General features: G+C 35.6%; 3 protein-coding genes across 4 annotated transcripts; 2 read left to right on the top strand and 1 right to left on the bottom strand.

Moving 5' to 3' along the window:
- The first annotated feature begins 26517 nt into the window (after positions 1-26517).
- LOC115991715 (cellulose synthase A catalytic subunit 8 [UDP-forming]-like) lies at positions 26518-33636 on the top strand. 2 transcript variants are annotated; one of them, XM_031115579.1, is made up of 13 exons: positions 26518-26936; positions 27789-27865; positions 28072-28123; positions 28214-28373; positions 28617-28883; positions 29326-29671; positions 29867-30004; positions 30385-30510; positions 30594-30806; positions 31339-31600; positions 31644-31867; positions 32075-32434; positions 32775-33636. In XM_031115579.1, exons 1-13 carry the CDS (start codon positions 26642-26644, stop codon positions 33372-33374), a joined length of 3120 nt encoding a protein of 1039 aa, XP_030971439.1. In that variant the 5' UTR covers positions 26518-26641; the 3' UTR covers positions 33375-33636. The 2 variants fall into 2 exon arrangements, with proteins under 2 accessions (XP_030971439.1, XP_030971438.1); XM_031115578.1 differs by having other exon boundaries at positions 26519-26936; positions 31339-31588; positions 31668-31867.
- Positions 33637-34812: 1176 nt separating this feature from the next.
- On the top strand, positions 34813-41912 carry LOC115989165 (cellulose synthase A catalytic subunit 8 [UDP-forming]). The gene is made up of 13 exons (XM_031112827.1): positions 34813-35166; positions 35667-35743; positions 35940-35991; positions 36081-36234; positions 36871-37137; positions 37601-37946; positions 38081-38218; positions 38600-38725; positions 38810-39022; positions 39437-39698; positions 39787-39986; positions 40268-40621; positions 41087-41912. The coding sequence occupies exons 1-13, from the start codon at positions 34989-34991 to the stop codon at positions 41672-41674; spliced, it is 2955 nt and encodes a 984-aa protein (XP_030968687.1). The 5' UTR covers positions 34813-34988; the 3' UTR covers positions 41675-41912.
- Positions 41913-43195: 1283 nt separating this feature from the next.
- Positions 43196-44846, bottom strand: LOC115990598 (NAC domain-containing protein 2-like). Its single transcript, XM_031114414.1, has 2 exons — positions 44383-44846; positions 43196-43477 (listed from the first exon to the last, which is right to left on the bottom strand). The coding sequence occupies exons 1-2, from the start codon at positions 44836-44838 to the stop codon at positions 43196-43198; spliced, it is 738 nt and encodes a 245-aa protein (XP_030970274.1). The 5' UTR covers positions 44839-44846.
- Between the last annotated feature and the right edge of the window lie 9723 nt (positions 44847-54569).

Genomic DNA, 54569 nt, shown 5'->3' with positions numbered 1-54569 from the left:
GGGTAATGGAGCCCTAATGGAAGTAACCTTAGGTGGACCAAGTGCTAAGTTTTAAACCACAGGTAGGCAAAGTGAAAACGAGCCAAACCATAAGTGGGTTTACTATAATTTCCCCTTTTAAATAATCTCTCTTATTAGGTCACACAAACCCACAAACAATGGCCACTTAAAATAGAATGTTGCTGGCTATATTAGAAATCCTTTATCTTGATAGATCGAAAGGTGTTGAGATGGGTATTAAGCTCATTCATTTCTGATAGGTCAAAGGTATTGAGAAGTTGTCAAGACTTGTAGTTTCAGCTTTTCTTATTTAGTCTTGTGTCTTTAATAATACCACTTAATAAACACTTGTTTATCTCACCAAAGTCTTCTTGAACACACTAGAAACTAAGACTCAAATACATGTAAAATGCGTTTTGATCTCAGATATATTAATACATAAAAATATGACCCTTACACAAACCAATATCTAGAATTACATTGGATGGATTTGGGGATTGATATTCCCATTTTTCTTGTCACAAACTAACCTCTAGATTATTTGAACTCAAACCTACCAATCCACATGAACATGAAAGAAAAAGGTTATAAAATGTTAAAAGGTACTGAACTTGAAAACTTATAATTTATATTAATATTTCGTTAGACATCTATTAACTACAATTATTATCTTTATTTTTTTCGTATATTAAGTATCATATGATATGTGATATGTATCATATAATACATATTGAATTTGGAGCAAAAATATACGTGTTTGAGTACATTAAGGATGCCATTTTTTTTTTTTTTTTTAAAGTAGTACATTAAGGATATATGCTTGTGTACTGTATAACATATATTTGTATGGAGATTCTGGCATTTTACCCTTAATTTTTTTAAAAATTGGCAATATACCCCTGTTTGCAAACTATATAGGAGCGTGCCCCTGTTTCGATACTTGATTATCCTAAAATCGAGTTCAATTAAATACTCGATTTGTAGAAAATTGAGTTTATGCCTGATCAAACTTTAAAAAAAAAAAAAAAAAAAAAAAAAAAAAAAAAAAAAAAAAAAAAAATTGCATGGAACTTAAGTTTTAGGAAATCGAGTTCCATGCAAAAAAATTTTTATTAGTGTGATCGGGGCATATTCAGGGAGCCCTATAGTGGCATTTCTAAGCCCTATAGTAACATTTTAAAGCCCTATAGCGGCGTTTTCCAACAAATTTTTTTATAAGTGTGATTGGCCCATATTCAGGGTGCCCTATAGTGACGTTTTAAAGCCCTATAACGGCGTTTTCATGCAAAAAAAAAAAATTTAGTGTGATCGCCCTGTTCTAGGAGCCCTATAGTGGCTTTTTTAAGCCCTATAGTGACGTTTTAGATCCCTATAGCGGCATTTTCCTGCAAAAATTTTTTATAATTACTCATACCAGGTTCAAGGGGACCTATAGTGGCGTTTTTAAACCCTACAGTGACGTTTTAAAGCCCTATAGCGGCGTTTTGGAACTCAACTTCCCTAAAATTGAGTTCCATGTGTTTTTTTTTTTTTTTTTAGTTTTATTCGGCATAACTCGATTTTCTATGAATCGAGTATTTCATTGAAACTCGATTTTAAGGTAATTGAGTATAGAAATAGAGGCATATCCCTATATAGTTTCGAAATAGGGGCATATTGCTAAATTTTTTAAAAATTAAGGGCAAAAGGCTAGAATCTCCAGGGACGGAACCAGGATTCGAAGTTGGGGAAGGCAAAGTATAAACACAAAAAAGTTTATGAAAATCAAAACTAACATCTACTCAAGCTTTGTTGAATTCCATCCCATTTATTAACATTATAATCTCATATTTTCACAATTTGGATTGATACTGATTTAATTGATGTTAATTTTTTGGAATTTTGTTTGAAATTTTCATGAATTAGGACATCAACACTAGAGGCAATGCTGCATTATCAACTTCAAATTATTTGTAATTTTTTTCTCTTTAAAAAAATCAAATATTATAGATAATTTTCCCATCATCAACCATTCAAATTAAAGTTTCATTATTTCCATATTATATAGCTCTATAGTTTCAAAATTTAGTCCAAAAAATAAACCAAACAAACATACCTCGCTACAACAACATTGATGTTAATAAATTATTTTCTAAAAATAGTTAATAATTTATAAAATAAATCAACAAACAAGCGTTATCAATTAATAACATTTATTACTAACCACTACACACATTTGATTCATAGTTCCTAGACCCACAGGCTTTACTTTTTTATTGCCATTTTCTAGTTTTTTTATTCTTTTTATTTTTATATTTATTTTTTTATCTCATTTGTCCTTATTTGACCATCTCTTTTTTCAAATTCAAGAGTCAAGGATGACTTCTTAAATTAAGTACACAGTACTATATTTTTTTCAAAGGGGGGGGGGGGGGGTTGGGCCTCTGCCCCAACGTGGGTTCGTCCCTGAGAATCTCCATATTTGTATATCGCATGACTTGTATCAAATCATTGCATTGGTGTGTATCATTATTTTCATAAACATGGGAAATTATTTTGACTCGGTTTAAATATATGAGATTGGCTCAAATCTTGTTGAGTCCAACAACTAAAACCTTTTTTTTTTTCAATTCATATTTTGGGAGAATAAGTTTACAACATGAGTACACATTTAAAATTTGTTCCTTCACTATATCCGTTTAGTTTATCTACTCCCCTTTTACTTTATTAGTTTTTATCTAAGTCCATGACAACAAAATCGAAACATAACTCTTTACTGTGACCAATTTAATTGCAGATATTATGAATACTCTTTTTAATTAATATGTTAAGTAAAATTTGTTATATATTCTTGCATAAGCGATGGATTAAAGTATTAATTGAGTATATCCCAATTTATGACTCATACCAAATTAAATATACCTTTTTTCTCATAAATTTATAGTTTTCATATAACACACAATACACTTCAATAAAAAATTTATAAAAAAAAAAAAAAAAAAAAACATAAATACACAATACACACAAAAAAAGAGTTTGATTCAGGATACAATTTGTGTTTTGTCAATTATATTTTTGTGAATATTTAATGCCTTTTTCTCATTTGTAGTTTGTTGAATTTATTTGACTTGAATCATCATAATAGACCACCTTATAATTGCAATATTTGTCATATTTTATCGATTTTCATGTTATTAGCTAATCAATTTTTTGCTAAGAGCCTTGCAATTTAATTGGCACCTCCCTATACACAAAATGCTTGAGAGTTTAGAAGGAAAAGAGTTCGAATGGAGGGGTTAATTGCAATTGTAATTATCTCAACCAAAAAAAGAACTAATCAAAATTTCTATTTTCACGTAACTAACTAATCATTTATCTATTTTTATAATTTTAAAGTGAAAAAGATAAGAAAAGAAGCAAACAGTAGGTTGACCCAAACCCATGCTAACCCATAATTGGCTGAAGAAATAGTGACCCATTTAAACTTTGAGTAATTTCAACCTAAATCCAATTATAACCTAAACCCGAGTTGGTCGAACTTGAACTCCAACCTGACCTGAACTAACCCATTGCTAAGTCTAGGCATAATGGAAGTGTGTTTGCTATATAGTGCACTTCATTTTTAGTTCTCACAATGCTGGATTGAGATCCAAACGAAAGTTGGTAGAGGTTATTGTATTGATTTGCAGGGCTAAATTAATAGCCTGTTATAACCTCCTATTGCGGTCACCATCACACTAGGGAACAAATTGGGCTAAAGCTTGATGCGTTTTGATTCGCTAGATCATTAGTTCAACCTGTGTATCAATTGAACCTAGGATTAATTAAATATATAAAATATAAAAATTGATTAATTAAATTTTAAAATATAAAACCAGTTTTCTATAAATTATATATATATATATATATATATATATGTAAATATTTGATGATCAATATATATATATATATATATATATATATAGTACAAATTTAATTACTTCCCATGTCAAAAAAAAAAAAAAATTGAATTACTTCTTTTTTGAGTCGCATAAAAAGAACTAAATAATATTAGGCTTGGGCTTCTCTAAAAAAAAAAAAAAAAAAGAAGATTGGGTTTAGCTTATTAAGGAGATGAATCAAAAGATATAAAATCATAAGGTAGATTTTAGATAAAATTTCTTAGGTACAGTATATTATGTTTTCTAATTAAATTTAAACGTATGGTTAGATTGTTCAATAAAGCACAAATAATATTATATTTTTAAGAATAATTAAATTAATTTATTGTAGTTATGTATTTGAATTACTTTTTATATATAGAATTTCAACCTATGACGTCCGCTTCAGATGATTGCACTCTTTATTATCAAACTAAGACATTAATCAATTTTTGGTATAGTCGAAAATTGAATCCCAAATTTTTTATTCAACCATTAGAAACTTTAAAAATTAAGCTAACTAAGCCCACATTATGTATTTGAATTTAGTTGAGAACCTAATGTAACGAAGTTTCTAAATTTTACCCATAGTCATAAATTGAATATTGGATATATATCAAGAAAATGACAATAAGTATAGAAAGAATTTATTTAAAGCAAAAATTTTATGAAAAGAAAAGCTCAATAAAATTGAATAAGTCACAAAGAACACATGGGATTCTATAAAATCAAATTTAAGTTGAACGGCTCACAATGAGCATATCAGGTTTAAAAAATTGTTATTTTTCTTACCATATGATGAAAATGTGATTTTGTTTCATTTGGCTTTAACCTTTCCTCATGATTTTGATCTATCATCTGTTATGATAAGGGTAATTTTTTAATTAACCCATGACGAAACAAAAGGCGACAGACATAACGAGGTTGTCAACTACACTCATGAAAGACAACCTTGTTGTAAAGTCCACAGCTCCACCCCATACCTGACGGCTGCATCTTAGGCTCAGTAAGCAGAAGATAGTAAGCTGGAGATAGTAAGCTGAAAACAGTAAGCTGAAGACAGTAAGCTGAAGATAGTAAGCTGGAGATAGTAAGCTAAAGACAATAAGTTGTCAATCTCTAAGCTGAAGACTTCACGCAAGATGAAGCTGTTAAGCTGACGACTTCATCTTACGACCAGTTGGCATCTATGCCTAGACGGAATGAAAAGTTGACGGGGAGAAAGCTGAAGGCAGGAAAGGATCCCACAAGATATGTGTATTGATGAGTGATAAGGATAAATTTACAATATTAGAATCACCAATGAAAAGGGATGAAGTGACAATCTATTGACAAGTGACGACATGAGGAAGTCTACGGGTCCACCTCAAAGCTGACGGGAGCACCTTGAGCGTTGATGGAAAGCTGACGACTATAAGCTAAAGGGGGTATGCAAGACCCCGACGGTTCTGATGTGGCTTTACTTGAGCTCCACACATGCGTCTATAATAAGATATCTTGTGCTCCACGCTCAGTGTTAATCAAAAGGACTCCTAGAAGGAAAGGATTTTGATATGGATAAAAATAGTGCTTAAGGCATACGCAAGCAAAACCATCAGCATCCATTGCAAGCTAACGGTAAGAGGAGATCAAATAGGAGTAGTGAAGGGAGTCGGCAAGAAGTACCAAAAGGCTGACGACGTCAATAAGCTGACACCTATAAAGCTGAAGGGAATGCAATAAGCTGACGGTCCTGATAGCGGTTTGCTTGCTGCCCACGCTTACATATATAAGGAAAAGTCTTGCCCTCCACGTTTGGTGCTACTCAAAGGGATTCCTATAAGAAAAGGATTCCGCCAAATATGCCTAAAGAGACTCCTATAAGGAAAAGACTTCCACAGCAAGAAAAAGATGTCAACCCTCTACTACTATAAAAACCCCAATACCCTCACTAGCCAAGGTACGCACAATTTTCCCCCAGCTCTGGTACTCTATAGTTGTGAACAAGAGATTTCTCTAACTTGACCGTCAAAGGGTATTTGGCCGGTACCACACCGGTACTCCTCTTAAGGTCTTCAGCTTTTGCGTTGTGCAGGTTCTTGTCAGGAGCACATGAGGATCGTGTGGCTCACTGGTGATTTTTTCGGCATCATCAGTTGGCGTCGTCTATGGGAAATACGAGTAATCAATCATTGCTTTATCCCTGAGACAAAAGGTCGTACGGTCCAAACTCGATCGATGGAATCAGTCAACCAAGAAACTAGAAATCCCCCCACTGCTGTAGAATGGCAACTGCAAACACTCTCGATTGTGATTGAGCAACTTACTCAACAAAATAAAGCCCTTATGCTACAAAACCAAGCATTGGAAGTGCAAACTAAACAGCTGCAAGAACATCAAGTCTTACCACATGATCAACGTAGAAGTGGTCATAATCACTATCCATCCCTTCGAAATATTACAGAAGGGAAAAGCAAATAGAAGAAAAGACTGACGACTACAATACTGTAGGACGACGAACGATTGGCCAAAGAGAAGGCAAGAGGCCTAGACACTCTAACAGCTGACCCGTTCGCTTAACCTCACTAAATGCTCCTATAGACCATATACTTACACTTATCAAAGACGACCAAAGTCACCTACGGATAAACAGTCTAAATATTAAGTTGTCTACGGCTGGACAGACCATTAAAAGGTGACGACCAACAAAGCTGAAGAGTATAAAGACTTGCTCCTAAGCACCACTGTGAGGTGATGACCAACAAAGCTGAAGAGTAAAAAGACTTCCTCCTAAGTACCACCAAAAGGTGACAACCAGCAAAGCTGAAGAGGCTGAAGAGTAAAAATACTTACTCCTAAGCACCACTAAAAGGTGACGACCAACAAAGCTAAAAAGTATAAAGACTTGCTCCTAAGCACCACGGTGAGGTGACGACCAACAAAGCTGAAGAGTAAAAAGACTTCCTCCCAAGTACCACCAAAAGGTGACAACCAGCAAAGCTGAAGAGTAAAAAGACTTACTCCTAAACACCACTAAAAGGTGATGACTAGCAAAACTGAAGTTTAAGAGGACTTACTCCTAAGCACCCTTAAAAGGTGATGATCAGCAAAGCTGACAAGTATGAAGACTTGCTCTTAGGCACCACTAAAAGGTGACGACCAACAAAATTGAAGAGTAAAAAGACGTACTCCTAAGCACCACTAAAAGGTGACGACTAGCAAAGCTGACGAGTAAAAAGACTTATTCCTAAGCAACACAAAAAACTCCATTCAAACAGATGAGCTTTCAACTGTCTTATGGGCATATTAAACGACAACACGAAGCCCTGTAGGTGAAACTCCATTCATACTAGCATTTGGAACCAAAGCAGTGATACCGAAAAAGGTAGGACTTACAAGCTTCAAAGTGGATCACTAAAATGAAGAGAAGAATGACAAAAAGCTGTGTCTCGATCTTAACTTACTGGACGAAGTAAGAATAGGTATTGAACAAAGGCTAGCTTCGTATCAAAACCTCATGGCTAGGCATTACAATAAACGGGCAAAGCCAAGACACTTAGACATAGGTGAGCTAGTTTTAAGAAGGGTAACACTCGCCACCAGGGACTCGGCACATGGAAAGCTAGTCCAAACTGGGAAGGACCTTATAAGGTCGTTGACTGCTTCAGGAGAGGTACTTACCACCAAGGGACACTTGACGAGAAAAAGCTACCTCACCCTTGGAACATCGAGCACTAAAGGGAGTACCACTTGTGCTCACAGTTTGTTGTTACTTGCTTATTTAAGACTTAACTTATTTTCCTATGAGCTTACCATTTGAATAGAAGCATTTTCTCCACTTGTGATACATTGGGTAGAAAAAGCGAATGACCAATACCATCTACCCTTCTACAATGTCTCCGAGGTGGTGAACGATCAACTCAAGTAGCAAAGGTAAACATGGAAGGGGGGCAACAGATGAGGAACATTTGTACAATGCATCAACTCAAAATATCACCTCCCAAGGTGAGAATCACCTTTCAAGGTGAACCCCACTTCTCAAGGTGGCCCTCACTTCTCAAATTGAAAGTCACCTACGAGTAGACGCATGACCAAAGTCGCCTATGGGTGGACGGTCACTATACTAAGTCACCTACGGGTAGACGCATGGCCAAAGTCGCCTACGAGTGGACGATCACTACACTGAATAACCTACGGGTAGACGCATGAACAAAGTCGCCTACGGGTGGACGGTCACTACACTGAGTCACCAATGGGTAGACGCATGACCAAACTCACTTATAAGTAGACAGTTACTACACTAAATCACCTACAGGTGGATGTATAACCAAAAGCTCCCTATGGGTAGACGATCACTTATCGGTGGACGTATGACCACAGTCGCCTATGGGTGGATGGTCACCATACTAAGTCGCCTCCAAGTAGATGACCAAAAAGGTGACGAGGCACCAAAATTTAGTCACCTCAATTAGTCCACAACCCCAAGTGGACGATTGACAAGGCCACAAAGCCCACAATAGTGGAACAACGTAGAAGCAAATGAATAAGAAATTCGATGCTTATCTATAGAGTGTTCTCCTTAGGAGAATGCAGAGATTAACAAAAGCCGACTACTTTTGGAGCTTCAAGGACAGCATAACTCCTCCTTTAACTTTGCAAATACAAAACCACAAGCAAGCTATTCATTCAATATCAACATTCAAGCATGCGTACGTGTTAAGATAACCATATGTGCATGTAAAGGGAAAGATAAGTGGAGCTTTGCATGCTGTCTACTAAGTTGTAAAGGTCATGTGTGTGCCAATGACTCATTAACCACTAGCTATAGCATTTAAGTGCAAAACCACAAAGAAGCCATCACGCTTCCCCATGGAAAATCAAAGCTTCAGGTCATGTTCAATATGTGGCGTAAGTAATAACACATAAGATGACGGAACTACCCCAAAGATGACCTCAGTGCCACTTAGAATGCGCCGCATATACCCTCAACTGCCCCATCAATCGAAGTGTAACTCCCAAGGAAAGAGACGATGGCTGCAAGAATCTCACCCCATGAGTATGTTCAGGGTGAAACTGACGGACACATATGCTGAGGGGGTAAAGAGTTGCATGGTCTAGAGATCAATGGCTACCATCAACTAAGAGACTGGAAACCCGTCCAATGCCTTGGAGAGGCAAGTGCAAACCCTCGTCACGGTGGTTGAGTGGCTCACCCAACAGAATCATGAGTTGGAACGAAAGTTGGGCCAGAGGAACAAATAGCATCTGAACCATCAAAATGACAATTAAGGCGGTGGCGAACATAACAATGACCATCCCCCGATGGAAGATCACCAAGAAAAGGATGTCCAAGATGAAAGCCTTTAAGTGGACCGACGAATGCCAACGAGCATTTGAGGAACTGAAGGCATACCTCGCATCTCCACCCCTCTTCAATCCGTCCAAACCCAATGAAGAGCTTTCCCTCTACTTGGTCGTATCCCCTACGGTTGTTAGTTTAGCTCTCATCCAACAAGTGCCAACGCTTCAGCAAGACCTCATGGCTAAACACTATGAAAGGAAGTCGACGGGTACCTGTTCTTCATCCAAAACTAAGTCCTACCTATTGGATGGACTGACAACCAAGAATGCCCATGGGCACCTAATCCTCATCCTTACAAGATTGATCGACGTTTTAAAACACCAACGAGCACTAGATCCTCATAGCAAGCTAAGTTCTACCTACAAGTGAACAAATGAACAAAGTCACCTAAGGGTTGACAGTCCAATGTAAAGTCATCCCCAAGAGGGACGGACGATGGCCAAAGTTGCATACAGATGGATGGACAACCAAAGTCGCCTACGGGTGGACAGAAAACTAAGTTCGCCTACAAATGAACGGTCCAAAGTAAAGTTATCCCCAAGATGGAAGGACAACGACCAAAGTTGCCTACGAGTGGACAAAAAACCAAAGTCGCCTACGGTGGACAGTCTAAAGTAAAGTCATCCCTAAGAGAGAATAACAATGATCAAATTCACCTACGTGAGGACCGTGCAACTTACTGATGATTTTTTGGGATATGGATAAAAATAATGCTTACTCATATAAGGCATGAGCTGATAGTTTCAGATAAAGCCATCAGGCATAAGCTGACAGTTACATGTAAAACTGTCAGCTTCCATTGATAGGTGTCAATGAACGGAGTGTAGGGAGTCCGCAAAATGCACCTAAGGGTAGACGCCAGTAAGGCTGAAGGATGTAGGATAAGCTGACGACCCTGATACAGGTTTACTTGCTGCCCACGATTGCATATATAAGGAAATGTCTTGCTCTCCACGTTTGGCGCTACTTAAAATGATTTCTATAAGGAAAAGACTTCTAGTCCAAGGAAGAGAGGTCAACCCTCTACTACTACAAAGTCCACAAAGTGGACGAGTTTACTGCTAAGTCCACGAAGTGGACGAATTTATTACAAAGTCCACAAAGTGGACGAGTCTACTGCTAAATCCACAAAGTGGATGAGTCTACTACTAAGTCCACAAAGTGGAAAAATTTATCACTAAGTCCACAAAGTGGACGAGTCTACTACTAAGCCCACAAAAGTGGACGAGATTATTACTAAATCCACAAAGTGAGTGACCTCATTACAAAGTCCATAAGACAGTGGACAGATCCACCACAAATGGACAGACCTAAACATAGATAGGTTCGTAATTTGGTTCATCCCACGAAGATGGGTTAATAAAGTAAAGTCTACAAAACAATGGATGGATCCATAACAGGTGGACGAACCTAACTAAGCAAACGGGTCCATGATTAAGTCCGTAAGCAGGTTCATCCCGTCAGGATAAGGTTACAAACCACAACAAGCAGACGGATCTATAACTAAATAGACGAGTGCATCTCTAAACTTGCGAAAACATATCTTAAGGCATCACACATAAATGACCCTTCCACGACGTTAACTCCATAACCCGTCAGCTAAAGTTGACGAGGCTATGGAGTAGGGAGCAGCTGATAAGGGTAATTTTGTAATTAACCCATGACGAAACAAAAAGCGACGGACATAATAAGGTTGTCAACTTCACTCATAAGAGACAACCTTGTTGTAGAGTCCACAACTCCACCCCGTACCTGACAACTGCATCTTGGGCTCAGTAAGCTGAAGACAGTAAGCTGAAGACAGTAAGCTGGAGATAGTAAGCTGAAGACAATAAGCTGTCAATCTCTAAGTTGAAGACTTCACGCAAGATGAAGTTGATAAGTTGACGACTTCATCTTACGACCAGTTGGCATCTATGCCTAGACGGAATGAAAAGTTGACGGGGAGAAAGCTGAAGGTAGGAAAGGATCCCACAAGATATTTGTATTAATGAGTGATAATGATAAATTTACAATATTAGAATCACCAATGAAAAGGGATGAAGTGACAGTCTATTGACAAGTGACGACATAAGGAAGTCTACAGGTCCACCTCAAAGCTGACGGGAGCACCTTGAGCGTCGATGGAAAGCTGACAACTATAAGCTGAAGGGGGTATGCAAGACCCCGACGGTTCTGATGTGGCTTTACTTAAGCTCCACGCATGCGTCTATAATAAGATATCTTGTGCTCCACGCTCAGTGTTAATCAAAAGGACTCCTAGAAGGAAAGGGTTCTGATATGGATAAAAATAGTGCTTAAGGCATACGCAAGCAAAACCATCAGCTTCCACTGCAAGCTGATGGCAAAAGAAGATCAAATAGGAGTAGTGAAAGGAGTCGGCAGGAAGTACCAAAAGGCTGACGGCGTCAATAAGCTGACACCTATAAAGCTGAAGGGAATGCAATAAGCTGACGGTCCTGATAGCAGTTTGCTTGCTACCCACGCTTGCATATATAAGGAAAAGTCTTACCCTCCACGTTTGGTGCTACTCAAAGGGATTCCTATAAGGAAAGGATTCTGCCAAATACGCCCAAAGAGACTCCTATAAGGAAAAGACTTCCACAGCAAGAAAAAGATGTCAACCCTCTACTACTATAAAAACCCCAATACCCTCACTATCCAAGGTACGCACAATTTTCCCCCAGCTCTGGTACTCTAGAGTTGTGAACAAGAGATTTCTCTAACTTGGCCGTCGGAGGGTATTTGGCCGGTACCACACCAGTACTCCTCTTAAGGTCTTCAGCTTTTGCGTTGTGCATGTTCATGTCAGGTGCACGTGAGGACCGTGTGGCTCACTGGTGATTTTTTCGGCATTATCATGTTATTCTCGAGTAAGATTTAGAGATAGTTATTAATGGATTGAAGAACGAGGATGCCTCCTTTGCTTTTTATGGTCACTTTTTCAAAGAGGAGAAATCTTTAGTGGAATCTTTTACTGTTTTTCGTTTTTCACATATTAAGAAATAGGGTAATTTTACTGCTCACAACATAAATTGTTAAACATATTAGCGGGTTTTTGGTGTCGATGGAGAATGTTCCTCGACACCCCAATGCTATAATTTTAGCTGATATAGTTGATATTATTTAATAAATTTACAGCCTTCTTCTATAAAAAAAATAAAAAAATTCCCCCAAAATATTCGGCTAAATGTGTTAAAATGAGTAATGTTCTTTCTAGATAAAAAGGTATTTTAATAGCAAAGTTTCTGAGTTTTAGAAAAATTAATGTCATCGAGATGTGTAAGACCTTTCATGGATAGTAATCATAGTATATATACATTAACACTGATGGGTCATATCACAGAGGAGAGGAGTACATATCTTGCTCGACAAAAACAATATCTGAATCTCAATTGGGTACCTTTCAAATATGCCTTGTCCTTGTGCTAAAAGATCTAATCTAATTCAAATAAAATATCACAGAGGAGAGGAGTACATATCTTGCTCGACAAAAACAATATCTGAATCTCAATTGGGTAACTTTCAAATATGCCTTGTCCTTGTGCTAAAAGATCTAATCTAATTCAAATAAAATATCACAGAGGAGAGGAGTACATATCTTGCTCGACAAAAACAAAATCTGAATCTCAACTGGGTACCTTTCAAATATGCCTTGTGCTAAAAGATCTAATCTAATCTAATTCAAATAAAATATCACATCAGAAGATGTTACAAACTATCCCGGTATATATAATTGAGAATCTATCAAGTTGGGTTTGCATTCTGTTAATCTTGCCCAAAAATGTCATGTATTAATTAAAAATTTAAATATAAATTATGAAGAAGAAGAAGGGGCCAAGCGCAATTGGAGCTGTGTGTGGCTAAAAATTTTGTCAACTTATATATTACTCCATATCTTAAAGTTCAATTTTTTTTTTTTTTTTTTTGTTAAGAAGGGGTTTTGTAAGTTAAAGATGTAACTAGCACATCCGAAATATTCCTTCGACTTCCCGTAAAATTTGAAGTTTCTCACTTTCAGACCAAAAAAGAATAGACCTGCAGGCTTCTCAATACTCATCACTCTCTATTTATTTCTTTCTGCAGAGCAATATGACACCAAAAAAGAATAGACATGCAGGCTTCTCAATTCTCTCATCACTCTCTTTATCTTTTTCTGCAGAGCAATATGACACCAACTCCCCAACCTCAGATTCTTTCCAATCACCACTCTCTCGATCTCCACCCCTTCTCACTAATACGAATGCATGTAGACCAGCTTACCCTAACTGATCATGTTAGAATTTAGTAAAATACGAGTACTATATTATGTAATTAATAGACATATAAAATACATATATATTATCCACACACACAAAGAAAAAACGTACATAAATTTTTTTATATTAAAAAAGCTTTTATTTAGTATTTACCGTTGGGAACAAAATTATTCTAGAAAATTCTTGTGTTTTTTTTAATTATAAGTAAAAAATTTATTAAACATTTTCCGTGTTGTACACTTGTACAAAAATATTCTAAACTAACTAAACATTGATACTTTTTTCGATGATTATAATTATTTATATATTAAATTGTATCATTAAAATACTATAGCACAATTATTAAAATCAGTATTTTTTTTTTTTAAAATTTACCCTGTTAAACAATTTCTAAAGACACCATATAAGGTACAATAAATGTTTTTGTTTTTCTTCAAATCATCCCCTACAAAGAAAATTACCATATACGCCCTCCACACAAATTTCAATGTCATATATCATTAATTTAAAGTGACCACAACGCCCTTTAAAATAATTTATCATCATATTTAATAATTTCAAGTTGCAAGAGCCTTATAGCTTAATGTGAGAGACCGCGCCCTCGGCCCGTTTTTATAGGATGTTGGGCCAAACCCACGTGAATGGGTGGAGTCGTTTTATTGCCTCTCAAAATGGAGGTTCGACTAGTTATATTTTTCCCTTTAGATTAAGGGTTTTACAATGGAGTCGCCACTTATTTAATTATTGGAAAAATAAGAAAACCATGAATGAAAAATTCCTCATTTTATTAATTTGAAATTGAATTTACATTGATCATAGGAAAATTATATGGTTTTGGTCCTAGATACAATCTAAGATAAAGTACATAGCTTTGTTTCCTAGTTACAATCTAAAAATCAAAAATTACATGGATAAGTATTTGATCTACTAACCCTTGATCTAAGCTCGGAGGCTATGTTACAAGATGGGAAGGTGTTAGGCACCCACCTTGCCCAGTGAAACCGGTCTTCTAGACCATGGTGGCTAACATTCATATCACATCATCCAATATGTCAATCAATTTGTATGTTGAATTTAATGTGTGTGCATGTGATAAACCCTAATTCAATTTATTAAGCATGACGTTTGGATTGAAAAATAAACTCTAGTGAATGTGTGTGGATAGTGATAACCTAGATTCAAGGATTTGAAAGAATTACTAAACAAACATGTTTTTCATATTTTTGATGTGGATTTAAAATTAAATCTAGTGATATGCATGAACATGTGATGAATAACTAAGAACATATGAAGAACACATAAGAACAATCAAGAACATTCAAACATATTCAAGGGAATTATCATGCTTTAATCTTAAATTCTCATCATGGTAATATAAACAAATAGTTAGGGAAGAAGATTATACCTTCATGCAAGATCCATATAATGGAGGAGGGGATTCTTGATGGAGGTTCTAAGGGTGGAGAAAAAGAAGAACTAGGAGAGGGAGAGTAAGTCTCACTCAATACCTTGAGTCTCAGGAAGACCAAGATATGACAAGACTACTTAACTTCACTAGAACTCAAGAGAAGAGAAGAGATGGGGATTTTGTTTTGCCTTGGAATGAAGGAGATGGGGGGTTTATATAGTAGTGGTGGAGGAAATATGAATGGAAGACCATTTAATGAGGGTTGACAAAGAATCATGAACCTAGACCTCATTTTAGCCTTGGGGGAAATCTGGTGCATTAAATGGAAAGATTTGTGGGAGTGAGGAGCAAGCCAAAATTCGGTTTTCCCGTAGCTGCTGTAACAACCTATAGAGCCAACTTTGAAAAATCATATCTGCCTCAATTCTGATCGGAATTATCTCATTCTTGTGCTCAAATTGAATCCCTGGATGTCTAGTTTCTGGGAAAAATAACCTCATTCACAGATTCAAAATATTCTGAGAGATATCGATGAAATGGTGAGCAAAGGTCATTTGTTAGAAAATAGTTTCAGCACAATTAACACCAATAGGTCCTCAAATTAGCTCCCAATTAACATTAAATGGCTCCAATCACTCTCATTTCAAACTTAATTGGTTCCAAATTTACTCTAATTAAAAGATAATTGAACAAATTACTCATTGAATAATTAATGTTTAACTATCTAGTTAATTAGGTGTGTGCAACCTTACCATAAAATGTAGTCCTAACCAACCAAATTATGACACATCATCGATCTCAAATTAATTATACTTATAACCAATTGAAATCAATTGTTCATAATCACATATAGTCGGACTCAATTTGTGATAGTGCATCTCAGCCATTAAAACTTGATTTGATGATAACTTTCAATCTAATGGTCCGATTAGGGCTCATGACTAGTCGATTTAATCGTTACAACATCAAGATCACTTTGGTGAAATAAGATTAAGGATCTAATGATCAGAATCAAGATGCATATTTCCAATGTGAAGTTACCCTTTTACCCTTCATGTGAGGTTAAATACGGGTTGCAAAATAGGATGTCAACACTTAATTGGAATTGGTACCTCCTAGTATTTCCAATTGAGACATTCAGAGTTCAAATTCTCTCGCTGCCCCTATCCCCAACCATTGAATTATAAATAAATAAAAAGTTTCGACTAGTCCATATCCGAATAAAATTAACAAAATAAAAAAGATCCACCTAATAGGAAAAAAATTAATTTAGAGATAATTGACCTTATATTCTCCAAAAATAAATAAATAATAAATAAATAAATTTCAAATTAAATTCGACAGTACACATAAATCATGTTTTGAATTGAAATCATGTTTTGAAGTCACAATTTCAGTTCAAAAACTGAATCGTGTGTACTTTGTTTAAAAAACACTACCTTAAAACATTACATCCTCCACCTCCATCTCAACATTTTCACTCCCTAGACTAACAAAGTTATAATTAGGGGGTGGCAGTTTTTATTCATATCCATGAACCCACCCATTACGCACCTTATTTGGATAAGTCTTAACCCAACCCATTTGAATATTTGGGTTAAATGGGTAAAGACTCATTTATTTATTTAATTAGATGGGTCTAAATGGATAAACCCACTAATATCCATTAAACCCATCTAAAATTTAAATAAACAACATAAAATCTAAATTTCTAGAAAATGACCAAAATGCCCATGAAACTTTAAAAATGACCAAAATACTACCAAAACCCAAAAAATGACCAAAAAAAACCCCAAAACCAAAAAAAAAGACCAAAATACCCCTAAAACCCAAAAATGACCAAAATACCCCCGAAACATAAAAATTACGAAAATACCCCCAAAATCTAAAAAATGACCAAAATATCTCTAAAACCCAAAAAAAGACCAAAATACCCCTTAAACCTAAAAATTACTAAAATACCTCTAAAATCCAAAAAAGGACCAAAATACACCTAAAACCTAAAAATTACTAAAATACCACCAAAACCCAAAAAATAACCAAAATACCCCCGAAACCTAAAAATGACCAAAATACCTCTGAAACCCAAAAAATGACCAAAATACCCCTAAAACCTAAAAATTACTAAAATACCACCAAAACCCCAAAAATAACCAAAATATCCCCGAAACCTAAAAATGACCAAAATACGTCTGAAACCCAAAAAATGACCAAAATACCCCTAAAACCTAAAAATTACTAAAATACCACCAAAACCCAAAAAAATGACCAAAATACCATTGAAACCTAAAAATGACCAAAATACCTTCAAAACCCAAAAAATGACAAAAATACTCCCGAAACCCAAAAAATGACCAAAATACCCCCAAAACCCACAAAATGACCAAAATACCTCCAAAATCTCTAAAATGAGCAAAATACCTCCCAAAACCTCTAAAATGTCCAAAATATCCCCAAAACCCAAAAAATGAGCAAAATACCTCCAAAACTTCTAAAATGAGCAAAATACCCCCCCCCTAAACCTCTAAAATGTCCAAAATATCCCCAAAACCCAAAAATTACCAAAATACCCCCAAAACCCAAAAAATGACCAAAATGCTTCCTAAACCTAAAAAATGACCAAAATACCCCCTAAATCTTAAAAATGATCGAAATACCTCTGAAACCTTAAAATTACCAAAAATACCCCCGAAACCTAAAAAATGACCAAAATACCTCTGAAACCTATAAAATGATTAAAATACCCCCGAAACTTGAAAAAATTACCAAATTACACCGTAACCTTAAAAATGGCTAAAATACCTCTGAAACCCATAAAATTACGAAAATACCCCCTAAACCTAAAAAAGGACCAAAATACCCCAAAACCTAAAAAAATGACCGAAATACCCTCGAAACCAAAGAATTACCAAAATACACCCTAAACCTAAAAAATTACCAAAATACCCCTTAAACCTAAAAAATGACTGAAATACCCCTAAAACCTAAAAAATTACGAAAATACCCTGACACCTAAAAAATGATTGAAATACCCCAAGACCTAAAAAATGACTAAAATACCCCCCCAAAACCTAAGAAAATTACTGAAATACCCTCAAAACCTAAGAATTACCAAAATACTCCCTAAACCTAAAAAATTACCAAAATACTCCCTAAACCTAAAAAATTACCAAAATACTCCATAAACCTAAAAAATAACTGAAATACCCCTGAAACCTAAAAAAATTACCAAAATACCCTGAAACCTAAAAAATGATCGAAATACCCCCCAAAACCTAAAAAATGACCAAAATAACCCTAAAACCTAAAAAAAAAAAAAAAAAAAAAAAAAGATCGATAAAAACGCCTGAAACCCAAATTATGACCAAAATACCCCTAAACATGTAAGATGACCAAAATACACCTGAAACTTCTAAAATTACCGAAATAGAGGTTTAGGGTATTTTGGATGTTTTGAGGATATTTTTTTTAAATTAAAGGTTCTAAGAGTCTTTCATTCATTTTATAGGTTTCGAGGGAATTTTGGTACTTTTTTAGGTTTCGGGGTTATTTTGGTCATCTTTTAGATTCTAAGGGTATTTTAGTCATTTTTTAGGTTACGAGGGCATTTCTGTCATCTTTTAGTTTTAGGGTTATTTCGGTAAATTTCTACGGTTTAGAAGTATTTTGGTAATTTTTAGGTTTTGGGTTATTTCGGTAAACTTTTAGGTTTCGGTGGTATTTTTGTCATTTTTAGGTTTCAAGGGTATTTTGGTCATTTTTTGGGTTTTGGGGGTATTTTGGACATTTTTTGGGTTTCGGGGGTATTTTGGTCATTTTTAGGTTTCGGGGGTATTTTGGTTATTTTTTGGGTTTTGGGGGTATTTTGGTCATTTTTTTGGGGTTTCGGGGGTATTTTGGTCATGTTTTAGGTTTTGGAAGTATTTTGGTCATTCTTTGGGTTTTTGGGATATTTTGGTCATTTTTTTTGGGTTTTTGGGTTATTTTGGTCATTTTTTGGGTTTCGAGGGTATTTTGGTCATTTTTAGGTTTTGATGGTATTTTGATCATTTTTTAGGTTTTGAGGGTATTTTGGTCACTTTTTAGTTTTTGGGAGTATTTTGGTCATTTTTAGGTTTCGGAGGTATTTTGGTCATTTTTTGGGTTTCAGGGGCATTTTGGTCATTTTAGAGATTTTTGAGGTATTTTGGTCATTTTAGTGGTTTTTAAGCATATTTAGTGATTTTAGAGATATCGGGGGTATTTTGGTCATTTTAAAGGTTTGATGGGTATTTTGTTAATTTTAGAGATTTTGGGGATAATTTTGGATGTCTAAGGGTATATTTGTAATTTTGGAAGTGTAGGGGTATTTGCATCATTTTAGGTATTTATGGGTATTTTGGAGGTCAAGAGGATATTCAAGTAGTTTTAGAGGTATTTGGGTTAAATGGGTGGGTTACTAATTAAATGGGTTGGGTTGGTAATGGATAATTAATTTATATATAAATGGGTCATAAATGGATAAATGGGTAATTACACACCCAACCCATTTATGACCCAACCCGCCCATTTGCCACCTCTAGTTATAATGCTCTTTCCTATACACAGCCAAGGGCCCAAGGCCAAACCTAATTCGCACCATACACGATTGAATATCGTGTACATGTAGTTGGTATGCTATAGGACCACAGCACTTTGTGCTACCCATTTTCAGTTGAAAGTTGAAACCCCTAAAACCCATCACAGGTCGAAAGTGACGCCCACCCCTACAACCACTGATCGACGACACTAAAACAAGACCTATCAAAATAATTCGTACCACAATACATAGCTTCAAACCATTACAAAATTTCTCACACGACAGTAGCCACTCATCCCAAATATAAATAAAGAGAAAACCAAGACTACAATTGAAAACCAAGAAAAATTATGCATGGGCACCAAGATGAACTCCCTCCTAAATTTTTGGTCTTTTATTCTATTTTAAGATGTTCAAAAATATATCCCTCAATATATATATATATATATTTTTTTTTATGGGTATATCCCTCAATATTAATTTCCTAACTTACTACTTACTTTGTTTAAAATAGTCAATACTAATCTTTCACTAGAGTTTAAATTAACGAGGATAGTTTTGGAAAAATTAGACATTTAACTAAAAGAAAATGTATTGTAATGATATGTACTAAAAAGTTAGAACTTTAGACAATATAAAAGATATGGGATGGAGATAGTATTAAATTAGTTGTGGGTTTCAATTAGCTCAAATGGTAAAAAATTTTATAGTTGAATAAGAGATCTGGGATTCAATCCCCGCTTACACCAAAAACTGATTGGTGTCTTGGTCTAATGATAAAGAGTAATCATCAAAAGCAGACGCTATAAATTGAAATCTATCTCTCAAAAAAAAAAAAAAAATTTAGTTGGTACTTGGTAGCTTGTGCAAGAGTAATATAGGGAAAAGTTTAACAATAATTTTTTTTTTCTTTAAATATAAGATTGATAATTATGATAGTTTTTAATAAGCATTTATTGTGATTTATTTGCATATGGAACTATTGATTCTACCATTTAAATAAGAGTCAATTCGGTAAGGATGTGATGTAAAACTTATGTTTTACACTATCCAATAAAAGATTGTCACATTAGTTTTTTATTTAAAATTTAATAGATCATATCACACATAATAACATCTCAATAAATTCACAGTTAAGTTGGATTTTCAAATGGATTTTATAATTGATTAAGTGTGGTTATGTATATTCTTTAATATTTATTATGATGATGTGGCATGTTAGAATTGGAGGGGTGAAACTTGGGTTTACACAATATCCATATAGAATTTAATCTCTTTATGATGTGACAGTATTGTCATAGAGGATTTAAAGGTAGAATATAATTTAAATTCAATTAAATATATATATATATATATATATATTAGAATAATGACATGTAAAATTGTGAGATCTCAAAAACTTAGGTGGGAAAATATTATAAAATAAATCAAAAGGTTTTTTTTTTTTTTTTTAAGATAGTTACGTTTTCAGTTTTATATTTATAACAGATTATAGATGATAGATGATTGGGGATACCATAGATGATAGATTATTGAAATGTAGCTTATAAGGATATTTGTGCTTTTTTTTATATATAATTTAAAAGTTAAAAACATTAAAAAAAATAAAAAAATAAAAAGATGGCTAATTAAGGCTCCTTTAATGGGACACTCAATAACAAATTCGATCCTCTTATAATTCAATGTTTTACTATTTATATTAGATATTATTATATTCACTTTTCTTATTTGTAATACTTTTTTTTTCTTTAATCAAACAGATGTTTTTTATAATATAGATTATTACAATATTTGCTAGAACTCTTAGCCATTTCTTACCATCTATCCTTTTCAGCCTGAGGCATTGCTTTAATGGATTGATGTGAAAGATTATAATATCCTCTCTCTCTCTCTCTCTCTCTCTCTCTCTCTCTCTCTCTCTCTCTCTCTCTCTCTCTTATTTGTTAGTGTTATACTACTTAATTATATTTATTAAATTAACATTTTGAAAATCCCACAATTAGGTCACCACACATTTCTTGTTCTTAATATAAACACTAAATTTCATATTAACCATGTATTATTTACTTAATGATTCATAAACTAATGTTTTGTATATAATTTTAAAATTATACACAAAAACCAAAAAAATTAAACATGTTAAATATAAGATAGTTATTAATTTCTAATCATGTTGATGTTTTGCAACTATAAAAGGTATAAGGAAAAATAGTTTTTAGTGTTTTATTTTTAGAGTCTAGTTGCAAATTGTGGAATCCTCTTATACTAAATACATAATCTAACAACGGATTCATAAAAAATAATTTCTATGGAAAATTATTAAGATGTGTATTATTAACAAAATATACACTCGGTGCATGTTAGGGGTCAATATCATGTTATACTTGTTATGTCTTTACAAAAGCTTATAACTTTTTATTAGGTTAATATTTTTAAAAAATTTCTCCATTGGATCATACATTTTAAAAAAAAATTTTGAATATGCATATTAAATTTTATGTTAATTGGATAATATTTACTATTTTACGTATGTGGGGCCAAAGAGTTTGTAACCCCAGTCCATTTCATGTTAAGGCCCAAGGCCTGCGCTGAGGAGACACAGGGCCGAGGATACATCATGAGAGTCATGGACGGCCTAAGGAAATGGCCGAGGACGAGCTCCTGCTCGGCATGCCATAAATGCCCCTAAAAGGAATAGCGACCACAGTGCGGAAACAGCACAATTAAAAGGTTGCCAAAACTGCAATAAAGCATTCTGCACCTAATAGAGCCATGCTCTTAAACTTTTACAACCACCCCCAACCACTCTGGATATGGGCTGATGGGACAAGTATCAGTCTTGGAAAAGTCGATCCTACACGTGAACGAAGGATAAGGAATACAGACTAATATAAAGAGAGGAACAAGCAATCCAGAGAAGGGGGCTGGGAAAAATGGCCAAAAACAAAAGCCTCCCAGCCCGCCTCCAAGAGAAAGACTCCTAGAGTGAACACGATTTAATTATGTATGAACACCACGAAAAAACCACTATCTGGTGACCAAGGCCTAACCTTTCAAACCCACGCTCTATAAATGATATTGTTTGGGCCTTTTTACGTGCAAACCCAATATTATTATAGGTCGTTACAAATTGTGTCCTTACAATTGGCGCCGTCTGTGGGAAGGCTTGTGTATTGGCACAGGTGGTGGGTTGAGACAGCCTCACACATCATTTCCAACAGCCGGATATAGTGTTCGGGCGTAAAGTTCCACTAAGGGCTACGTTTCTTCACTTGGGGCTGTGCTTCGTAGCGTCAGCAGTGTGGATGGTTCTAGGGGCTTGGCCGAGGAGCTAATCCCCCTAAACCAAGGTCCCACGCCACAGTCGAGGGGTTAATTCCCCCAACTACTTAAAAATCAAGTTTTGGAAAGAACCAAGGTATTGCATGGTCCTTGGACTCAAACCTATGGGGAAACCAACTACTTAAAAATCAAGTTTTGGACAGAACCAAGGTATTGCATGGTCCTCGGACTCAAACCTATGGGGAAACCAACTACTTAAAAATCAAGTTTTGGACAGAACCAAGGTATTGCATGGTCCTCGGACTCAAACCTATGGGGAAACCAACTACTTAAAAATCGAGTTTTGGCCAGAACCAAGGTATTGCATGGTCCTCAGACTCAAACCTATGGGGAAACCAACTACTTAAATATCAAGTTTTGGCCAAAACTAAGGTATTGCATGGTCCTCGGACTCAAACTTATGGAAAGGTCAGCTACTTAAGAAGAATTCTAAGTTGCTCAATCCTCGGATCAAATACTAGAAAAGGTTAAGGCTATGAAAGTTATTAGGAAGATGGTGAAACGCCTTATTACTCAGCAACCTGCAAGGGCTGTTCATTTTTGGGTTATATGTCCTCGGATGATTACCTCCTACACCGTACCGAGCATTCAGCTGTCATCTCGACTATTTTGGGGTTGTATCGTTTTCTCAAATCGGCATTATTGTGCCAAACAACTCTATTAAGTTCATAATAATATCTTTTTCTTAGCAAGGGTTTCGACCCTAAGTATCATTTGTTCAAGTTGGCATTATTGTGCCGAACAGCTCTCATAAGTTCATAATAACGTCTTTTTTCTTGGTAAGGGATTTCGGCCCTAAGTATTGTTTTCTCAGGTCGGCGTTATTATACCAGACAGCTCTAATAAACTCATCATAATATCTTTTTCTTTTCTTCTTAGTAAGGATTTCTGCCCTAAGTATCATGTGTTCAAATCGGCATTATTATGCCGGATAGTTTCAATAAGCACAGAGCAAGGACTTTTTATTAACTGGGATTTCGGCCCTAAGTATCGTTCATAGTATAAAAATGAGAAAGAAGTTGCAGGGTAGTACGTCTATTCACGGCATAACTATTTCAAAAAGAAGAGATAGAATATACGAAATAAAGCAATGATGACTTTTATTAATATAAAGAAGTATTACAGCGTACAATGAAGGGCTTAAACAAGCCTATATAGAAAACGAATTACAAAAACAATAAAAAACAAAACAAACAAACAGCCAGAAATCTTTTTAAGATCTGCTCCCAAGTCTTTCCAAATTTTGCCCCAGTAGCACCCATATTGAGAGGAGGACCTTCCTTGGTGGAAGAGGAGAAGAAGGGGAAGAAGGAAAAGCACCAGGATGGATCTGGTGATGGGAAAGAAGAAGAAGGGGAGGCAAAAGGAGGCGCCAGTGAAGGAAGAGAGGAAGAAGCAGAGTTACTTTGTCCCTGCGTCAGTCCTGACTCCTAACACGCTGGTGCCATATTAGCTATGCTCATAAGAGAGCGGCTGGTACTGATTATGGGTGACCCCAGTTCAGTCACACCAAGAGTTTGACGCGATGAGCCCCTGCTTCGGATTTTGGCTGAAGGGAGGATGAGAGGTATCTTGAGTCTCTGCCATCCCTGCCCTGACTGAGTCATTTTAAGTTTCAGAAGAACATAGCATTTCTGGGAAGGGTATGGTCCCTTCATTCCCGCTCCTATCTCGAACGTATCACAATTCAAAGTATAAACTGGCGGATAAAGGAAACTCTGGGGGAGGCTAAGGGTTTCAGACCTTAAAGGGATTAAAAGGTCTATGTGTAAGAGAAGTAACCTCTTGCCTTTCTTCTTATATAAAGGGCAAATCGAGAGGCATTTAATCTATCCAAATTTCCAAGAAAATCTGTAAACAAGAATATACCCGCTCTACTTCCCCGCGCCGTCAATAACCGTCGAATTTAAATGGTCTCGTAAAGGGAAATCATTAAAGGCGCGTTTTAGATAATGAAACGGCAGGAACGCATCATGAATGAATTTAGAGGAATGTCTCGTAGCCCAGTATGTTTCCTGGAAAGATGAAGAGACACCCACATTGATGAAGGGCAGATCTAAGCAGACCGCAATAAAGGCATGACATTACCAAAACCCTCCTCTCCGACCAAGAGGTCGGACAGCAGGATTTTGAGGGGCTATTGTGGGGCCAGAGAGTTTGTAACACCAGCCCATTTCATGTTAAGGCCCAAGGCCTGCGCCGAGGAGACACAGGGCCGAGGAGACACAGGGCCGAGGATACATCATGAGAGTCATGGACGGCCTAAGGAAATGGCCGAGGACAAGCTCCTGCTCGGCATGCCATAAATGCCCCTAAAAGGAATAGCGACCACAGTGCGGAAACAGCACAATTAAAAGGCTGCCAAAACTGTAATAAAGCATTCTGCACCTGACAGAGCCATGCTCTTAAACTTTTACAACCACCTCCAACCACTCTGGGTATGGGCTGATGGGACAAGTATATTAGTCTTGGAAAAGTCGATCTTACACGTGGACGAAGGATAAGGAATACAGACTAATATAAAGAGAGGAACAAGCAATCTGAAGAAGGGGGCTGAGAAAAATGGCCAAAAACCAGAGCCTCCCCGCCCGCCTCCAGGAGAAAGACTCCTAGAGCGAACACGATTTAATTATGTATGAACACCACGAAAAAACCACTGTCTGGTGACCAAGGCCTAACCTTTCAAACCCACGCTCTATAAATGATATTGTTTGGGCATTTTTACGTGCGAACTCAACATTATTATGGGTCGTTACAAATTGTGTCATTACAACGTACAAACTCATGTTTTGTCTATAATCTTAAAATTTTTTTAAAAATTAATTAAAATTTAAAATTTTTATAGATGAGATAATTATTGAGTTATGATTATCTTAGTATTTTGTAAGAATGAAAGTTATATAAAAATAAAAGTAATCCAATGGTAAACCTATCAAACCTTATCTAATATAAGTGATTTGGTGTGACGTTCACAAAAGTGATATTTTTTTTTTCAAAAAATAACCCTTAGAATTTAGAATAAATATCAATTTTTAGTTCTTAAACTTTCAATTCAATCAATTAACCCTCTCTACAATAGGTTTATGACAAATCAAACATTCATCACTAATATTTCATAATAAGATTAACAAAAAAAATTTATGTGATATGCATAATGCATATGATAACAACGGTAACTTATTAGCGTTTTGATAGAAAACATGCATACATAACATGATTAAATTCAACCTCCCTTAAAGGTTACAAAGGTCTTTTAGTGGAGTTTGTAGTATATCTTTTTATTAGAATCTCACTCTTTCTTCCTTGTACATGTGTGTGTTTATTTCCAAAAATAAAAAAGAAAGAAAATGAGTAATCATCCACTTTAATTAAGAGTGTTATGTGCTGTATAATTTATCTTATCATTCCTTAAAAGTTTTATGGCATTCCTTTCTTTAAATCCTTTAATTCAACTAGCATTATTTAAAAAAATTAAATTAAATAAAGACGGGCCCCCTTATCATCAATCCAAACAACGAAATTTCTTCATCCCCTTCTCCTTTTCCTTTCATTATCTCTTCCCTCGAACCAAACAAGAGGGCTATATATATTCTATACGTATATATTCAATCTCATCTCATGTATTCCTAAACATGATTCTATTCCGCCGAAAACTTCCCGCAAAATTTCAAACTCCTTTCTCTTCCAGAGCCCAAAAGAAGAAAAAAAGACGTTGCTCCTCATCTCTCTCTCTGTCACTCTCTCTCTCTCCATCCATAAAGCAATGACACCAACACCTCAACCTCAGAACCTTTCAATCACCACCACCCTACACCCCTTCTCACCACTACAAATATGCATGCACCCCCACTCCTTCACTCATACCACCATACCCTCTTACCTGGTGCTAAGGGTTATCATTCATATCAAACCAGCATCCATACTCTAATGAAAAGTGAAACTGAAACAAACATGATGGAGCCTGAGCATGGGGTTCCTGCTGTTTGCAATTCTTGTGGTGAGCATGACAATACTGGGGAGGTGTTTGTGGTTTGCCATGTGTGCAATTTCTCCATTTGTAAAGCTTGTGCTGACTTGGGGATTAAGGAGGGGCAGAAACTATGCTTGCGCTGTGGTGCTCCATATGGTGGTATATCTCTAACTTCAAATTTCTTAACTAAGTTCTTTTTTTTGAATAACTAGATGTGGGTTCTTAAAATTCTTGCATGTGATTATCAAAATGATATGTTTATATTTGCATTAGTGCTTTATGATTTTATTACTTGTTCCATTAGTTGATACCAAGATATATATATATAGACATACATACATATAGGCTAAATCAACAACATTATCTGGTGATCACTTGTAGAAAAAAAATTTAGACATTGTGGATAATATTATAGGTTGGGAAAAACTAAGGTCCAGTTTTTTAAGTGTTATATATTAAATTTTCTAATTAAATTCAACCATGTGGTTGCATATCACAATAAGCCACGAGGCTGAATTTAATTGTTGTGAGTGGAAGATATCACCTTTGTGTTACATTGGCTAATGCAACGATACAGTTGGATTTAATTGAGAGACTTAAAGTACGACAATTTAATAACTTTATCTAAGTTTTACCCTTATGGTTCATATGTTAGTCAAGTATTTCTATTTTTGATGGGCTGACATTTCTTTGGGGAGTACATCTTTAGTAGTTATTAATACTCTAGTAGACTTTTTAGTTCTAATGAAAATGCACTGAAGGAAAGAAAGTATCACCACGGCTTCTTTTATTATTTTCAAGCATTTTCTTCAATTTCCTTTTCTATTTCAGAAAATTAGGTTGTAGAGGGACGTATAAGTGGTTGAATTAATTTTTAGAAAGAAAAATGGGCTGCTCTAATTTCGGGTGCTGTGTGTCTTCTCCATTATACACTCTTCTGATAACCAAAAAGCGGGTTGATTGATTTAATATCCAAATTAAAAGCTAATAGTGTGGCTATGAATTCCCTAGAGAACCCAGTGGATGATGCTGAACTGAAGGAATCAGGCAATCAATCCACAATGGCAGCTCACCCCAATAACTCTCAGGTAAATGTAGTTGCGAGTTCTATGTTTTACATATGCATACATACACATATATAAAAATTTACTAGGAAGGAAGGAGTATGACAGTCAATTTTTGAAGTGCAATGAAAACCCTTGTTATAGTGTTGTTGAGTAAACATTCAACCTTTAAATACGTTCCAAGAATATTAGGATGGCTTATAGTATATCATTCATGTTGGTTTGAACAGGATGTTGGACATCATTCTAGACGCATCAGTAACATGTCCTCTGTGGATATTGGTAAGAAATACTGATATCTTTTTGTCATATTGATCCTTATGTTCAATTTCAATGGATTTGGAATTTATGTTAACTGGTGTTTTCTTGAAGAAACAAATGATGAATCCGGGCATCCTATCTGGAAGAACAGAGTGGAGAGTTGGAAGGATAAAAAGAACAAGAAGAAAAAGGCTGCAACTAAGGCTGAAATTGTGACTGAAAAGGATGATCAAGTTCCATCTGAGCAGCAGATGGAAGAGGAAGAGAAACAGTAAGTTAAAAAGAAGCATAGACAGATTTCAATTATTGGATGATAAGAAATGTAGAAGATAACATGTTTTCAAAAATAAACAAAAAGACTTCCTTAAATTTCTTAACATAGTTTTTTTTTTTTAAACTGATTTTTAATAAACAGTAAGATGGCAAATTATTTGACCATTGTCCATTGATATATCAAAATTCTTTGTGTTCTACAAGACTAGCATATTAATCAGATGTGGTGGTGCTTTTGCAGGTCCCCAGAGGCTCCAGAAACACTTTCAAGTGTTATTCCAATTCCACCCAACCAAATCAAACCATACAGAGTTGTTATAATCACTCGATTGATAATTTTGGCTCTCTTCTTCTATTACCGAATAACACATCCTGTTGATGGTGCTTATGGTCTGTGGCTCACTTCTATCATATGTGAGATCTGGTTTGCTCTTTCTTGGATATTGGATCAGTTCCCTAAATGGTCTCCAATCAATAGGGTGACATATATCGACAAGCTGTCTGCAAGGTATACATACTTGTGGCTTTCGATGTCAAAGATGCAAGCTATAATTGTTTGAAAGTGTTTACTAGTGCAATAAGATTTTATGCATGTACCTAGCTGGTTCAATAGCATCCGATCCTCTGTAAAACTTCACCTTTCCTAATTAACTTGTCATTTTTTAATTAAACCTGGTTACAAACATTGTCAACTGATGTTTCTGAAATTTATCTCAACTCTGTGCTTATATCTTGGCCCCCAATCATGGGTGTCATTTATGTAGGCTTAGGCCGAATCTGCAGGTAATTTAACATGTAAGGTTGAATAAGAAGAGAATATGTATTGAATAAAACTTCGAACTAAAATATAAATGGACTTATTAATTGATGAACATTTTGAACGAAAATATGATAGCTAAATTTTGAACCAAAATACATGTATGGGATGGTTAAACTCACTACCATATCAGGTTTGAAAGAGAGGGTGAACCCTCCCAGCTCGCTTCTGTGGATGTCTTTGTGAGCACAGTTGATCCAATGAAAGAACCACCATTGATCACTGCCAATACTATGCTTTCCATCCTTGCAATGGACTACCCCGTGGATAAAGTCTGCTGCTATTTGTCTGATGATGGAGCTTCCATGCTTTCATTTGAATCTCTTGTTGAAACGGCTGACTTTGCAAGAAAGTGGGTACCATTCTGCAAAAAATTTGCTATTGAACCACGTACACCTGAGTTCTACTTTGCACAGAAGTTTGACTATTTGAAGGATAAAGTGCAACCTTCTTTTGTGAAAGAACGTAGAGCAATAAAGGTAAGCAACTGAAATGCTGTCTAGCTACAACTTCTCGATTACTAATTCCACTTTGACATCTTAAGGATTTTGATTCAATCCACATTAAACTTATGGCCAGCAGATTATGCTTCTCTTAATTATTATTGTTGGTAAACTTATGTACTATTGTGTCTCTAAAACTAATCAGTCTCAATTGGTTCTATTTTGCTATAGAGAGATTATGAAGAGTTTAGAGTGCGCATTAATGCTTTAGTAGCGAAGGCTCAAAAAAAACCAGAAGAAGGTTGGACCATGCAAGATGGAAGACCTTGGCCAGGGAATGACACTAATGACCACACAGGAATGATTCAGGTAAATGTAGCTTATAGCTATATTTTTTGTATAAAATTTCAATTAATTGTGTAACATTTAGTTGTTTAATATCTTACATTTCAGGAAGCATTTAGTATATAGAATGAAACAAGGCTTTTTCTCAAACTTATTCTTGGGCTGTAAACTATGAAGCTTAAGGCCATTACTTGAAGATCTCGTCGGCATTTACTTGAAATTATGGAAAAATAATTTCTGAATGGATAGAATTTCTTCTTTTCTTTTTCCAAATTACAGATTTTAGCAACTATTAGTCCATTAATGTTTTTACAGATCTTCTCAGAAAAATGCTATTACATTGTCCATCCCTGTTTGTAAGAAACGAGTTTTTAACTATGGTATTTTTTTTTTCATCGATTCAGGTTTTCCTTGGACATAGTGGTGCCCATGATGTAGATGGAAATGAACTTCCTCGACTGGTCTATATATCCAGGGAGAAAAGACCAGTCTACCGACACCACAAGAAAGCTGGTGCTGAAAATGCTCTGGTATGTTAACATAGTTTCACAAAATTAATGATTGGCATTGGGACTCTAACATTACAATTACACTTTAATGGTTGGATTTACAGATTAGGGTGTCTGCAGTTCTTACAAATGCTCCCTACATCCTCAACCTTGATTGTGATCACTATGTTAACAATAGCAAGGCAGTTCGTGAGGCGATGTGCTTCTTGATGGACCCACAAGTTGGTCGAGATGTATGCTATGTGCAGTTCCCTAATAGGTTTGATGGAATTGATCGTAGTGATCGATATGCCAACCGCAACACAGTTTTCTTTGATGTAAGTTTAAAGATAGCACGTATGGATTTATCCATTGTTCTAGTTAGTTTCCTTATAAGCACTTGTCTATATTATGAAAGTAAGAAATATAAATTTCAAAGCTGTGTCAAACTATATCAGAAATTCATCCATCATAGACAGATCTTCATAAAAGTTAATTGTTCAATCAAGTTGGGAGTTTTATCGTCAAATGATTAAAATAAAATAAAGGAAAATAAGTTTCTACATTAATATCTGGTGAGTATTTCAGGATTTGGAAACTGGTTTATAACTTCATATATGGTAAATATTAAGGATTCAGAAGCATTTCGATTCAAGCTGTGTTTTTAGTTAAATCCCAACTCAAATTTTACTCTCTTCAATTTATGAATAGAAGTAGATATATTATCCCATTTGCAAATTGACATATCACATTTTCATAATAAAATAGAAGAATGGGAGAAAAAAAAAATTATGCTGTGATGGAGTCCCGGCATAATTACCAAAGTATTCAGCCTTCTGAGTTTTGAGAATCTCTTCATTCCAATATCAGATAAATATGAAAGGACTAGATGGCATTCAAGGACCAGTTTATGTGGGAACAGGTTGTGTTTTCAATAGGCAAGCACTTTATGGCTATGGACCTCCTTCTTTACCTGGCTTACCTACGGCTTCTCCCCCATCCCGCTCATGGTTTGGCAAGCGCTCCTCCAAGGAGCCCTCTAAAGATCCTTCAGAGGTTTACCGAGATGCAAAACAGGAGGAACTTGATGCTGGCATCTTTAACCTCAAGGAGATTGAAAGTAAGTCTAGTTGTGAAGAAAAATAGTTAAACAGACATTTCGTGCAGTAATTAAGATATGCTTGGATTTTTCGTTGCAGATTATGATCAGAACGAGAGGTCATTGCTGATCTCCCAGATGAGCCTTGAGAGAACTTTTGGCACTTCTTCAGTATTTATTGAGTCTACACTAATGGAAAACGGAGGAGTGCCTGAATCTGTTGACCCATCAACAATGATCAAGGAAGCAATTCATGTCATTAGCTGTGGTTATGAACAGAAGACTTCATGGGGAAGAGAGGTACATTCTTTTTATTCTTGCTCTCATGCGGCAATTTCATGCTTCCCTTCTTGGTTGCCAATATGTTAGGATCTTATTGTAATAAGCTGTACTGCATATATTTACATCTAAACTTTCACTTGAGCATTAACCATTACTAAATTTGACCTTGAAACCCATATAAACCTCTTTTTGTAATAATTCAAATTTTGTATTCTGACCTCCCAGATTGGTTGGATATATGGCTCGGTCACTGAGGATATTTTGACGGGTTTCAAAATGCACTGCCGAGGATGGAGATCAATTTACTGCATGCCCTTAAGACCAGCATTCAAAGGTTCAGTCCCCCTCAACCTATCTGATCGACTACACCAAGTTCTCCGGTGGGCACTTGGATCTGTGGAGATCTTCCTTAGCAGACATTGTCCCTTATGGTACGGTTATGCAGCAGGCCGCCTCAAATGGCTTCAAAGACTAGCATATATAAACACAGTTGTTTATCCATTTACATCCTTCCCTCTCGTAGTTTACTGCACAATCCCTGCAATTTGCCTTCTCGCAGGAAAATTTATTGTAGCAACAGATACGGTAATTTCTTGTACTTTCCCTTAAAAATTAGAAATCTTGTGTTTTTGGGGTCTTGGGAGAGGTAGTTTAGACAAATTGATACATAATAACACTGTGCTACATACAATTATGTAAATGCATCAGATTAATTTTTAAGTAAGCCTGGTATGACTATATGGTGTTTTTCCAAATTTCATGAAGATGTTGGTCAATAGTCAAAATCAATGAGCACTGATGTATGTTTGATGAACTTAAACATATAGTAAAAAATCCAATCTTGCTACAATTTTTTTAATGTTTATGTTTTCAAACAATATACTCAAAGAACTTACCTCATGTTATACCTTGTAATTTGTTTCAGATGACCAACCTCGGAAACCTCCTTTATCTTGGCCTTACCATCTCCATCATTCTTACTAATGTGATTGAGATGTGGTGGAGTGGTGTCAGCATTCAAGACTGGTGGAGAAATGAGCAGTTCTGGGTGATTGGAGGTGTTTCATCCCATCTCTTTGCCGTCTTCCAAGGATTCCTCAACCTGATGGGTGGAATTGATACCAACTTCACAGTCACTGCAAAGGCAGCTGATGACATAGAGTTTGGTGAGCTCTACATTGTCAAGTGGACAACACTTCTCATCCCTCCAACAACACTAATCATAATCAACATTGTTGGCATTGTTGCTGGATTTTCTGATGCACTTAACAAGGGAATTGGAGCATGGGGGCCACTCTTTGGCAAGAATTTCTTTGCTTTCTGGGTTATTTCTCATCTCTTTCCATTCATGAAGGGTCTCATGGGTCGCCAGAACCGGACTCCAACCATTGTTGTTCTTTGGTCAGTGCTGTTGGCCTCAGTATTCTCTCTTATTTGGGTGAAGATAGATCCCTTTGTGAACAAAGTTGACAGCTCAACCATTGCCCCAACCTGCATTGCTATAGATTGTGATATCACCACATGAAGCTTCCCATAGTTTTTGATGATGGTTTTGATTGCCTATTATTGAGGTGGGTGCAATGTTTAGTTGTTTCTTGACTGTTGTGGCATATTGAAGTAAGTTTTGAACAAATATGTAGTTATCTTTTCCTGAGTGTTGGTAAATCTCTGAGTGGAAAAGCATTGCCTTGATTGAACAATATCAAAGTGAGACGAGGATTGGTATTTCCTTCCATTAATTGAAATTCTATAGGGAATGAAATGACAGAAAAGAACTTGCCTTTTAATTCCTGTCCCATCACTTGAACATTTGGTGCCAAATTCACTCATCATTTGTGTTTTAAAGAGAAAATCCCATCACTTTAGCATTCATCTCAGAAATTCTTAATTATCAAACATATCATTACATTGAAATTAAATGTAATTAAAAAAGATCATTTTATTTGTACCTTATTAATCAATACAACTATGTGTTTAAATTTAATTGAGAAACGTAATATACAATTCCCAATTTTTTGTACCTAAATTTTATCCATCTATTAATTAAGACCTTGTATCTACCAGAGAGAGAGAGAGAGAGAGAGAGATTGAAGTATTTGGGTTAGATTAGAAATCCATTAAATAAGTTTTTTTTTTTTTTTTTTAATAGGAATCCATTAAATAAGTTGAATGTGGGTTGCGAAAAATAGTATTTTCACTAACGCCAAATCATTTTTGCTCAAACAAAATTCTTGCAAAAAGTTATTAAGACCCTCGTTAGACACGCTTGAACAAAAACGAGAGAACAACAAATGAATGATTTTTTCTAAATTTTGTGGCCTGGTAGACCAATAATGTGTTAATAAAAAGCTTGAACTATTCCTATATTTAAAATATAGTAGAGAGAGGTGTAAATCAAAAGCTGTATGGACTCATAGTGTATGCAGCAAGATTCATAAATAAATAAATAAATTTGTAGCAAGATAGAAATGGGCCTCACATTCTCTTCTCTTCCCTTTTTGGAATTTTGTTCTTGAAGATAAATATGGGCCAAGACCTGGCCTCCCATTTTCTTCTCGAAATTATTTTTACATATAACTTATATGAAACAAATATTAGTGTCAAATTTTAATTTCATATATATTTAGAGACAAAAATTGGATGAAATTTTAAGAATGAAATTAAATACAATTTTTTTTTTTTTTTTTTGGGGCACGAGGTGTTTTATTTTTTTATATTTAGATTTAGATGGTCTGACATGGCAGTGCCAGGTTAGTCTTTCCTTAGGCTAGTCTGCAAGATTGGTTGGTTAAAGATGTACCCCTCTCAACCGAAACCATTCCTTACACTTCCCGCAATATTTCAAACTCGTTTCTCTTTGAACCAAACAGACTGACGTTGCCACACTCTCTGTCTGTCTCTGCAGAGCTGAAATAAGAAAAAGAATAGAAAAAAAAAAATGACACCAACACCCCAACCTCCATACCCTTTCAACCACCACCTTCAACCCCTTCTCACCATTACAAAAATGCATGTGCCATTGCTTCATACACACCACCATTCCCTACCTTTTGTTGGGGGTCAGTCATATAAAATCAAAAACAACCCATTGGGTCTCTTAGGAAAAAGTACTGGAACTGAAGTGAAGTGATATATCAAAATGATGGAGTCTGGAGTTCCTGTTTGCAATTCTTGTGGTGAGCAAGTTGGAATCAATGCCAATGGGGAATTGTTTGTGGCTTGCCATGAATGCAATTTCTCCATTTGCAAGGCCTGTGTTGACTTGGAGATTAAGGAGGGCCGCAAACTTTGCTTGCGTTGTGGTGCTCCATATGATGGTATTGTATCTCTAACTTCAAATTTCTTGATCAAGTTTATGTTTTTTGGTTAAATTTTTGCATATCATTATGTGGGTAATTGCTATTGAGGTCAGCCATGTGTAGGATAAATTTGACAACATTATCTGATGATCATTTGTACAAACTTAAAAAACTTTCTTAGACATTGATTGAGCCAATACAATTTGGGGTATGATATTTTTGTTCTGCTGATTTCTCTTGCATTTGTAATGTTAATAATTGTTGAAAATCTCGTTAACTTTTCAATTCTAGGGGAAATGTAGGAGAAGAAAGAAAATTCATCCACATGGCTTTGTTTCTCTCCCTATTAAAGTTCTTATATTTTCTCTCTCTACTTCAGAAAAATTGAATTAAACAATTAGGGATGACTTCTAGAAAGAAAAAAGGGTTGTTCTAGTTTTGTAGCTATGTGTCTTTTCCATTAAACGTGCATCGCTTTGTCTAGTATCCTAAGTTAATTGTGTCTTTGAATTCCCTAGAGAACTCACTGGATGATGCTGAAGTGAAGGTTTCAGGCAATCGATCCACTATGGCAGCTCACCTCAGTGATCCTCAGGTAATTGCTGTTGTAAATTCTGTTTCATACATATGAAATATAACTCTAGGTGGAAGTAGTAGTATGACACACAATTTTGAGGAAGTGCAATGAAAACCCTTTTCCTAGCTATGTTGATTAAACATTCAACCTTTAAATACATTTCACGAAAGTTGTGATGTTGAAAGCTTGGTATCATTCATCTTGGTTTGTACAGGAAGGTGGACTTCATGCTAGACATGTCAGTAGTGTATCCACAGTGGATAGTGGTAAGTAATATTAATTTCTTGTGTTGTGTTGATCTTTCTATTCAATTGTAATAGATTTGGTATTTACATTACTTGGTGTTTTCTTGAAGAACTAAATGATGAATCTGGGAATCCAATCTGGAAGAATAGAGTGGAGAGTTGGAAGGATAAGAAGAACAAAAAGAAAAAGACTGCTAGTAAGGCTGAAATTAAGGCTGAAAAGGATGGTCGAGTTCCATCTGAGCAGCAGATGGAAGATAAACTGTAAGTGACAAGAAAGATGAATTTCCAAAGAGTCAGTGGATAAGAAATGTAGAAGATAGGATGGTTTAAGACATAAATAAAAAAGGATAACTAGAGGGACAAGTTTTTTAAATTTTTTTGTAAAATACTACTTAAATCATGCATGGCTTAAAGCTTTTTCCTTATGGCTATGGTTTTTTCTTTGTGGTCAAGCTATCAAATCCTTTGTACGTTAAGCCATGGATGAAAAGGAACTACTTGTTTATTAAGCACTTGATGAATTAATTTGTTTAGTTAAATTTTTTTCCTCATGTGGTTTCTATTTTGTTCTCACCAAACTGGCAATGATTTTTCTCTGCTAGAAACCCTTAATTGCAATAAAATGGATCAGTACACAAAATATTTGCAATAAGATTCAACTTCCTATCTTTTTCTTAAGCATCATATAAATATATATATATATATATATATTTTTTAATGAAGGTGTGAAAAAAAATCATAGTGGCGCTTTCTGCTGTATGATATTCTGAAGGGGAACAGAGCAAATTCATTGCATTTTTTAGTCTCTGTCTTTGACCATTCCCCATTGATATATCAATTTTTGCTTTGTTCTACAAAACTAAATATATTAATCAGATATTTCCATTGCTTTTTCAGGTCCGCAGATGCTGCACAACCACTTTCAGCTATTATTCCGATTCCATCCACCAAGCTCACACCATATAGAGCTGTTATAATCATGCGATTGATAATTTTGTCACTCTTCTTCCATTACCGAATAACACATCCTGTTGATAGTGCTTTTGGTCTGTGGCTCACTTCTGTCATATGTGAGATATGGTTTGCTTTTTCTTGGGTATTGGATCAGTTCCCTAAATGGTCTCCAATCAATAGGGAGACATTTATCGACAGGCTGTCTGCAAGGTACATACATCACTCTTATGTGGATGACTGTAGATGTCAAAGATGATAGTTGTAATTGTTTGAAAGTTTTAGTAGTGCCACAAGGTTTTTTATTTGAAAGTGTTCAATAGTATCAGATCCTCTGTGAAACTCATACTTCTCTCATTTAACTTGACATTTTAGCATTAAACCTGGTCAAGCATTCTCAACTAATATTCTTAATCTTGATCTCATGTCTCCTTTAACTATATTATTATATATTGGCCCTGAATCATGGTCTCATGTCACCTATGAATTACATGTCAAGCTTAGTAAGCTGAGGCTGAATCTGCAAGTAATTTAACGTAAGGTTACAAATGAAGAGAATTAGCATTCACTAAGTAGCATATAGTAATGGATCTACTTTATTGAAAAACTTAAAACATAATTATGAAAGCTATTTTTGAATGCATATATGGGATACTTAAACTCACTACTATGTCAGGTTTGAAAGAGAGGGTGAACCCTCCCAGCTTGCTGCTGTGGATTTCTTTGTGAGTACAGTTGACCCTTTGAAAGAACCACCGTTGATCACTGCCAATACCGTGCTTTCCATCCTTGCTGTGGACTACCCTGTGGATAAAGTCTCCTGCTATTTGTCAGATGATGGAGCTGCCATGCTTACATTTGAATCTCTTGTTGAAACATCTGAATTTGCAAGGAAGTGGGTACCGTTCTGCAAAAAATTTGCAATTGAACCACGTGCACCTGAGTTTTACTTTGCACAGAAGATTGACTATTTGAAGGATAAAGTGCAACCTTCTTTTGTCAAGGAACGTAGAGCAATGAAGGTAAGCAACTGAAAATCTATCTGGCTACAACTTGTCAATTGCTCATTCCACTTTGATATTTTAATGGATTCTTAAGTTGTAATAATGGTATCTAAAAGCAACCATCTCAAATTTTGGATTTTATCTTCTTACAGAGAGATTATGAAGAGTTTAAAGTGCGAATTAATGGTTTAGTAGCAAAGGCTCAGAAAACACCGGAAGAAGGCTGGACAATGCAAGATGGAACATCTTGGCCAGGGAATAACACCCGTGACCACCCGGGAATGATTCAGGTAAATCTATCTTATAGACAATTTTGTGGTTTATGATTTTAGTTAATTTTGCAATATCTAGCTTTTAAATATCTTACATTTCAGAATCATCTAGTATCTAGAAAGAAACTAGGACTTAACCAATCCTTAAGCTGTAGATTTTGAAACTTAAGGCGATTACGTATAAGTTGTCTATGGATTTTTTTATTTAAAACTATTATTATTCAAAGATAATTTCTGAGGGATATTTTTTCTTCTTTTCTGTGTCAAAGTACTTCAAGTTTTATCAACTATCAATCCACATCAGTTCTTACATCTCTTATTAGAAAATGTTTTCAACTGCTGCCTCATAATTTGAAAATGTAATAATTTTCACATATGGCATTTTTCCACCCACTTCAGGTTTTCCTTGGACATACTGGTGCCCATGATATAGAGGGACTTGAACTTCCTCGACTGGTCTATGTATCCAGAGAAAAGAGACCAGGCTACCAGCACCACAAGAAAGCTGGTGCTGAAAATGCTCTGGTATGTTCACATCCTTTCTCAAAATTAATGATTTGCATAGGAACTCAAACATTACAATTTATTTGAATGGTTGGATTTGTACAGGTGAGAGTATCTGCAGTTCTTACAAATGCTCCCTACATCCTCAATCTTGACTGTGATCATTATGTTAATAATAGCAAGGCAGTTCGTGAGGCAATGTGTTTCTTGATGGATCCACAAGTTGGTCGAGATTTATGCTACGTGCAGTTCCCTCAGAGGTTTGATGGCATTGATCGCAGTGACAGATATGCCAACCGAAACACGGTTTTCTTTGATGTAAGTCTAAAGCTAGCATATCCACTCCATTTGTTTTAATATTTTCCTTATAATGACTTATATTTTGAAGAAATAAAAATATTATTTCTTTTTCAAGTATATCAGAAATTCATCTGTCACAAAAGTTTTTATCAAATTTAGCTTATTAATATGCTTGGGAGTTTTGGTAATTAGGTCAAACTATAAAAAGAAATAATTGAGTTGTGTTGAAGTCCAACTCACAATGTCTGTCTTCAGTTGATGTATAGAAATAGATGAAATGTACCAATTGCCTTTTTAACATGTCATTTTTTAAAAATGAAATAGAATTATTTGAAGGAAACGAGCTAATGCCACAATGCTGATATTGGTCCCTGCATAATTATAGAAGTTGGAGCCCTCTGAGTTTTGAGAATCTCTTCATTTCAATTTCAGGTTAACATGAAAGGATTAGATGGCCTTCAAGGACCAGTTTATGTGGGAACAGGTTGTGTTTTCAATAGGCAAGCACTTTATGGCTATGGGCCGAGTTCTATGCCCAGCTTACCTAAGTCTTCCTCCTCATCCTGCTCATGGTGTGGCTGCTGCTCTTGTTGCTGCCCCTCCAAGAAGACTCCTAAAGATCCCTCAGACGTTTACCGAGATGCAAAACGGGAAGAGCTAGATGCTGCAATCTTTAACCTCAGGGAGATTGATAGTAAGTCTAGTTATTGAGGCCATTGGATTTAGGCAAATAATTTACGGGGTTTTCAATAATTAATATATTTTTGGTTTTCTTTGGGCAGATTATGATGAGCATGAAAGGTCAATGCTGATCTCCCAGATGAGCTTTGAGAAAACTTTTGGCTTGTCTTCTGTATTTATTGAGTCTACACTAATGGAAAATGGTGGAGTTCCTGAATCTGTCAACCCAGCAGCATTGATTAATGAAGCAATTCATGTCATCGGCTGTGGTTATGAAGAAAAGACCGCATGGGGAAAAGAGGTGGACTTTTTTATTTTATTCTTGTTCTCATTTGAAAATCATGTGCTATTATTGCTATTATTCCAGAATGTGAATTCATTACAATCTTTACAAAATTAATAGATAAAATTTTAGTTCCGATTTCAGTTTTAATTACAGCTGGCTTGGGTGTGGCCTTCTGCTGGGGAAAGTTTCCTTTCCTTCTTTGTTGTCCATCTGTTATTATCTTTTGGCTATAAGCTGTGTTGCATTACTAGATCTTACCTTCTCACCAATTCACAATTTTTATTCTGACTTCCCAGATTGGTTGGATATATGGCTCAGTCACTGAGGATATTTTAACTGGTTTCAAGATGCATTGCCGAGGATGGAGATCAATTTACTGCATGCCTGTAAGGCCTGCATTCAAAGGTTCAGCCCCTATCAATCTGTCTGATCGATTGCATCAAGTTCTCCGGTGGGCACTTGGGTCTGTGGAGATTTTCCTTAGCAGACATTGTCCCCTATGGTATGGGTTTGCAGGAGGCCGCCTCAAATGGCTTCAAAGACTAGCGTATACAAACACCATTGTTTATCCATTTACATCCCTCCCTCTCATTGCCTATTGCACAATTCCTGCAGTTTGCCTTCTCACTGGAAAATTCATCATACCAACGGTAATTTCTTGTACTTCCTGTTGAAAATTTACAGATAGTGTGTTCTTTATCTTCAGTAGTTATCAAAAGTTATTGAAGAATTTGAAATAGTTAGATAATTATTTGCAACGTAAATTCATTATTTAAAACCATGTCAGGGGGTGGCTTTGTTAGATCGTTACATAATAACATTGGCCAACATAGAAATAAAGAAAAAGTTGGATGCAATTTATACATTTGAAACAAGTATGAAAAATGCATCAGTTTACTATTTTACTAGGCCTTGTATGACTATAGGGTGCTCTTCTTAACTTCCTAAAAAAGAGCTTTGTCAATATTCAAAATCAGTGACCACTGAAGTAATGTTATTAACTTTGACATTTGATTAAAAATTTAACCTGGCTACATTTTTATTTCTCATGATTATGGTTTGAAACCATTTACTCATAGAACTTACTTCACATAATACATTTTATTTTGGATCAGCTTTCCAACCTAGCAAGCACCCTGTTTCTTGGCCTTTTCATGTCCATCATCGTGACCAGTGTGCTCGAGCTACGGTGGAGTGGTATCAGCATAGAAGACTGGTGGCGTAATGAGCAGTTCTGGGTGATTGGAGGTGTTTCAGCCCATCTCTTTGCTGTCTTCCAAGGTTTCCTGAAGATGTTAGCTGGAGTTGACACTAACTTCACTGTCACTTCAAAGGCAGCTGATGATGGAGAGTTTGGTGAGCTCTACATTGTCAAGTGGACAACAGTTCTGATCCCTCCAACAACATTGATCATAATCAACTTGGTTGGTGTTGTTGCTGGATTTTCGGATGCACTTAATAAAGGTTATGAAGCTTGGGGACCTCTCTTTGGCAAGGTGTTCTTTGCCTTCTGGGTGATTCTTCATTTATACCCCTTCCTCAAGGGTCTCATGGGTCGCCAAAACCGAACACCAACCATTGTTGTTCTGTGGTCAGTGCTTTTGGCCTCAGTCTTCTCTCTTGTTTGGGTGAGAATTAATCCTTTTGTGGGCAAAGCTGCTAATTCAAGCCTTTCCCAAGGCTGCATTTCCATAGATTGTTAGGTCACTATAAGGAAGCTTCCCAGCCAATACAGTTGAAATTTGGTGGTGATTTTGATTGCCTATTATTAATGTGGGAGTCATGATTAGCTCTTTCTTGATTGTTGGGGCATATTGAAGTAAGTTTTGGACATTATGTATTTGATCTCTTTCATTATATATGTCGGATAATCAGTGTGTAAAAAAGCATTGCCTAGAGCAATATCAATGTAAAACAAGGGTTATTGTTTCCTTCCGACAAGGATTATCTTGAAATTCTAGAATGAAATGGTAGAAAAGCACTTTTCAGTTTCAAAGCAATATATATAGAGGATTCCCCCGCTTATATATATATATATAGACACACATATATTGATATATATATGCATCAACATCAACTCGTAAAGAAATAATAAAGGGAAGAAAGGGAAAGCTGGAAAGTGTGGAAACCACGCAAATCCAGCAGTCTTAATGCGTATTTGCCTTTCACAGACTGATATTTTAAAATCGTATTACATTATTATTCTGAGATTTTCTCTCATTCCTTTTTTTTTTTTTTTTCTTTTTCTTTTTTAGTTCAAAGTGATACTTTCTCTCATTACTTGACTATTTATTTTTTCATTAGTGGGAAACCTGTATCTTTAATCTGGTAATAGTTGAAATTCACATCAAGTATCAAATCATTGAAAATTGATGATTAATTTCTAGTTATTAAAAAATTATTAATTTGCTTATCCATAATTATTCATTTCAGTTTTGTGATTGACATATTATCATTCAGCAGCTAAGTTTCAACATGTTAGATAAAAATAGCAACTAAAAGTCTAAAACAATTGAGTAGGATAAATGGAAAGAAAGATCATTCAAGTTAGAAACTAATGACACTAAAATTCAATTACACGAAGTATCCAAACGAACATAAGTAGGAATAGACGATAGTAAGAAATTAAAGATGCAAGAAATTAGTGATACTGAATTCAATAGACCCAAATTGTGAGAAATTATTAGATCCATCAAATTACTATTGAGGTGGTCTTCCCTAGTCCTCGTAACCAATAAAATGTTAAATTTATGCAAATGTGATATTATTTGGTTTTTTTTTTTTTATTTCTTGTGCTTATTAGAAAAGCTGACTCACACATTTTTATTAGTAGCATTATTTTATTGGTTGGGAAAACCACTTCAGCAGTCTTCTCGGACCTAATAATTTCTCCCGAATTGTACCCTTCAATTGAAAAATAAATATAAAAATAGGTCAACATGCTATAAAACCTTTGGATTCTACAGCAAACTCTTATCAGTGAATATTCTAACTTTCCATATAAGTGAAACAGCTACAAAACAATTTGGCACTAACAAAAAATGAACCAAAAATATTTTGCAACAATACTAGAGCATATGTAGAGAGGAACAAATCTTAATTCTTTATTATAGTTGGAAGACCAGCCAATATACAGAGTAGCTTGAAAATTACATATGTACTCAAAACAAAAGAATCGAAAACTAAATAAATCCATAGTGCTGTAAAGAGAAACAGAAAGTGTCTTAAGGCATTGGCAGCATGAATGTTGAGGGTGTTGTGTTTATTGCCGCCCAATCCCACTTCGATGGGCAAGATGCAAATTCTAACGATGAAACGTAAGCCTCCAACAGTTCTAATTTGATGTCATCAATGTCATCCGCAAACTTAGTATTAGTCATGCCATCTTTCTGTTGCTCAAATATTTCAACAGAAAGCTCTTCATTTTGAATGACCTCACTTATAAGCCTGTCTTCTTTTTCCTTATCTCGTTGGCTTTCGATCCTACAAATCACGTAATCCTCATACTGCAAGAAAAAAATATGTTGATTAAGTGTTGTTTAATAAAAGCTAAGAAAAGATATTGATCAAATCAATAAGGCTACAAAAGGAAAATCAGAAACAATAAATTAAAGACATTTATATAGAAATAAATAAGAACAAAATTTTTTAAAGAGAGAAGTGATAAAATTACAAATCATACTCTTATTAACAAGTCAATCAATCAAATGAAACCAAATACACTACAAAGATTCGGAAGGTAATATCAAGACTCCCATACCATCATAAACAAATAGGAAACCAAGCCAACAATGTATTTATGCAAATACTTAAAGCAAAGTAGCACAATACATGCAATATAAACACCATGGCAGTAAGATATTCATAACCCCGATAATGAAAAGCACAACCTAGTTATCTAAACAACAATATACCACAAAATATTACGTAGCTTGATAAAAAGATAAAATCTTTAAAAAAAAAAAAAAAAAAAAAAAAATACATATTACATAGCATGAGTCAACATTTAAGTTTGCTTGAAGTTGGCACCAAACAAGAAAAACCAATAAAAGTTGGCACTAGGTTAATTGTCTCTGAGTGTTGGTTGGAGTCAAAACTAGAGTACAATATTTTGCTTTTATATAGAAAAATTAGACCCTAGTGTAATTTTTGCAATATAGACCCTAGTGCTATTTGGTCAAAAAAAACCCTAATTACTTTATTACAAAATAAGGTTATTTTCAAATATTAATATACTCATAGACTAAAACATAAAAATACAATTTTTGCAAATTTTAACAACCCAATAATCTAAACAACCAATAGCACGTAATATCATTCAAACATATATAGAAACTCGAAATTAACGATAACACAAGAATGCAAGGAAGGAAATTTCTTCCTTTCAAAATTTTTTAAGATAGCTAGTTACCTGTTTATTGCGTAGGAGGCTCCCCGCCAGTCTAAACTCATGCATGACCCATCGGCCGATGGTAGATTTGAGCCCTCTGTGCGGCATATAAGTAAGACTTCTCATAGACCCAATTTGGTTCTTCTTAGCTTTATCTCGATATATTGGCTTATCGTTATTGGGTTTCCATGTGCCGTAGGGAGTGCTCCTTTGTATTCTTGAACCATTGCTTGACACTTTCTTCAGTTTCGTGAAGAAGTAAAGACTAGTCTCATCGCTGTCCTTGAAGTATTTCCTCCAACTCCAGGAATCCTTTTCTCCATAGAGATCACACTCAATCAAAACGTCGTTTGAACTCACCGGTAAGCCATGTGCCTTATTGTAGAGATAATGTTCAACTATCTCAACATCCGTTGGTCGAAACCTAAACCAAGGCAAAAGATCATCATCATCTTCGTTACCATAATCTTCCATCATGTTACTCTCATAACCCACCATCATGTTAATTTTACTCTCAGAGTGAGAGAGATACACTGAGCGAGGTTAGTGTTTTCTTGTGACGGAAGTATGGAAACAGAAAGAAGCAGCTTCTTCTTTTATACTGGAGTATGATTGTCGGTTTAGTATAAAAAATATAGAAATTAAAAAAAAAAAAAAAAAAAAAAAAAAAAAAAAAAAAAAAAAAAAAAGGCTGTATCCTTGGCCGGTTAGGAGTGGGACTCCGTCTTAGGATTAATTAGGCCTGTGTTTCTCTCTACCTTTCGTTTAAAAAAAAATTAGACCGTTGATGAAAGGTTTTTTATTATAAATTATACATAATTAAACAAATTCTTTTATTTTTTTTCTAAATGTAAACTTTGATCATTATGATAACTAGTCGTTAACCCGTGCGATGCACGGGAAAATTATTAGAAAATAATAAAACATGCATATATTAAAAGACAATTTAAGTTCATGTGTGCTTGCAAGGGATACATACCTAAATAGTTCTTGCGGTAGAAATAAAAGCCTTATCTTTGAGATAAAGAACTGATGTAAACAAACTAACCTTACATAAAACAAATTAAAAAAAAAAAAAAAACATAAAACTGATGTCACAGGAAATTCAGCCACATAGTAGTAATATATAAATCTCTTAAAACCTAAACCTAAACCTAAACGTAAGGACTAAATATTTATGCACCTTCTCTTGCTTTCCTGATGTATTTGGTTAAAAACATAAAACTGATATCACGGGAAATTCAGCCACATAGTAGTAATATATAAATCTCTTAAAACCTAAACCTAAACGTAAGGACTAAATCTATACCATGAGTTATAGATCTTGAATGCTATACCGTGCGTTTAGGGCTTCCTACATCTGGAGAGAGAGAGAGTTTGCAGAAACCAAAGAAAATCTTTCTATAGCTTAAGAAACACAATATACTAAAATCAAAGAGATAAAATTTTCAGAGGACAAAATATTATAGATAATTTAAAAGAATTTTGGTTTAATTCTTGAACACCGCAACTCCATAAAATTCATACTAATAATAATATTTTATGATAGCGCAGTTAGAATTTTGGTTTAATTCTTGAACACTGAATGGGAAATTGATTATATGAGTATTCAATGGTGAACAAAGTACTATGTATTAATTAATATATAAACAAAACTAACCTTACAAAAGTTGAACTTTATAAGCTAAAATCTATACCGTGCATTGTAGATCTTGAATGCTTTAGGGCTTCCTACGTCTGGAGAGAGGGAGAGTTTGCAGAAACCGTGGCTTTATATTTCTTAACTTGAGAGAGGGGTAAGGTTGCTAGGGTTTTGTAGATCTTGAATGCTTTAGGGCTTCCTACGTCTGGAGAAAGAGAGAGTTTGCAGAAATCGTGGTTTTATATTTCTTAACTTGAGAAAGGGGTAAGGTTGCTAGGGTTTTAAGGAGTTATAATTTTTATTTATTTATTTATTTTTTAAATATTGTGCTGACGTGGAAAATTGTGGTGCCAGCAAAGGCTTTTTAAATATTGTGCTGACGTGGAAAATTGTGGTGCCAGCAAAGGCTTCGGTTTTATATATATATATAGATTATTAATATACTTTTAAATAAATAAATAAATTATTTTATATGGAACTATATAATTGGCATTAAATATTTATTATGATTGAATTTGTATATGAATTTTTTTTTTTTTTTGAAGGAGAATTTGTATATGAAATTATATAATGATTTACAAGTAATTTTTAGGTATTCCTGGAGTATGGAAAATGGTATTCCCTCCTCTCACATTTATGGTAGAGTCTACTCATTAAATTCATAGTAGGGTCAACCATGAATGTGAGAAAAGGGAGTATCATTTCTCCGTATTCTGAAATACCTAAGAATTTCCATGATTTACTAAAATTCCAATAAAGGGACTAAATATAGAATATATTTTGAATAAATTAAAAGTATATATTAAAATAAATAACTTGTAAATTTTTAATGCCTCAAAATCATATGTATTATAATATTATTAGGTAAACTAAAAGTTAAATAACATCGGTTTTGTAAAGATTATAGACTATAAATAACTAAATTACTTGTTATAAACTTTAATAACCCTCTCAAGATTGAATAAAATTTAATTATTTAGCAAAGTGGCCAAGTCATCTAAAGACTAAAGGTTAAAAGTAAAGCTAGACACAATTTTTTTTTTAAATAATTTTTTAAGGTTGCACATTGTGATTGATGAAGCCTCATTTTTCATGATCCATTACTAACTTCATTATTATTTTATACCAATTATAATATATCACCTTAAGATTTGTGAAATAAAACAAAAACAAAAAAACAAAAACAAAAACAAAAACAAAACAAAAACCATTGAATGTAAAAGGTCACTTTGACATGGTTAACTAGGGTTAACTTATAAACCATGCCTAATTAAGTTCAAGATTCACAATTGAGGATTTGTCTAATGTGATATATTATTAAAATCATGTTGTGAAATAGTAAAAACACTAACATCAATTATTATGATTTGGGGCTAGTGGAAGCATATTCACACCAACAAAAAAAAATAAAATATTCACAAGAGACAACAATATTTAGCATGGTTCGGCCAACTTCATGCCTATATATATCCACAGTCAACACTTACCAAAATATCCACTATATATCAATAATATGGACTACAACTATATTAATCGACACTCACAAATCTTACCAACATAATAAACTCACAAACCCAAAACATAATACACTCAAAACAAAAAATTCACGATCTTCTAATTATAGTGAATACTTAATTAATTTGAGTAGTTCAATTGCGATTAGCCTATTACACATTTACAAGAATTTCATGATGTTTAAGTAAAAGTTGGCTACCACACTTATCTCTCATTAATTCCATATTAGACATTTACAAGAATTTCACGATATTTAAGTAAAATAAGTAAAATCTGTCTGCCACACTTATCTCATTAATTCCATATTTGATTGGTAAAAAATGCTTGAAAATTGTTTAATATTTATATTTGTATTTTAATTAATTACTAAAGTAATTATGTGATCATATCAAGGGAGTCATTCTTTGGCCTTTGGGGCAATGGCCCCCTCGAATTTTGGCGAATAAAATTTTCTACAGGTATATTTAAGGTTCATTTAGAATTTGAACCAAAAAAATTAAACTTCCCCCCCCCCCCCCACGACAAAATGAATAGCTTACAATAGTCCAAAACATCAACACATTTAACAAGAAGCCCAGTTTTTAGCATTTCAAAAACAAAAACAAAAACAAACAAAAAACAAAAAAGCAATTTAAACAAAGTTTCATGTTCGATTAATTTCAAAATACAATCCCTAAAAGAGAGAGAGAGGGAGAGTTTGAGGGTGTACAGGACGCCACACTACTGCTGCCAACTGGCCAATCTTTCAACTCATGTCTACATGTTACTATTTCTTACTATGTTTTTTGGGATAATGGAGAAGTTAGTATTGTTAAGTCTGAATTGGCTTTTTGCCTAAAAAAAAAAAAAAAGTTTGAATTGGTTTTATCTATACTATTATTTAAGGGGTTTCTCCTGTTTGAAATGGACATTTCTTTGATTCAAAAATGCCCTTATATCCTAAGTTTATGATAACATGGCAAAAATACATCTCTAACTCCCACCTATAACATTACTTACAAAATAGGAAAACTCTCTAGTTGGTTTTCAAATTGAGCTTTCAGAGAATTTAATTCATATATTCCTTCAATCACTCCATGTTTTCACTTTTCTTTTTCTTTTTCTTTTTTTCCTTTTTACTTTATCAAGACTTAACCTGTTTTTTTTTTTGTAATACAAACTATGCAATTTGGATACGTATCAAATTGTGCAATTTGGACAAGTATCAAATTATGTTACCCTACTATTAATCAATAAAACTATACCACCATGCACCCTTGGTGCGGTGGTGTACTACGTATCAAATTGTGCAATTTGGACAAGTATCAAACTATGTTACCCTCCTATTAATCAATAAAACTATACCACCATGCACCCTTGGTGCGGTGGTGTACTATACAAGTATAAGTGCTTGTGGGATGTGGGGGTAAGGGTTGTGGTTCAAGTCTCCAAGAGAGAGCTTCATACACATATGCACTTAAATTAGATAAGAGTAAAATTTCTATCTTCTATAAAAAATAAATAAAAATAAAAATAAAAATCAATAAAACTATGAACGTATTAATTAATTATATTGCACTAAACTCTATTTCAAAGCATAAAATATAAAGTGCTTGCCTAGGTTTTTTTTATCTTGGTTGTTTGTAGAACGTTGTTGGATTGCATATATTAGTGCCTAGGTTTTATTGGCTTTTCATATATATATATATATATATATATATATATATATATATACTCTTAACATAATAATTTTTTTGTTATTAGTGATTATTGTTCCATTTTTCTCAATCTCAACTCTACTCTCTTTTATCTTCCATTTGCACAATTTCTAGGTCACCAAACAGTCCAATTAAACAGTAAAAAACAAATTATTAATATAAGAAAAAGGAAATCTAATATAAATGATATGTATTGACCATAAAAAGCAAATTATCAAGTACCACATAAGAAAAACAAAATATTTATTCCCCTTCCTTCAAAAGTTTCTAAGAAAAGAATGGTTACCAATTGATTGGTATGATCTTCAATAGAATAAAAAGCTTCCAGTGATTGCGAGGCTTGATTGTTGACATATGTCAATGAGTGGACAAATGAAATAAAGATAAAAAAGAAATTTAGTTCATCATATAAAATGATAGGAAAAAGAGAATGTAGGAACACGATTTTTCACGACCCAAGAATAACATTGGGCTCGCATGCAAAAAGGCCCTAGCAATATAATTTGTAGAGTGTGGGCTAGAAAGGCTTGGCCTTGGTCACTGGACAGCAGTGTAATTGAGGTTTTCATGGTAGCTCATACGAAGGTGGGCCTAGCGTGAATGACAAGACCTTTCTTCAGTGCCACTCATAGGGTTCTCGTCCTCGGACATAGTCCGAGGAGCTTAGTGTTCTTCTCCTCCATTTTCTATGCCCCCCCCCCCCTCTCTTTGGTTCTTCTTCCCTTTTATACTAGTAGTTACTTCCCTTTCAATGTCCACGTGTAAGTTTTACTTTCTGGGATGGAGGCTTGTCCTATCAGCCCATACCTCGAGTGGTTGGGAGTGGACGTAAAAGTTGAATAGCATGGTGAAGAGCATGGGCCTGTCAGACACAGAGCTCTTTATTACAATATTGGCAGTTTTTTCACTTGTCTTGTCCCTACATTAAACTCGTCCTTCTTCTTTAGGTGTCCTGTGGGTTGCTGAGCGTGAGATTGTCCTCGGCCACATCCTTGGGCCTTTTTAGGGCTTTCAGTACGCGTCCTCAGCAATAGGTCTCCTCGGCCTGGGCCTTGGGCCCTAATGTAGAGTGGGTCTGGGCCACAAATTCTCTGGCCCCACAATAGCCCCTCAAAATCCTGCTGCCCGACTTTTTAGTTGGGGAGGAGGGTTTTGGTGATGTTGGGCCCACATCATAGCTTGCTCAAATTTTGTACTTTATTGGTGCTGGTGTTTTTCCATCTACTCGGGAAATGTGCCGAATTAAGAGGCATTCCTTTAGTTTCACTCACGCGGTGTCCCTGACGTTTCAGTGCTCGAGGCGCGTCTTCACAAGGATCTTCAGATCTTATGGTTGCAGATGGTGCTGGAAATCGAACCAAAACCGTCTTGTCCGTAGCATTCCTTGGAAACCTACATAAATTAAATGCCACCAACCTGCCCTTTATCCTACATAAATTAAATGCCACCAACCTGCCCTTTATATAGGTAGGATAGGAGGTTATTCCCCTTACATATAAACCCTTTGGCTCCTTCAAATTCATAATCCTTCAGCCATAATCAGTCTCCATATCCAGTGTAATCCACCCTTAGTGCAATATGTTTGAGGCACGGGTGGGGGTGAAGGAACCATACCCGCCACAGAGGCACCGAATCCTTCCGAGACTCAAGGTGGTGCGGTCTGGACAGGGGAGACACAGACTCAAGGTGGTGCGGTCTGGACAGGGGAGACACAGACTCAAGATAATCTTCCGTTTTGAAAAGGTGGGGATAGTATCTCCGCCTCTTTCAGTCAAAATCCGAAGCAGGTACTAGTCGCATCAGATCCTTGGTATGTCAGAAATAAGGTTTTTCGCCATCAGTGCCGTCTGCTCTATCGCAGGCGTGGTTAACATGGAGGCTCATCAACTTCCTGTGTGGCCATCGGCGAGCACCCCGCTCCCTGCACCTTTTCTTCAAAGGTGCTAGCTCCATGCCAGGTTCTTTTGCTGCCTGAGTTATGGGCATGTAAAAGTATTGAAAAACGGTTTCCGTAGACAACGTTCTGGAACTGCCACATCTCCCTTCTCTGCGCCTCTTCTTCTGTTTTTTTTTTTTTTTTTTAAATTTCCTTGTATCTTTTCTTTTTGCTTATGTAGTTAGTTTTCAGTATGAGCTTATTCAAGCTCTTTCATTGTACGCTGTACTACTTCTTTGTCTTAATAAGAGATGGATCTGTTTCCTTTTAAATACTTTTCTTTTCTGCAGTAATTACTTTGTGAATGGGATACTACATGTGTATTTTCCTTTAATGATACTTAGAGCAGGAAACCTTGAAACAGAAAGCTACTAATTTGAACTTATCGACATTATCAAGTATAATAATGCCAACTCACAGTAGATTAAACTTATGAGACTAACCGAGATAACAGCTGAGTGCTCCGTAATGCATGTGAGGCAACCGTCCGAGAACGATAAACTCAAAATAAACCATCTGAGAGGGTTGCCGAGTAGTGAGGGACTTTGGCCGTGTTTTTGATAACACCTGACCCTATCACCATCGCATCAGTTCCCTTGGTATTGAGGATCCAAGGGTAGACTAGGGATTCCATTCAGTCTAGGGATTAACCCAAATATTAATGCGTAACTCCTCTCCGGGGTAGATTTTAAGGGCCATATAACGTCCAGGTTGTGTCCAAAACTTGTATTTTTTCTTTTAAGTAGTTGGTTTCCCCATAGGCTTGAGTCCAAGGACCATACAAGGTCTTGGTTCTGTCCAAAACTTATATTTTTTCCTTTAAGTAGTTGGTTTCCCCATAGGCTTGAGTCCGAGGACCATACAAGGCCTTGGTTCTGTCCAAAACTTGTATTTTTTCTTTTACGTAGTTGGTTTCCCCATAGACTTGAATCCGAGGACCATACAAGGCCTTGGTTCTGTCCAAAACTCGTATTTTTTCTTTTAAGTAGTTGGTTTCCCCATAGGCTTGAGTCCGAGGACCATACAAGGCCTTGGTTCTGTCCAAAACTCGTATTTTTTCTTTTAAGTAGTTGGTTTTCCCATAGGCTTGAGTCTGAGGACCATACAAGGCCTTGGTTCTGTCCAAAACTTGTTTTTTTTCTTTCAAGTAGTTGGTTTCCCCATAGGCTTGAGTCCGAGGACCATACAAGGCCTTGGATTCTGTCCAAAACTCGTATTTTTTTTTTAAGTAGTTGGTTTCCCCATAGGCTTGAGTCCGAGGACCATACAAGGCCTTGGTTCTATCCAAAACTTGTATTTTTTCTTTTAAGTAGTCGGTTTCCCCATAGGCTTGAGTCCGAGGACCATACAAGGCCTTGGTTCTGTCCAAAACTTGTATTTTTTCTTTTAAGTAGTTGATTTCCCCATAGGCTTGAGTCCGAGGACCATACAAGGCCTTGGTTTTGTCCAAAACTTGTATTTTTTCTTTTACGTAGTTGGTTTCCCCATAGGCTTGAGTCTGAGGACCATACAAGGGCTTGGTTCTGTCCAAAACTTGTATTTTTTCTTTTTAAGTAGTTGGTTTCCCCATATGCTTAAGTCCGAGCACCATACAAAGCCTTGGTTCTGTCCAAAACTTGTATTTTTTCTTTTAAGTAGTTGGTTTCCCCATAGGCTTGAGTCCGAGGACCATACAAGGCCTTAGTTCTGTCCAAAACTTGTATTTTTTCTTTTACGTAGTTGGTTTCCCCATAGGCTTGAGTCCGAGGACCATACAAGGCCTTGGTTCTGTCCAAAACTCGTATTTTTTTTTTAAGTAGTTGGTTTCCCCATAGGCTTGAGTCCGAGGACCATACAAGGCCTTGGTTCTATCCAAAACTTGTATTTTTTCTTTTAAGTAGTCGGTTTCCCCATAGGCTTGAGTCCGAGGACCATACAAGGCCTTGGTTCTGTCCAAAACTTGTATTTTTTCTTTTAAGTAGTTGATTTCCCCATAGGCTTGAGTCCGAGGACCATACAAGGCCTTGGTTTTGTCCAAAACTTGTATTTTTTCTTTTACGTAGTTGGTTTCCCTATAGGCTTGAATCCGAGGACCATACAAGGCCTTGGTTTTGTCCAAAACTTGTATTTTTTCTTTTAAGTAGTTGATTTCCCCATAGGCTTGAGTCCGAGGACCATACAAGGCCTTGGTTCTGTCCAAAACTTGCAGTTTCTCTTTTTTTTTTTTTTTTTGAAGATTAGCCCCTTGACCAAGGTGGGGGGGGGGGGGGGTGGGTGCTAGCTTGACGTTGGAAGCCCCTAAAGCTGCCCGTGCCATTGACACTGCAAGGCGTAGCCCCTAGCGGAGATTTATGTCTGGACAACAACAGCGTGTTGCCGAAAACGGAGGAGCTTTCACAGATCCTTATTTGACAGAGGCTTGACTCCGCCACCACCTGGGCCAACACGCAAGCCTCCCCACAGACGACGCCAATTGTAGGGACACGATTTTTCACGACCCAAGAATAACATTGGGCTCGCATGCAAAAAGGCCCTAACAATATAATTTGTAGAGTGTGGGCTAGAAAGGCTTGGCCTTGGTCACTGGACAACAGTGTAATTGAGGTTTTCATGGTAGCTCATACGAAGGTGGGCCTGGCGTGAATGACAAGACCTTTCTTTAGTGCCACTCATAGGGTTCTCGTCCTCGGACATAGTCCGAGGAGCTTAGTGTTCTTCTCCTCCATTTTCTATGCCCCCCCCTCCCTCTCTTTGGTTCTTCTTACCTTTTATACTAGTAGTTACTTCTCTTTCAATGTCCACGTGTAAGTTTTACTTTCTGGGATGGAGGCTTGTCCTATCAGCCCATACCTCGAGTGGTTGGGAGTGGACGTAAAAGTTGAATAGCATGGTGAAGAGTATGGGCCTGTCAGACGCAGAGCTCTTTATTACAATATTGGCAGCTTTTTCACTTGTCTTGTCCCTACATTAAACTCGTCCTTCTTCTTTAGGTGTCCTGTGGGATGCTGAGCGTGAGATTGTCCTCGGCCACATCCTTGGGCCTTTTTAGGGCTTTTAGTACGCGTCCTCGGCAATAGGTTTCCTCGGCCTGGGTCTTAGGCCCTAATGTAGAGTGGGCCTGGGCCACAAATTCTCTGGCCCCATAGAGAACAATAGCAATTTCTCTTTGGTGAAAATAAATATCACTCTTACTATAAAACAAAGACCAAATTGTAAACATCACATTGAAGTTAATTATCAGATAGAAAAATATTATAGCAAACATATTGAGAGTAACATTCTTGCAGCCTAGAGAATGGAAACTGTAGGGCCCTTGGGCCCAGAAGTTCATTATTTATTCATATATTGGGCCTGTGGCCCAAGCCAAGAATAAGGATCTACCCGAGGAGGAGAAGTCTTTGTCAAAGGAGATTGCACTAATAAATAAAAGGTGGGTTTT

Source organism: Quercus lobata, chromosome 5 (genome assembly GCF_001633185.2).
Source record: "Quercus lobata isolate SW786 chromosome 5, ValleyOak3.0 Primary Assembly, whole genome shotgun sequence".
NCBI lineage: Eukaryota > Viridiplantae > Streptophyta > Magnoliopsida > Fagales > Fagaceae > Quercus > Quercus lobata.
This window is presented reverse-complemented; position numbering and strand designations above follow the sequence as displayed.

Excerpts from the sequence above, each read along its gene's own strand:
- LOC115991715 (XM_031115579.1), top strand. The coding sequence starts at position 26,642 with ATGCATGCACCCCCACTCCTTCACTCATACCACCATACCCTCTTACCT. Across the intron at positions 30,807-31,338 it reads GCAACACAGTTTTCTTTGAT|ATAAATATGAAAGGACTAGA; the intron begins GTAAGTTTAAAG and ends TTCCAATATCAG. Across the intron at positions 31,868-32,074 it reads AGACTTCATGGGGAAGAGAG|ATTGGTTGGATATATGGCTC; the intron begins GTACATTCTTTT and ends CTGACCTCCCAG.
- LOC115989165 (XM_031112827.1), top strand. The coding sequence starts at position 34,989 with ATGATGGAGTCTGGAGTTCCTGTTTGCAATTCTTGTGGTGAGCAAGTT. Across the intron at positions 35,992-36,080 it reads TGTATCCACAGTGGATAGTG|AACTAAATGATGAATCTGGG; the intron begins GTAAGTAATATT and ends GTTTTCTTGAAG. Across the intron at positions 38,219-38,599 it reads ACCACCCGGGAATGATTCAG|GTTTTCCTTGGACATACTGG; the intron begins GTAAATCTATCT and ends CACCCACTTCAG.
- LOC115990598 (XM_031114414.1), bottom strand. The coding sequence starts at position 44,838 with ATGATGGAAGATTATGGTAACGAAGATGATGATGATCTTTTGCCTTGG. Across the intron at positions 43,478-44,382 it reads GCCTCCTACGCAATAAACAG|TATGAGGATTACGTGATTTG; the intron begins GTAACTAGCTAT and ends TTTTTCTTGCAG.